General features: G+C 34.4%; 5 protein-coding genes across 5 annotated transcripts; 1 reads left to right on the plus strand and 4 right to left on the minus strand.

Annotated features, from left to right (window-relative positions):
• Positions 1 to 12,846: 12,846 nt before the first annotated feature.
• Positions 12,847 to 25,448, minus strand: LOC123682063. Its single transcript, XM_045620458.1, has 9 exons — positions 22,982 to 25,448; positions 22,772 to 22,923; positions 20,237 to 20,446; positions 19,451 to 19,660; positions 18,663 to 18,872; positions 18,077 to 18,280; positions 17,858 to 17,971; positions 14,338 to 16,356; positions 12,847 to 13,847 (listed from the first exon to the last, which is right to left on the minus strand). Exons 2-9 carry the CDS (start codon positions 22,911 to 22,913, stop codon positions 13,615 to 13,617), a joined length of 3,342 nt encoding a protein of 1,113 aa, XP_045476414.1. The 5' UTR covers positions 22,914 to 22,923; positions 22,982 to 25,448; the 3' UTR covers positions 12,847 to 13,614.
• An 8,841-nt stretch (positions 25,449 to 34,289) lies between these two features.
• Positions 34,290 to 34,742, minus strand: LOC123682121 (histone H2B-like). Its single transcript, XM_045620531.1, has one exon. The coding sequence runs from the start codon at positions 34,707 to 34,709 to the stop codon at positions 34,338 to 34,340; it is 372 nt and encodes a 123-aa protein (XP_045476487.1). The 5' UTR covers positions 34,710 to 34,742; the 3' UTR covers positions 34,290 to 34,337.
• Positions 34,743 to 40,411: 5,669 nt separating this feature from the next.
• On the minus strand, positions 40,412 to 41,189 carry LOC123681775 (histone H3). Its single transcript, XM_045620065.1, has one exon. It carries the CDS (start codon positions 41,181 to 41,183, stop codon positions 40,773 to 40,775), a length of 411 nt encoding a protein of 136 aa, XP_045476021.1. The 5' UTR covers positions 41,184 to 41,189; the 3' UTR covers positions 40,412 to 40,772.
• A 193-nt stretch (positions 41,190 to 41,382) lies between these two features.
• Positions 41,383 to 41,746, plus strand: LOC123681780 (histone H4). The gene has a single exon (XM_045620069.1). The coding sequence runs from the start codon at positions 41,389 to 41,391 to the stop codon at positions 41,698 to 41,700; it is 312 nt and encodes a 103-aa protein (XP_045476025.1). The 5' UTR covers positions 41,383 to 41,388; the 3' UTR covers positions 41,701 to 41,746.
• Positions 41,747 to 65,448: 23,702 nt separating this feature from the next.
• On the minus strand, positions 65,449 to 65,936 carry LOC123681778 (histone H2A). Its single transcript, XM_045620068.1, has one exon. The coding sequence runs from the start codon at positions 65,913 to 65,915 to the stop codon at positions 65,541 to 65,543; it is 375 nt and encodes a 124-aa protein (XP_045476024.1). The 5' UTR covers positions 65,916 to 65,936; the 3' UTR covers positions 65,449 to 65,540.
• Between the last annotated feature and the right edge of the window lie 6,153 nt (positions 65,937 to 72,089).

Here is a 72,089-nt window from a genome sequence, read left to right on the forward strand (position 1 = left end):
TCAACCTACAAAAACTGTTGAAAATGACCACCTCTAGCCAGCATACAAGCATCCAATCTTCTCCTCATTGACTGCCGAACCCTTTCAAAAACACCAGGATCATTTCTTATTAAGTTACACCCAGCAATGATCCGATTTCGCAAGTCTTCCACATTTTCTACTGGAGTGGTATAAACTAATGATTTTAGATGGCCCCATAGGAAATAATCTAAGGGGTTTAAGTCCGGGGAACGAGCAGGCCATAAATGAGGTCCACCTCTTCCAATCCAAATTATTATTAATTATTGAACTATTATTAATTTTAAAAATATGAAAAATGTTGTTCGCCCTGTATCTTCGAAACAAAGAGGTTTTTCAAAAATCATCCAAGGACAAAACATGCTTAAAATAGTCCAAGGAACAACCCCCTGAATTTTTGCCGTATGTTTAGGAAACACCCTGTATATCCCGCACCAAGGGCCCTGTGGAGAGGCTATGTTTTCTTACCTGACGCCCATCAGGTAAGTTATAATGTTAACCACAATTTTAGACTTTAGTATCATTTTCATATGTTTCGCTGTCGCTTATACAGTCCACCATTTCTCCACTAATTTAATGAACAATCGGACTCGACTTACCTGTTGCAACCTCGTAGTATAGTTATTTTTTATTGAGTTTGATTTCATTATCTTTTACTTTTGTTTTATTTCATTTTCAAAAGATAAAAGCACCAATTAACATAGCCCCATTAGTTGACATAACTATTGAATAATACAAAATAAATAAATTGTAGCTCGAAAGTAACTCCGAAATCCATCGTTGCCACCGGTACGATAATTATCGAATTATACGATAATTTATTCGATTCGATAAATCGAAGTTTGAAGGTCTAGTTAACTAGAATAAGTCCTTTTCTACTGTTCATAGTGGGGGACTGTTTTACAAATTTGTTCATTTTTATTCGAAAATAGACCATTATTCAGAACAACCCATTTCGTAAATTTCTTACCTGATCTCCCACTGTATTATATTATGTCTTTCGACCCGATTATCTCGTCGGTGGGTTGCGATCGACCCGGGTCTAATAGCTACCTAAGCCACTGTATATAATTATGTTTTTGAGATGGAAAACCTTGTTTTTAAAAAAAACTTTATTTACAAGAAAAAGACGAAAGGTACAATCAAAACTATCTGTCATGAACTGATCTATTATTGACTGGTTATTGACTGACTAAAAAACAATGCGTCTGAGAATTTATAACATTACTTATCTCTAATGCAAAATGTGGCGTGATCCTAAGCGTCACACAAAGAATAGCTAAAATAGCAAAATTACATTGTAAGAACAAAGGATGTATTATAGTTACAATAGGCATTCATTCCACCCACATTATCCCGTGTTTGAGATTGATGAGTTAACAATATTCTATCATGAAATATAAAGTAATAAATAAAGATTCGAAAATAGGTCGTATGATCAGAATGGGGTCGTATTATGTAATTCCTCCCCTTCTTGGAAAAAGGTATCACCTTGCTGAGGTGTAGCTTTTAAAGATACATTTTTTCTGAAATATCTACAAGCAAAAGCAATAACAATAATAATTATAAGTATTGTCAAAATAAATGCAAATGTTATTCCAATAGGTTGAAGATTCCACTGCTCTAATTTTTCTAAAACGATGTCTGGAATATCTTCATTCTTGATAAGTTCTTCTTGAGAATCATTCTTGATAAAATGGGTCTGCTTGGGTAGAATAATATATTTTTCTTCATTTATGATGGTTAGAGGAAAAATTTCTTTTTGTGAATTACTTATAGTACATTTAGAATGCAACAGGGCCATTGGCGGAATAAAATAATGTTTAATTTGGTGAGGGCATTTCTCTATGACTTTTCTATTGTCTAGAGATAAAATATTTCCATCTTCTAATAATTTCAAATCTGAATAGGGAACTGATGTTGTTCTGGTACAATTTTCTTTATGGGTTTTCAAAACGTTGATGAGGCATCTTGGAGGTTTCTTCATGGATTCTTGATTACATAGGAAGTCCTTTTCAACTGGATGACATTCACTTGTCGACCATTGTAATATTTCTTCTTGAGATAGCAAATAGGAATCGGTGTAAGGAAGGGTTTCATTATTTTGTGATAGGAAGTAAAACTTATACAACTCGTATTCCTTTTCATAAATAGTTGGAATCGATATTAAGAACAATAACATCTTGTTTTTGAAAATAACTTTCGTATAACAAAGTTGATAATAATCCTTCAAATGATGAACAGGGATTATCGTAACATTTTTGATTAATTCAGAAAATTGATTGTGAGGCAGAATAGATTCGCGTAAAAGATGTAATCTAGCAAAACTGACTGCCGTTTGAATTTCATCAATAGTATTTTTAATATCTTTAATTTGAAATGTCATAAGATGCATTTGTTCGACTTCTTGGAGTGCAGGTACAATTTGTAATAATTTCAAATTTTCAGTTATTTTTTGAAATTTATCGTTATATTTGTTCTTTAAGTCATTAACTACAGTAGCAATATTCTTTTGATTCCTCATGAGTATTTTCTCATTTTTCTTTATGCCATCAAAATAATTCTTAAATAATTCCTCATCATCTGAATCTAAAGTTCCGAATAATATCTTTGATATTTTTCCACCGAGATTAATAAGTCCTCTTTTTGTTTTTATATTTTCATTTAATAATTCTTCAAGGGCCTTGATATTCAATTCATTGGAATGTCTTAAATATTTAAAATTCGCTGTTTGTGCAAAACCTAGTGGTTCTTTTCTAATATTCTCAATTTCTTTCTGATATTCGCTAATTACTTTTTCAATTTTACTTAAATCAATATGATATATTAATTGCAAATTTCTATTTGTAATAAATGCTCTTCCAAGTTGTATAGGTAAAATATTATTTTCAATAGGAATAATTTCTAAGGTAAATGATTCTATGATAATCTCAAGTAGTGTGAGTGTCACGATGAAATAATTCATTTTCAATCTGAAATAAAAATTAAAATTTACTTTTTCCGTTGTTTCAGAATTTTTTTATGATAAATATGTTTATTCTTATAATCTTGTATACGATGTGAATCAATTTCTTTCGCATCTATCTTTTTGAATGCGGGATCAAGTTTTCTTGTAATTGGAGCTTTGATATAGGTCGGGTTTTTATTGAGAGGGTGATCTTCTTTCGCACGTCTCTTATAATTCGTTTTTTCTAATCGATTTAATTGTTTATCTCGTTGTCTTTCTATTTGTTTCGTGATGTCATTCAAATTTTCAATATAATTTTCTATATAATTTTGAACTTGTTCGTTATGCGTACGTTCAATAGGTAATGAGTAATTTAAGTCTGCCTTAATAATTTGCATGGGGGTCATTTCTAAACTTGAGTGATTTGAATTATTATAGCTTAATAAAGCTTGAGCTAATTTATTTTGAAAAGTACTGTTTTTACCTTCAATAGTTCGTAATTGTTCTATAAGCGTTGAATGAAATCGTTCCACTAAAGCATTCGAATTTGGGTTGTAATTTGTAATGTAATGAATTTCGATTTTATGCACTTTACATAGATCTTGTACAACATTATTTTTAAATTCAATTCCGTTGTCACATGTTATTCTATTAGGTATGCCATAATGGCTGAAATAAATTATTAATTTATCTACAATTTCTAATCCGTTCTTTTGAAGTAAGGGATAACATTGTCCCAATCTAGAAAATGAATCTATTATACTTAAACAGTATGTTTGACCAAATCGTATTGTATCACAATAAAGATGAGAAAAGGGTTTAGAACCAACAGGATTAGGTTTATATTGTAATTGAATTGGAGTTCTTTCATATTTGCTTTTCTGGCAATATTCACAGGAATTTATATAATTTTGAACATCTTTATTCATATTCGGCCAATAAAATTTCCGTTTCAAACTAATAAGATTTTCTCTTAATCCTCGATGTATCGTTTTGGTTTCATGATACTGAGTGATTCTAAGTTGTCTTTCATCTATGTCTTCAACGTCTTCTAACAAGATTCTTGAAATTTTTAAATCAAAACTCTTATAATCAAATTTCTCTTGCAAAATTCGTATAAGTGGTTTTTCCAATTCTGGTGACTTGAAAAATAATGTATAGGAACTTTTTGGTCTAATATATTCTTTAATAAATTTATATAAATCGCTTCCGATTGAATTTATGGAAACAATAAATCTGAGTTTTTCTCCGAATAGTTTAATTTTTGTAACATTATAATTAGATGCAGTCTTGAATATTATTTGTAAATTAGATGAGTTAATACTTCTTTCTGTATAAGGTATTTCGAAAATTGGATTCTCAATATTGCTATGAATAGTTATATTGTCATGAATAATAACATTTTGAGTTTCGAAGTCAATTATATCATCTTCAATTTCATTAGTAAATTCATCATTATCATTATTTTCGTATTCACTCGCATTTAATAATTCTAAGCATTTATCAAGTTCTTCGTCAGTAACTTGATTAATCACTGAAACTAAATCATCTTCAATACCATTTAAATCTTCAATACCATTAAAATCTTCAATACAATTTAAATCTTTAATTTCATTCAAATCATCTATTTGGGAATTCAATGTTTCAATTTGATTCATTTCATTATCAGATTCTAAAATAATTCTACTCAATGGGTAAGCACATTCTTTATTAGTTGAGAAAAATCGGGAATTGCATACTTGCTTTCTTCTGAATATAGGATCAAGGTTGCGAATAATCGGTGCTTTGATAACAGTTGGGTTTGTATTACAATAGGAGTAATTGAAAGGTTCGTGACCTACGTAACTTGATTGAAATTGTATGGGAGGTCGTTTAAATTTGCTTTTTCGACAAATATCATGGGGAATTTTATGGGAATTCATATCATTCGAATATTCTTTATTTATTTTTGTCCTTAAGTATTTTCGTTTTGGATCACTGGAAATATCCGTATAATTATGATCATTTACATCTTCTATCGATTTATGAATCAAAACATTATCATCTTTTTGTTCAATAGTATTTAATAATTCAGAGGGTTTATCTGATTTTTCTTCCGTGACTTTATTATTTTCAATTTCATTGGTTTCGCTTTTATTGGAATCATTAGTTATATCGCATTTGGAAAATACGTATTCAATGTTATTCATTTCTATAGATTTCGACAATTGACTATTTATTTCCGGTTTGGGATTATTACTGTCAATAGTTTTTTCATTTAATTTTCTAAAATCACTTGCAATATGCAGTTTCTGTTTTTGTGATAAATCTTTCTTTTTAGTTTCTAGATGATTCAGGTCTACTGGTAATTTAATAGGATTTTGATTTGTATTATCTAGCGTATGCTTTATGTCAATTCGTTTTCTAAAGTAGGGTCTCGAAAATTTTGTTTGGAAGTCGAAGGTTTCGAATGAAAATCTCTATTATGATTTTTATTATAAAATCTATCAAAGGATTCATTATTAGGATTTGATCCTATTTGAGTTAATTCTTCAAAAGTAAAATGTGGTTCATTAGAAACGCGTTCATTAAAAAATTTCTTTTGGGGATTCGTTGGGAATTGCGTCGAATAATTTGGACGTTTTTGGGGGTAAACTCTTGTTTGTACTGACATTTTTTCTGGTGGTGTATTAATTCTTTGATTAGGATTTGGTTTGAAAACATTAGTATTAGTATTAGTATGTCCAAAAACTTGTTTGTTTGAGGGATAGTATCTATTCACAGGTCTTTGATTAAACTGAATAGGTTGTGAGGGGAAATTTGAATTTGAATTCGAATTATAATTATTATTCGATCTAAAATGATAATTATTAGGAATATTATTTGATCTATAATTATTTGTTCTCGTGTTGGGATTATTTCTGAAATTATTTTTTTCAGGGCGTGTTTGAAATTTTTGTCTTCTGCTTTTATCAAGTAAATCATATTGAGCTAAATTCGATATATAATCTTTAACTGCATTTACTGTTCCGTCAAAATTCAAAGCATTATTTGTTATTAAATAAGTCCTCAATTCTATTGGGGCATTTGATATAAGAACTGTTTTACAAATCTTTAAAATATTAGTTTTATATAATTGTTTTTCTGGATCTGGCATGGGATCCGCGTCAATTCTATAATTTATTCTTATCTTTAAGGAAATTATCTTATCAATAAAATCTATTATATCTTCATTATGTGATTTATTCAAAAATTGTAATTTGTGTATCAATACATCTAAATTGATTTGATCGCCAAATTTAATCTGTAAGAATCTCTTTAGAGAATTCCAATCATCAGGAATATCGGAAGTTGCTACCTCAGCTAACGCTCTTCCTACTAATTTACTTTTAACAACTGATAAACAATAACTTTTTACTATATTTTGTTCATTTGTGAACATCCTTAAATATTCTTCTGTACTTTTTATAAAAGAATGTAATTCATTCTCCACTCCTGAAAATCTTGGCAAAAGCATCCCGAACTTTTCCGGTAATGTTAAGTTTATATTTTCTAATGCCATTTTTACTGTTTGCGCTTTACGGCCTTTAAAATGTTTTATTGAAGTAATCTTGAATTAAAATTGGTAATCGCTGAAATTATCGGTGAATTATCTGTGAAATTAAAAAAATTGGGTACTTTGGCTGAATGCAACTCTGTTCTATTGTGGAAAAAAAACCACAGAAATGAATATTTACTATGAAGTCATGTCTCAGATTTAAGAATTGAAGTACTAGCCAACTTAGTTTGAAAATGAAGTTATTTGAATAAGCTCACCTCAACTCCTCGATTTGATTAAAAATCACTGAGCTTTGGCACAGCTCTGATAATAAGATACTTCACTACAATCAACATTCTTTTTGAAAAGTCCAGATTATTCATAAAACCCATGTTTAAAAAAGTTTTCACAAAATAGTCCCATTATAATGACAACAATCAATATCCCACTAAAGACTGCTGCTATCGAACAATACTGTATTCTTCTTCGGCTCATTCTAACTCACATCGAAACATACCACACACATCGAAACATACCACTAGGTACATACTAGACAAATTTTCATGTGATTGAGATTGAATACTTTTATTCTTTTGCTATTCCATAAATTCATCCTAAGAGCTTATGATTGACATACTTCCAAGAGGGCCATAATTGTTTTAATGTGAAAACAAATCAGGTGAGTTGAAAGAAACCAAATATTCTATTGTGGATAATTATATTGAATACTTCTCATTTATTTTCAATGCCAAAATCAAGATGAATTAAGTAGTAAAGTTGGCTATAATGTAGGTACACATTAAGAACAAATTTGATTACAAGTGGAGTCTAACATTTTCCATTGATTACAGAGCCAGAATATTTTACATATTTCCATATTTTCATACTGATGGTTTCAAAAATATTGATGCATTTCAATATTTTTATGAGATAGTTGGAACAAATCAAATGCTTCATTTCATAACAAATATCTTATAACAATAACAGTGTAAACTGTAAATGAAAATTTTAGGTTAGAACATAGATTATTCGAACCGAACTGCTGTGTTTATATTTGGCATCACTCGAAATTTGAAATTCAAACTTAAAACCACAGATTACTATAGTCTGTGTTAGATCTTTCATAGATGAATATTATTTATTTGAGATTTTAAGGTTAATTCTTGCACGAAAAATAAACAACGATATCATATAAATGAAATATAATGAATGAATGGATATGAGTATCAGAGCTAATATGGCTGGTAGCGAGCTCAATTCGTTATAATTATCGAAAATGAAATAGAAATCAAGAGAAGAATATTTAATCTTTAGCGTCAACGAAATTGGAATAACTCATTTATTTGATTATAAACACTACTTTGTTCAACAAATGGAATGTTAAACGTGAGTTTATGATGGTTTTTCTAATTTAGTCGCTTATTTCCAAGGTTCAAGAGGTATATCTTATGCTTGAGAAAACTTCAGTGTTCCGGTTTTCAGGGGTGAATTAGCTCATTTTGAAAATTTAAAATGGCTATATCTTTTTAACAGGGCCGAATCGGAAAAAATGGTAAATGAAAAAAGTGTTTCTTTTGACCTCAAGAACCTTCGGTTAAAATATATGTCAAGTCAAAGACTCACCCTGTATATATATATATATATTTTTTTTTTTTTTTTTTTTTTTTTTTTTTTTTTTTTTTTTTTTTTTTTTTTTTTAATATCACCATAAAGGGTAGGTATATATATATATATATATATATATATATATATATATATATATATATATATATATATATAGATATATGTCGGAAGGAAAACGAGGGTAATTGTTCATAAAACAAATCATAAGGATAAGGACAGTCCCTCTCAGAGAACTGTCCTTATCCTTATGATTTGTTTTATGAACAATTACCCTCGTTATCCTTCCGACATGTTATTATTTCTGGATTCGGATGTCACGCAGTTAGTTATAGCTTTTCGCGTGGTGATGTCGCTTGTTGCCCGAAAACACATTGGGTCTTCCTGCTGAAACCACAAATGGATTGCTGGCTTCTGTTGTTGACTCTGTTTGTTTGTTGTTTCTTTCAAGTGTTGCACATCCTAACACTTGTTCACCGTACTGATGAGGGCCGAAAGCCCGAAACACGTGTCTACGGTTAGTATCTCTCTGAGAGGGACTGTCCTTATCCTTATATAGATATATATATATATATTGATATATATAGATAAATATATATATATATATATATATATATATATATATATATATATATATATATATATATGACTAACGTTGAGTTCCAAGACATTTTGTACATATGGATAGATTGTATACATCCGATAGTATATAGGTTCATTTCACCATATATAAGTTTAAGAAAGCTTTGGTAACATCAAACTTGATGTACTCTTTATTGGTCAATTTATATATCAATTTTTGCATGTAATGTCCAGTTCCGAGACCTACCCTAAAAAAGTTATTTTATGTTGGAAAGTTTTTTAGAAATTTTATTTTCGCAGTCACGTTTCCTTCATGAAACGCCCATTATTCCACAATTCGTTTTCAAAATCTCTTAAAATGAAGAAAAGTCGAGTAAGAAATATCAGTTGAAAAGTCATAACGAAACAAAGTACATGTATATAGGTTAACAGTGTTGATAGGACTTTCGGTGTCTGAAACACTTTTCTAACTTTGCCAACGTTTCGTAGACATATTTCCACTCCCTCCGGGCTGAAATTAATTCAATAAATGAACAAAGGTTTTTCTGTTCCATTTGGATTCCCCGTTTATTATGACATATCCCAATTGTTTCATAATTATGATTGGAATTTATTTAGCGTATCGTATTCTAAATCTAATTTTTTCTATGATATTGAATTCCAAAAATGACTTCCTTATAAAACAGTTCAACAGCAATGATCTTAACAACACATGACAAAAAAAGACAAGTACGTATACTGTGAATAAACATTTCCCTGTTTACCATAATATCAGATGAACTGTTATAAATATTTCATTGCCATCAAGTTTTCGATCATCATTCATTAATCCACTGAAAAAAAAAATACGAAAAATATGAGTACTGCTATTGAATGTTGGCTGTTAGCATCTGGGACTTCGGTTTATTGCTTAATCACTATGTAATATTCTACTTTTATCTTCATTCAGACATGTATACTATTCTGGATGAGAAAATTCGGATTTTTTATATTGGGTATAAACGAACTTCACGAATTGAATATTTTTGTGGAAAATATTCTTCTGATCTTGACTCTCTGCCAGGATTCATATAAATCTGAATGATTACTGATGTCAAAAACTTCACCCTCATCTGGAAAAATATTGGAAAAACTCTAAAAACTATGTAGTTGTTTCATATCTATCAGTTTATCGATCGCCTTCGAATTATCTCACTTCGCGTAAAAATACGCGATCAAAATGAATATACATCTATTTAATGGTGTTTTTGGAGACATCAGTTTCCCGCGAAATATTCAATGACGTAACATATCTTCTTCCTTCCTTCTATTCAGATATGTTATCAATTTATGGACGAGGGACACTAATTTCCGAAATTTGTACTTATGAAAAGGGGCCAACTCCATCCCATTCAGTTTTGAGCGCTCGCCTCGAGGTTTATCGCTTTATTATTTCGTCACAATGTCAATTTCCGAGTTCTCAGCAGTGAATAGTCCAAACAATTTAGCTCGACTCACTACAATTAATACACTATAACTTTTGAACTTATATAGGTACGCGAAATTTGCCGGGAAGGTTCGGATCTCGAATGCCGCAGTTGAGTTCGTTTAATAAGCAGAATCTGAATAGGGGTTCCGTAAATATGGCCGTTCGAAATTTTGTATTTTTTTAATTTCGAAACCACAGGCACATTTGCGAGGGAAATTTGCATTCAGATGTAGAATGACCATATAAAGCTTCGTGCAAAATATCTTGTTGATCACTTGATCAGAACCATAGAAACTCTGTGACCACAGAACTGACGGAGTTGAGATTTTGGGTATTGATATAAAATAGCAATGCTAAGCTCCTCGCCAAATTTCAAGCTGATCGCATAATGAGAACAATAAAAAATTAACCTCGGAGTCGACATAGAAATGATTGGGATATATTTATGTACCTCTTTTTAATGTTGAATTTCGGGACCGCCACCAGATGTCTTTAATACTTCTAGCGAATTCTCCAATTAGCGGCAATATCAAAGATGTTGTAAATCAATGTTTTCACCACGTCGGTTTATGAAATGGACGATGCTATTCCTCCTCTTATCGCATTTTTCACGTAAGCAGATCACTGGATTTTGTTGCTTATCCTTCAACCAAAATTGGAACGTGTCCCATCAATATGATGGTATATTCCACAGACTATTCAAATATGTTATTGGAAAAACTATCGAACCAAGGCGAGTAAACTTATTGAGGAAAAACAGTTTTTTCAAAAATTTTTTTCTGCAAATTTGACTGGTTTTCAAAATAAGTTCTACAGACAATTTATCAGCCTTTGTTTCCTCATTTGAACTTCCGATTTTCTAGAAAGTAGAAATTTTTTCTTGTAAAATATACTTCACAATATTTTTTCATATCTTTTGAATGCTCAATCGATTCTGAATCCGGATATGTAAGTAGAGTTGTTGTTTTATCAATGAAATTCAAATTCAATTCAAGTTGTCAATATCGATTATAATATAATCTGAAATATGAAGCCTGAATTTTCATTCAAAACTTTTAATATTTTCACTCTTGAAAAAAGATGTGATATTATAATATACCTATATCAAAAACAACAAAAATGCTGTGCGAAGAAGTGGGTGGCAGGCATTTTCAACACTTTCTTTGAATAGCATTTTTTGTTACTACATATTTCGAAAGTAACCCTTTTTTCCAAGAGTAAATATATTTATTGCTTTGAATGAAAATTCAGTTTCATATTTTCGCTCATGTTATATTCGAGAATTAATACTTAAAAATTTGACAATGAAATATTTATAGAACCATAGGCAATGTGGATATGAGTATACCTAATATGGAATCTGTATTATGTCAAGAACTCCACGGAATTTTTCGATCGTCTCCGTATTATATTTCTTCGCATAAAAATATGCTAATAAAATAAATGGGTTCTTAACTACATCTGTTCAACATCGTTTGTTTCAATTTCCTGCTGAATGTTTAATTGTCCTAGTTCTGTTCAGATGAAAAAGGTATTTCCTAACCTCGATACAAAACTCTAGAGGATCATTCGTCAGGTCGTTTGAAGAAAAATCTATGAATATATGTCCGGAGTTATGTCGTATCTGAAATCTGGGTGACGAAAATGCTATAATCCTGCTAGTTTTTCCAAAATAAAATTGTAAAGTTGGCTTAATGAAGGTTAATAATAGATATTTTGCTTGTAATTTCCCAATTGTTTTTCGTTAGATATGGTGAATTAATCATATTTCAAGCCTTTTTTCTTTGTCAAAACGACGATTGTATTCATATTTACACCCCATGGCGGCTTCAATCGTTTCTGTCAGCTGTTCCGTTTGAAATATCATATCCTCCATCGGATGTAAACAAAACTAATAAATCCTAGTTTTTGACGAAAACAGATTTTTTTTCAGGAATTCATAATTTACAACGAGAACCAATTAAGAAAATACAAGAAAACTATCCATTATTATGAATAACCTTACCCTCATTAAACCAAATTTACAATTTTATTACGGAAAAACTAGCAGGATTACAGACTTCGTGAGTCCCAGATTCGTAATCTACGACCAGAATCTGTAAAATTATTCAAATTAATACGCTATTTTAAATAACGCGATTGATACATACAATATAGAATTTTGCCGAGATCACAAATATTTGGAAAACTGTTGAACGGAAAATGAGTGAAAAAATATGTAAAAATATGCTGAATGTTCCTGGAATTGAAATACCCCAAAAAATATAGGGTATCTATATAATTTAAAACAATAGTCACCGTCCAATCCGCTTTTGTGTGACACCCCCTATATATTCTTATATACAGGGTGTCTCAGGTGGTAGGCACAAAACCTGTGTTTTTTATTAGGAAATACCCTATATTTCACTCCAGATTTAGGAAGCATGGTTAGAATGAGGCTAATTTTGACGTCTCATGTGCTCAAAATTTTCCGATTTTGAGATATTTCAATTTGTCAATTCGAGCATCTCTGAAAAAAACTCGATAACTCCGACGCAAAAAAATTTGGTGGAATGAGATTTTGGCTGTGAATACTAGAATGAAGGAATCAAATACTGTATATGGGTCATATAATTATTCAAAACTCTGCTGAGAATTTTCGAAATATCGTCATAGGACGTTTCGAATAGTGATGAAAATTGTGAACAGAATTGGTCTTAATATGAGGATTATTTTATTTTCGAAAATATATTTCATTGTAGTTTCGTTACAGAAATTGCATTTATGACAAGGGCGATCCTAGCCTTTAAATTGGGGGGGGGTCGCCGTTATGAACATTTTTTTGATCCTCTGTATAACCGAAAGAGCCTAGATTGAGAAAGTATTCTAATCTCAATTTTCAAATTTCTAGTCGACCCAGTTCCTCAGTAACTTCTTGATTGAACTTGAGTATTCCCAGTTAAAGGTCATAAAAATAAGGTGAAGTTAAATTATTGGGTAAAGTATTTTAAATAATGAGGAAGTCAAGGGAATCATAATTCTTTTCAAATTTAAATATCTTCTCTATATGTACGAAAGAGCCAGGAATGATAAATATTCTAATCTCCATTTCCAAATTTCTAGTCGACCTAGTTCTTCTGTAATATCTAGTTAGGAATTTCCAGTTGAAGGCATAAAAATATGGTGACAATAAAATATTCGGTTTTTCTTTGGTTTTTGATTAAGAAAAATAATAAACTTCAATTGTAAATGAAGTGTTTCGAAAGAAACACCATCTTGAAAAAATCTTAAGAATACAAATAAATGAATTTCAAAGGAACATAAATAAATCTCTAAATAAAACGAACAAATATAAATGAAAATAAATGAATGAAAATGAAGAAACATAAACAACTTTCTTGAAAAGTAAATAAATATATGAAAAAATAAATAAATATGAATAAAAACGAATGACTATGTATAAATTAAAAATATCACAAATATTCAGTTTGAAAATGAAAGTTTCTTCTTGGAGCCCTTCAGCTGATTGTGAATCCATGTCTTTATTTGTGGTGACGTGCGATTCTGAAGAACAGGAGTTTCTTTTATCACTGTTTGTATCACTTTCAAAGGAGGTAGAGCTTTTCTATTCATATATTCTCCGAAAATACGGAAAATAGCATCCTTCTCCTCTTGGGTCCACCTCACTCTTTTGAGGGTGCCAGATAGGGTATGGGCTATAAAAATGGAAAAAAGAGTTGAAACAATACACAAGTTTCAGTAACTTTTCAAGACGAGAGTGATTCTACTCTAACAACACAAGCAATTTTTTTTCTCAAACATAAATCGTATGATATATCAAGAGAATTTTTTTAAGAGACATTTATTCCACTCCGTAGTGATTCACTTGGTCCTAATGAACATGAATTGTTGAAATTCAAGTTCTTTCATATTATATTTTAGATCTGGAGTGGAAAAATTCAATATACTTCACGAGAGCCCTCGCTGGAGCTCAGCTGTAGATTTGTTTTCGATTGGTAATACTATAATATAAAATATAGTGATGAAATCACTATTTTACGTTCACGGCCGTACCAAAAAAAATTGCTTCGGGAAATGACATTAGTAAAGTCGAAATTTCAAGATGTTTTTGAAAAAAAAACTATTTTGAGGTTGGTGAATTGATTACAATTAGCAGTTCGAATGAAATGTAATTATGTATCTCACCTTTGCTGGAATTCCTCCTATTCCCCCCACTAAGATTTGGAGTTCCTCCTGTTGAATTGATTTCATTTGTAGGAATTGGTTCTTCATCATTGACAACCTCATTTTCGGAGTCATCACTGCTTGCATTTTCATTTTCTCCTTGAGCTGTTTGCAGGAGTTGTGAAATGCCCAAAATGTCCCTACTTATAATGGGCTGACGATAAATGCCCTTGTGTATCTTCTCCGAATGGCCCATGAAGTTCGACAAATCCACTACGTCTTGATTTTCAAGATTCAAAGTAATACACGTAGTGGCTATATGTTTCCTCAAATTGGTGCCACGTAGTCTTGTCGGGTGCTCAGCACCACAAGCTTCAGAGAATTTCCTCATCAAAGTGCAGGCACTCAGATGTGGATGCTTTTTTGTATCCGACCCTGGTGTACCGAATACATAAGGGTTACTCTTGTGGACCCTCATATTTGTTCTGTTTTTTATTATTAATTGGATGCACTCACATAAATGAGTATCCAATAGAACAGGAACCGTCCGATTCAACTTGCCCCTTATAGTGAATCGAACATATTTTTTTGCAATTTCTTTTGATTTCTCTGAAAGTGATTGAAATAGATCATTATTACTTCTCTCAATCGTTTCGTATTTTTCAAATTCGGTAATGCTAATTCTCTCGACTTCTCCAGCGCGTCGTCTATTGAAAACCTGGATAGACGTTAGCGTTGCCTCTGCTAAGTCTATCCAGGCCAATGACGAGAAGCAAATTTTCAATTTCTCAAGGGCGTCTTTTCTCTTCTTGGTCAAATAGTCGCTGAGTTTTTTTATGTCGCCCATTGTGGGTAGCATAACTGTTTTTGTTCTACTCATTTTCAGTTGAGTTTCAGCAACAGTTCTGTTTACATTTATGTTCACTTCTTGAGCGAAAACTTTCAAGAAATATTTAGCATTTTTTCGCATTTCTTCCTTGTGGTTTTTAATGCACTCTGTTATTAATAAATTGCCAATCTGCTTCAGCAGTGTGCCCAAACTGAACGCTACCGAAGGAGCTTCGAAGCAGTTCGTAGTTTCAGTGTACCGGGCACACATATTTATAGCAGATAAAACCATGTCTACAAATTTTGGGTCATATATAGAGGCTAAATTATTTATTTCCTTACTCAGTGCCTTCATTTTAATGAGGAAATTACCAATTAATCGTAATCTCTGCCTTATCATTTGGAAATGTCTCGGTTCTCTATATTTTTCCACCATTTTGTTAGCATAAATGATGATGAGTTCATCATATCTGATTGCTCTACATACATCATCCTCCCTCAGCGGTGGGAATAAATGATTTCTCACAGTTATTGATGCCATAGGATGTATTCTTGATGTGATTTTTTTACTTAGCAAATTTGGCAATCTTTTAATGTCGGAATCAATGCCTGTGCAGGATCTGAAATGCACTCGAAGGGTGGCTTTTGAGAAAAATCCCTTACAGTTTGCACATGCACTGTAATCCCTACCACTTTTATTCCTGCTGCTTTTAGGCCGTCGCGCCACAATCAGCTCACCATCATTTAAATTCTCATTCGTATTAAAAAGGAAATTTCCCCTTTTTCTTATCTGACCAATAATCTTGGCCCTTTCTACGTTACCTTTTGGTAACATAATAAATTTTTTCACCTCCTCCTCACCGCTGTGTTTATTCTCTAGGTGTCGTGAGATTTTTTGCTGTTTCGTATGGCAGTAGAAACAAAAATTTGCCTTCTTGTCTCCTTTTCTTCCGCGGGACTCAGTTACCATCATATTTTCATCATCGCACCCTGGTTCGTTTAACGAGGCAGATAAATGAACTTGGATGCTTTTCGAGAGGGAATTATTATTGGACTCATTCGGTTGCGTTTTCTCCTCAATATTCAGATCCATTTCAGATAGAAAGGAACATGGTGTTGAGCTCCGACTGCCATCTCGTGAGTTATCAGATTGCGTTTCTGAATAAGTAGATAAATTATAATCTGAATCATCATCAGAATTGTCTCCATAAACTGAAAATAATAATAATAATTTAGGAAAAACTTTGAAGTTATAAACATTTAGGTTCACAAGAAAGCGACAGCGCGATGTTTCATATTTCTCGAATTAGGGAACATATACAGTGTGTAGATAAAAAAGGGGCAAAATCAATAAGTGAGTTATTTAATGTTTTCTTATGATTTCACTCATGACGTCATTTATTTTTACAGGTTGACGTCATATTTTCTTTCAAATAACTACCCCATTTTTTAGCTGCTTTATTATACCTACTTACATGAGGTTGTGCAATAAGTTACGTTAATTACAATCTTTCACACCATTATTTAGGTAAATTGCAGAAAATGTGTGATCTTTTGAAAAAATTTGTTATCTACGGTTTCAATTGTGTACACCATCATTAAGGCAAGTTTGATAAAGGAGAGAAAATATTTGGATTAATAATTAGAAAAAAATCATGCTGTGACTCTGTGAAATATGGTCTTCATGAGCAATGTTACCATAAGATGGTTAATTAAAAACTTGAATTCACCTGAAAGAGCGTTTTGCTTGATAAGATTCAATAACACAGCTCTTAATTTGATTTCTCACGTTATCCACACACTGTATAGAATGTATATAAATATTTATTATATTTTATTATTTACATACAGGGTGATTCACCGCGATGGCCTATTAGAAGTCCAACGTCCAATTAAATATTTGCATATGAAATAAACGATTGACAATAATTAACAATGAAACTAATTTAATTTCAGACTTGTTTCGAATGGTACAATATATACTTTTTATGATTTCATAACAACCATAACCTTAGAAATATTATGAAGATCCATATTTTTATTTTCTTTCAGGAAAGCTCAAGTAATAATTTCTCTAAGAGGTATGGAACATTGGGCAAATGTTGCAGGTCCCATTATTAGGAATTACTGTTCTATACAGGGTGTATCTTGAATGGTTGGCCTTCGCCTAGTAGTGAATGCAAGTCATCCAGGCCTTTCAGAAAAGTAGCTTGTTGCGTATCCCAACTGTTAGTTTCGGAGATACAGGGTGATTCAGGGAAAAATCTCAAAGATCTTATTATTGCCCTAGAAATATCAAAATAACATTGAACGCTCTGAAAGGTTGTTTGATGTGAACAAACCCACAAAATTCAAATAAAATCGGACTGCTGATTTGCGAGTAATGGTTATCCGAAATTGAAGCCGATTTTCATTAATCTTCCTGTACATTACTAACTGTCTTAAGATACACAACAAGCCACTTCTCTAAAAAGCCTGGATAACCTACACTCACCACTAGGCTATAGCCAACCACTCATGTTACACCCTGTATAAGCAAAAGATTCGAAAAATTTCGAAAGAAGGTTTTACAGTAACGATATCTGAACAAATATATTTTTTCATTTTTCAGTATAGATTGTAGAAACAAGTTTCAAGGAATATGGGTATTAATTTAATCAATTAATATTGCTCTCACGAAAATATATGCTTTTTCTGAGAAGGGTATAACTACCTGATAATTCTATCTCATCTTCAGGTTCCACTTGAACTGGTATTCCATGATGTTGCATAATACTCTGTTTGTTTTTGTCAACATTCATATCTGAAGCTTCCATGGTACTATTATCTGAAGCATAATATAATACCGTTTTAATTCAATGGCATGATAACAATGATCACACATAAATATACAGGGATATTCAAGGAAGGTTGATTATTATAAATGAAGTACCTTGAAATTCTGCATATCTGTCTTCCTCCTCTCCACAAACAGTGGAGAAAACAGTATCATCGAAGTTCTTCATAAGAGAAGTAGATGATCGGTTAATTTCCACATATTCTGTTCCAATTGAAAAATCATTGAAATCCTCATAGACTAGAGATTTTTCTGGCGATCTCCGCGGATTAAGCAATATATCTTCTATAATTATTTTCTCTGCAAATCAATAAAGATTCAATATCAGCCCTCGATATAGCTATTAGCTATCAGGTCACTACAGAGGCGTACCCAGGCATAAGCCTTGGGGAGGATATAGAAAAAATTGTTCGCATTTTCCTTCTTTTGAAGAAGTTTTCCAAAGAAGTTTGCTTACTCATAATAAGATTGTGTTATATAAGGTTGTTACATACAATGGATATTCCTCCTGGGGGAATATATCCCCCTTATCCCCCCCTTGGGTACGCCACTGCGTCACTATAAAATTAAAGTTGTTCGTGAATTGAGCTATAATATACATACATATATAATAGTTGAGGATGAAAATAAGACTCAAATGATCTTGTTATCAAAAATATGTGAAGAACAAGTAAGTAGGTACCTTGAAATGCTCCGTCACTACTTTGTTCATCTCTACCCTCAACGGTGGAAACATATTCATGGTTGATGGAGGAAGTAGATGGTCTGTCCATATCCACATATTTTTTTCCAATTTTTGAATCAGTGGAATGATTATCGCCTATAGATTTTTCTACTGATTCTCTTTGTTCGAGCGTTTCTTCTTGAAGAATCCTCTGTTCTTCTCTTTGCTCTGAAAATGAATATGGATTGGATATAAATATTTTATTGCAAACAGTCACTCAGAAAAACTTAATTGTACCCGTTGGGCAAAATTCGATGGTATTGAATAGTAGCCCTGTAGCCATAGGATCTAGGAATTATGGATGGCATATTTTCAACTTCGATTTTTAAAAGATGGATAATGACCAAAACCAATCCCTATTTATTTATTCATTAATGAGTGAAATCTCATTTTGGATTCAATGATTCATTTTTATGAATTTTTATAGTTAATGAATGCTAATTAATAACGATTCGTTTTGAGTTTTTGAAAGCTATATTTCATCAAAACACAATAAAATTGAAAGTTTAACTGACTTTTCATATAGAAAGAAAGAAATGATTAATCAGGTGACATAAAGAATGATACTTTATTAAACTTATATATTCAAATGCTTGATTCTGAAAATAGTGGAAACCCTAATTTCCGATATTTTTTGCCTTTTTACCGAATTTCAGCGAAAATTTGACCGAAATATTACGATTTAAGGTTGAAAATACGTGTCAAATGACCGTGTTATTGAAAATATTTCGAGAAAAAGTAAGTACCTTGAATTGCTTCATCACTACTTTGTTCATCTCTACCCTCAACGGTGGAAACATATTCATGGTTGATGGAGGAAGTAGATGGTCTTTCCATATCCACATATTTTTTTCCAATTTTTGAATCAGTGGAATGATTATTGCCTATAGATTTTTCTACTGATTCTCTTTGTTCGAGCGTTTCATCTTGAAGAATCCTCTGTTCTTCTCTTTGCTCTAAAAATTAATATGGATTGGATATAAATATTTTATTGCAAACAGTCACTCAGAAAAACTTAATTGTACCCGGTGGGCAAAATTCGATGGTATTGAATAGTAGCCCTGTAGCCATAGGATCTAGGAATAATGGATGGCATATTTTCAACTTCGATTTTTAAAAGATGGATAATGACCAAAACCAATCCCTATTTATTTATTCATTAATGAGTGAAATCTCATTTTGGATTCAATGATTCATTTTTATGAATTTTTATAGTTAATGAATGCTAATTAATAACGATTCGTTTTGAATTTTTGAAAGCTATATTTCATCAACACAATAAAATTGAAAGTTTAACTGACTTTTCATATAGAAAGAAATAAATGATTAATCAGGTGACATAAAGAATGATACTTTATTAAACTTATATATTCAAATGCTTGATTCTGAAAATAGTGGAAACCCTAATTTCCGATATTTTTTGCCTTTTTACCGAATTTCAGCTAAAATCTGACCGAAATATTACGATTTAAGGTTGAAAATACGTGTCAAATGACCGTGTTATTGAAAATATTTCGAGAAAAAGTAATTACCTTGAATTGCTTCATCACTACTTTCTTCATCTTTTTTAACAACGGAGGAAACATATTTATGGTTGATGGAGGAAGTAGATGGTCTGTCCATATCCACATATTTTTCTCCAATTTTCGAATCAGTGAAATTATTATCGCTTACAGATTTCTTTACTGATTTTAGCTGTCCAACCATTTCATCTTGAAGTACCCTCAGTTCTTCTTTTTTCTCTGAAAATGAATATAGATTCGATATGAATATATTATTTGTCACTCAGAAAATCTCAACTACAACCTTAAGAAAGGAATATAATGGATGGCATATTTTCAACTTCAATTCTCAAAAGATGAATACCTAATGTCCAAAACGGAATCCCTTTCTCCTTTTGTGTTCAATTCATAAGGGAAAATTCATTTTTGTTTGAATTGATTAATTTTTTCAATTTTTTTTATTCATATGAAATAAAAAATTTAACGATGTTGAATCCGGAGACCTTACTGACCACCAAATAATTTAATTATCAGAAGTTCACAAATTATCATAAATAGGCCCTTGGTTGATTTGCCGTGTGAAACTGAAACTTTTTATGATTTTTGTAGTTTTTAAAGAAATTTATTTATCATATTATATATCTTCGAAAATTGAAAAAACGATTTTATTTATTTTAGAAACATTTGTGGTTTTTAATAAACAACAATTATGTATTATAACTTCTAGACTAAGTAAGCAATAAGAATGAAATAATTATACCAATGGATTTTACCAAAAAAGTGACTGTAGTACTTTTCATTTCACGCCAATTTCCAATTTTCTTCTATAGCTTGAAAACAGTTGAATTTATTATCTGTTCGAGTCCGCAAATGTGCCATTCATCTTTTGCTAGCTCAAAAGTTTTCTGAGATCCCATCACTAGACAACGAATTTGGGACAGCCGATATAGTCAATTGAAATGTTTGGCTCTATATGTACAGGGTGTTTTATTATTAACTGGATTAACATATATGGTCGTGTAGATGACACCGGGAGAATAATTTTTGTCTTATGACATATTTTTTTTTTTTAACGACTTTATTCTTCAATTAGATACAACAAGGCGACATTTAGCTTGAAGCTACTCTTACATGTAACCTCATCATACCATAACATCCATGACCTAGCCGGGATTCGAACCCGGTACCTTCAGCATCACAGCCGTCTCCCAAACCACTGTGCTGCCGAAGGTAGACAACATATATCTCGTTTTCAAAGCGAACTTGAGACACAAAGGGTTCAACGTAATTTCTGAGCAATATTTTATTGAACATGATCAGTATGAACCTTTAAAGTTACGATTTCTGGTCACACCAACTTATTTTTTGGTGCTAAATTCGAAAAAGGTAAAGAACCCTGAAAAAAAATTTCAAACTGGCGGAAAACCTGCAATGTTCGTAATTTTTTTTTTCGGTTGTCAAATTGAATTTCATTTTCCGAATGAACTCAATTTTCCAAGAATTTCAATAAAAAAATCTTTATAAATCGAAAGGAATATAATTGTTGCATGTTTACAGGAAAAAATTATTCACCCGAAATTGATGAAATATTTCACGATTGTCTTGTTTTCATACTTTACACGAATATGAAAACTGAATCGAAAAATATCAAACCTTCCTTCATTAAAGCCATCCAAAATTCTCCTCCGGTCTTCTAACAAAATTGAATTATCCTTGGATGAGTTCAAATTTATAATTCACAGGTAATAACTCAAGGTCGAGAGTTCGACCCCTAACATAGATTCATTGGAATTACAGTGAAATATTTTTGTGATAAATTTTCATTACTATTTGAATTGTTTCGACAGCTCAATTTCAAACTTTTGGCCATCATAGCCCTACCAGTTTTTTTTTTCAATTATGCTAGAGGACCAAAAGAAAAATTTAGATGGCTTTAATGAAGGAACTGTTCGATATTTATCGATTCTTTTTTACTTTCGTGTGAGGTATAGAGATAAGTACAATCATCAAACATTTCATCAATTTCTGTTGATTTTTTTTCGCTTTAGATATGTAAAAAATATTTTGGTTCGATTTATGAAAAAATTTTCTCACAAAAATTATCTTAGAAAATTGAGTTCATTCAGAAAATTAAATTAAATTTAGCAACCGAGTTCTCGTTCGGAAGTTATCGTATAAACGTTCGGCCGGACAGAATCGAATTTGAGGATAGATTTGTCAACAGTGAGTGGAACCTTTTGAAACCATTTCCGGCTCGGAATTCAAAAACTACAGACATCGTGATGAAATGATAGAGCGATCAATTCGGATACAGGCACTCGAAAAATTTAATTTTATTTTATCAACAATAAGTTTCATTTCGAAATTTCTGATTACGAAACAGGAGGTACAGGGGGTGTTATGGAACTTTGCAGTATTGTGATCAATTAAGAATATTCTATATTCAATTATAGTGGCAAAATTCATATGTATCCCTGGAGATTTTCAAAAAGAAATTTCATTCTAACAACTTATTTTCAATCGATAAAAAATAATTATGGGTGATAATATAAAAAAACAACTCACCTTTTTCTGTTATCAGTACTGCTTCATATTTGGCACCTCTATGTTTTACAATGCAGGCATTATTATCTCCTTTTTTCTTTGAAATATTTTTCATTGAATATATTCCGTAAGTCTGGTCGGGAAAATGAACTAGACCAAACATTTTTGCTTTCCTGGAAAACACAATTTCTTTATTTAACTGTCTCAATTAAGATTATCAATAGATCTTACCTTACAAAAAGATCGAAATATTCAAACACAAGTTTTCACTCCGAAATATTCACAACACAACCAACTTCAGATTAAAAAAATCGAATTTATCTGCTCGTCTATTTTCAGAGTTCTAATATTCACTTGGAGAAATTCAGAATAGATCTGTATTATTCCAACTGTTACTAGGCCCTAGTAACAGAAATTTTTTTATTATCTCGTCAAATGAGCGAGATTTTGCCTATATACGATGACATGAAACACCCGATATTGGTTATACACAAAAATCTAATACATTCAAATATAAATCGTTTTCAAGTTTTATATCTTCAAAAAAGTAATTTTAAGGTTGAAAAATATCGAATTGTATATTAAGCTCTTACCTTTAATAACTGAATAAACAAAAAGTCCTTAGGTCAAAGGCAAATATAACTTATAAAAAAACTTCAAACACCTTCACTAACTTCACTTAATAATTGAGTCTCAAAAACGTACAAATATCAGTCAGTCAGTAAGCAAGACCGTATAGAAATAGTGAAGAGTACTAGTATTATATAGTAATTACCCCTCCCAAGATTTTCAAAATATGAAATTTCAGAATTCTTGCAGAAACGAAAAACGAAATTTTTTTCCATAAAAATGAACCAATAATCATTTTACTTTCCTTTGAAATCTTCAAGGCAGTCGAAAATCGCACCCTTCAGAGTTTATTAGTTTATTATCGCTTTCAAGATAATTATTTTTATTTCCCTACGAGCACGTCTATTTTCGAGATTTATTATTATCCTTTGTATATCCACTTTGTCGGCGTTGCCTCTGGTTTTGCCAAATGTGATTTTTGTATTCGTCATCGGTATACGCCAGGCCAGTGATTCCTAAAGTGGTCCAGGTTATTGCAAAATATTCAACGCTTTCAAATAATAGCTACCTAAATTTGCATAACGGTCAAAAAAGTTATCCGTCTTTACTGAATTTTAAAGCCGACCCATAAAACGAACCGTAATTCTGTTATGGATAATGCCGACAAAGCATTATCAGAGGTGTCTACAAGCATGAGAGTTGCTAAGTACAGGTCCATTATGCATAAGATATTGTAATTACTGTATTGAATTCGTATAAGATCCTCTTTATTTCCGGAAAGCAATGTATTGATCGAACATCATTTCAACAGTTTCATCAGCGTGATCAGATTGGAATATGATGAATCTATACTGACGTTTGAATTGAGAAGTGCGTGCGTATCTACAAAAAATCACTTTTGGGATATTGATTGAACTTTAAATACTTTCATTTGTGCCATCCACAGATTAAATTTAATTAACATGCATTATCATTTATTTTTTCTTCATATTAATTCAATTGAATCTGTGGATGAAATGAAAGTCTTCAAAGACAAATATCCCAAATGTGCTATTTTGCAGATACGCCCTTTTCAATTGAAACGTATATTATATTTTTGATGGTCTTTTTAATGTGCTTTCAACAATTGAACATTTGCTCCCATAACCACATATAAAATATTATGAATCTAAATAATTGATTGGAAATACAGAGATATATCTTCGTAAAAATTCCATAAAAATGAACCAATAATCATTTTACTTTCCTTTGAAATCTTCAAGGCAGTCGAAAATCGCACCCTTCAGAGTTTATTAGTTTATTATCGCTTTCAAGATAATTATTTTTATTTCCCTACGAGCACGTCTATTTTCGAGATTTATTATTATCCTTTGTATATCCACTTTGTCGGCGTTGCCTCTGGTTTTGCCAAATGTGATTTTTGTATTCGTCATCGGTATACGCCAGGCCAGTGATTCCTAAAGTGGTCCAGGTTATTGCAAAATATTCAACGCTTTCAAATAATAGCTACCTAAATTTGCATAACGGTCAAAAAAGTTATCCGTCTTTACTGAATTTTAAAGCCGACCCATAAAACGAACCGTAATTCTGTTATGGATAATGCCGACAAAGCATTATCAGAGGTGTCTACAAGCATGAGAGTTGCTAAGTACAGGTCCATTATGCATAAGATATTGTAATTACTGTATTGAATTCGTATAAGATCCTCTTTATTTCCGGAAAGCAATGTATTGATCGAACATCATTTCAACAGTTTCATCAGCGTGATCAGATTGGAATATGATGAATCTATACTGACGTTTGAATTGAGAAGTGCGTGCGTATCTACAAAAAATCACTTTTGGGATATTGATTGAACTTTAAATACTTTCATTTGTGCCATCTACAGATTAAATTTAATTAACATGCATTATCATTTATTTTTTCTTCATATTAATTCAATTGAATCTGTGGATGAAATGAAAGTCTTCAAAGACAAATATCCCAAATGTGCTATTTTGCAGATACGCCCTTTTCAATTGAAAAGTATATTATATTGAATATGAATTGATTCATCGGAACATTCTTGAGTCTAGACATTCCCAACCGTCTCGGTTAGATTTTTTGAAACTACTAAAATCTATCAAATGATTTCTTCCTATTAAAAACTTCCTGAAAATGCAATAATCTACTGAAAAATTGGATATCAACTAAATCTGGTCATACTGAGTTTCATTATATTTTGAGTATCTATTGACACTTTAGCTCAAATGATAGGTACACTGAAATTATCGTACAAAACGCTATTATCGTACATGCGATATCGTACATAGAATTGAGCAGCAAATTATCGTACAAAACGATAATTATCGTACGAACGGCAACGCTGTACTAGGGCTCTTGCAGCAAAAATTCGATAAGAGGGGGAATATCATCATCCACATCTTGAAGAAAACACCAGACGTGGTGTAAACATTTATTTACAACCCTTGTATTGCCGATAACTGGAGAATTCACTATATGGATTGAAGACATCTGGTTACGGTCCCGAAATTCAACATTAAAAAGATGTACCTATATCTGAATCATCTCTATACCGACCCCGAGGAGTCTTTTCAAGCCGGACTTTAATATTTTCAATATTCTGCTTGAATTTTATGTAGAAGCCTCTATTCACACGAAATTTTGCATGAAGATCAAAATTGATAATTTATATATTCAGGCAAAATTTCAACTCGAGCAAATTTGTTGTAACTTATATATTAGGTGTACATTTTTTTAATTCTTCTTGAATTTTCTATTGTTCTGTTTATGCTATCCGCACGAAATTGTGCACGCAGTCTCGAATGATCATTTTATGTATACACGCGAAATCTCCATCTGATCAGATCTGTAATCACAGAGATATCAAGTTTTTAATATCCAATATTCTTCTTGAATTTTCTATGGTTAATTTTTTATGGTTCTCATTATGCGATAAGCTTGAAATTTGGCGAGGAGCTTAGCATTGCTATTTTATATCAATACCCAAAATCTCAACTCAACGTCAGTTCTGTGGTAACAGAGTTTCTATGGTTCTGATCAAGTGATCAACAAGATATTTCGCACGAAGCTTTATATGGTCATTCTACATCTGAATGCAAATTTCCCTCGCAAATGTGACTTTGGTTTCGAAATTCACAAAATACAAAATTTCGAACGGCCATATTTACGGAACCCCTATTCAGGTTCTGCTTATTAAACGAACTCAACTGCGGCATTGGAGATCCGAACCTTCCCTGCAAATTTCGCGTATACAGGGTGTTTCATTGGGAAACGGAAATACTTCATAGGTGCTTAGTTGACACCAAGGCGATTCTGGAGATACCCCATTCATTGGGTCTTACAGTCTTCGTAGGCGAGATACAGAGTGTTTTATGCGTTTTGCCCGTTCCTTTCAGAGGCCATTTCAAACGAACCACCCAGTATATTTTCTTCATATTTGGCAAATATGTTCCTAATTGAGAGCCCAAACGTATCATGCAATAACCACCTCGAAAATTCAGGTCCTGGTTAACAAAAAATTATGAATAGTTTGAATCCTCGTAACAACACCCTGTACATCGGAATTTTGAAAATCTGTTTCGATATTCGGAAACACCACTAAAAACTAAACTGAGAAGTGTAATTCAAATTTTCGCGCAGACAGTTTTACTGCACACATTTTCAAAGTGAAAGTGAAGTTTTCAAGAACTCATCAGGCTTGTCGGCGTTCGCTTTACGTTGCCGGATTTCATGACCACTTGGGGTTCTGCATTATTATCTTTTCAATTCTCTAATCAGACTACCTCGGTAGTGCAGTGGACAGAGATGTCGACTGTGGTGCCGAAGGTACCGGGTTCGAATCCTGGCTAGGTCATGGATGTTGTACATGTCCGGTGATGGTTAGGTTAGAGGCTAATGACCATAGCAGTCGATGCCTTCAATGAAAGAAAAAAAAAAAATCTCTAATCAGAATGTTGATTCCTCAAAAATGGAATGCAAAATATAAGAAAACAATTCTATTTCATCACTTCCAACTGATCCTTCTTGAGAAATATAAGTTTCATTATTTCATACCACATTCCATTATTTTATGATATTCTTCATTTTTTATATCAAATTATCTAGAGTCGAGCGTGGGCGCAATCGAATTAAATAATGGTTCATCCTCATCATCCGATCATTACTCGATAATCTTAAACAAAAATGCCGAAAACAAAACAAAAATTAACAGGGCCCAAATATGTGTTCAACGAGAAGGCGGTGTTTTTGAACATTAACTCGATATTTTATAGCATTTTATCAAATCCGTCTGTTATAAATGTTTCCTATTAATACAACTGTCTTATTTTCACCTTTACGAAAAAATGTTAGATAAGCTTTGTTGCTGAGAATGTTATTACGAATCTAAATGCATGAAAAAATATAGGGTGTTCCATTGAAAAAATATCATTTTATGAAATATTATGACAACGCGTCTATTTTTTTTTTTCGGCATCGAGAAGGCCACTGAGAATGCTACCAGTTTGCCCATTTAACCGACATCGTAGCATCCATAATAACAGAGTTGGCAATGGTGCCGACTCAATTTGGAACACCCTGTATATGAACATTCAAAATCTCAATTGAATCGGATCTGTAATCACGGCTCTATTTTCAATATTCTCCTTGAAACTTCTATAGTCCATTTGTCATGGTTTTCATAATCTGATATCCATCAGTTGTGTGGTCACGTAAATATTGGTCATTTTTTTGGTTATTCTTTTTTAATTTTCTATTGTGCTGATTAGATGATGAGCATTAAATTTTGCACAAAGCATTTAAATGTCATTTTCCATCCAATTGGAAATCTTTATCGCGATCGAAACTGCAGTTCCGACATCAACAAGAAAATGAAATTTCGAACGTCAATATTTACGGAAACCATAATCGGATTTTATCCATAAACGAACTTAACCGCGGCATTTCTGATCCAAACCTACTCTGAAAATTTTAAGTTTCTAAGACCTTTCATTAGAGAATTATCGTGTACCTATACGGCTGAACGGTCAGAGTTGAATTTGAGGACGGATTCGTCATCAGTGAGTCGAACCTTATCATTTATCCATAAACTTCTTATGGACATTTCCAATGGAAGACCCTGCATACATCACTTTTTTCAAATGCGAGTACATCTGCATCCCATAAGCAATAGAAAGGAATATCCACATATTATTTGCACAAATTCCTGACCCACACATTTCATGAAGAAAAGAACGAATGAAAAAAATATATATTTATTGCGTAATGCGAGATGATAAAAATTTCAACCGAAAATTAATGTCCCGAAACTCAACAATAAAGAGATATATTTCAAAAATATCGCCTGATATCCCATTGAACTGCGTACTACATATTGACATCTTATATTTCCTCATGTCATTTATACATATAGTGAACTTCTACTTGAAGAATTGAAATGCGAAGAAATAGTTAATTTCCCATCTAAAGCGGAAACTTCCACTCATATACCGAGAAATGTTCGGACCAATGGCACATTTAGAACCGAATGTCATTCCGATTCCGAGAAGAATATAATTTCATTGAGAAAACCATTTTCATTCCTTGTGCAAAGATATTTCTGACATGCGGGACAGTCGAAATCGAATGAATAGATTTTATAAGAACGCAATAGAGACGATATCAACGTGATAAACGTCCTGGAACTATGCAGTATATTAGGGTACTGGAAGTCAGCATTATACATATCGCACCCCGGCAAGAACAGTGACGCAACTCAAAAATGCAGTATTTGAGAAATAACAAATGAAAGAAAACTACAAAACTCATATTAAAATAGTATAAGCTCCTTTTAAATTTCAAGTAGTTATTTTTGGTAGTGAATTCAATTATAATCTATAGAATAATATCATGGACCTGTAAATCAGTTTTTGTTAAATATGTGGTTTTACCAGGTCAGGTTAGGTCAGGTCTCTGAGTTTTGTCACTTTTCTTGCTTTTCTAAAATCAGTTGTTTTGTGTTGTGACCCCTTGAGTAATACTTATGTCACTTTCCAAGCCCACTTAATTAGAATAAAAAAGGAAGTTTAAATTAAGTGCTTTATTAGCTTATTCAAAATACAAAAAAATTACATGAAAATAGAGTAGTACACAATTCATGCAAACATCGAGTCATAAATGGGCTTATACAACGTGGGAATACTTTTTGCTGAGATAAGTGATTTGATATGAGCTTTCTTTATGGCAGAAATCTCCATTTTTTTCTTATATGCCGGAACGCACTTTATTGTAGAGATGCCCTCTTGCCTTCTCCTGGTATTATTGACATTGATCTGCCCATAATCTTTTTGTTCGTATGTAGTTTTCACAAAAATAATGCCAGGATCAGTCTTCTGCACTTTGAATACTTTTAGTTCGCTAGTTTTTATTTGTTCGTTGTTTGATGTTTTGTTAAAATTTGATCCTATCTGTTCAGAGAGTTTTTTTAAGTCGACAAAATCCTCGTAACTCAATTCTGTTACTTTATACGGATTTCCAGTTTTCCTTGCAGACCGAATTAATCTGACGTAATCAGTAGGAATATAGATGGGACCCGATTTAAGAGCTCTTTTAATTGACTTCTCTATGACAGAGTGCACATTGTCTCCTTCATTTTGTGTGTGTCCCCTGATCAAAAATTTATGTGTGATCGATTTGATTTTAAATTTTTGCACAGCATACAGGTACATGCCCATTATGAATTTGTTCTTTTGCTGGCCACAACAATTATCGGAGTAGAAAACAATTTCAAGGTTATCGTCATTTCTGGTTTTAGCTTTTTCTTCTAAGTATTTCAGAATGCAAGTGCCGATTTCTATGGCACCTCGATTTCCTTGACCCTCATGCCAAAAAAAAAACTCGACTTTATCTGACTGAAGTTCATTTATAGTTAAGTTGTAGCTGTTGATTTTGCTTTTATAATAAAAGGTAGACGTATCTCCTCTTGGTGCTGGTAGCACCGCTTGGAGATCGTAAGTGGCGACTATAATTTTTCCTTCGCTTTCTTTTGCCTTCTTTTTATCCTCTTCTTTTTCTGTTCTTGACAAAACTTTCTCCTTCAAATGTTTATCATATTTCTCTTGTATCGCTTCTCTTTCTTCTACCCTTGCGTTGTTATACGAGCTGCATAAGTCGCACTGATCTTTTTTGGGGGTGAAAAAAGAGATGTTAAAATTGGTATTGAAAATTCGGGAATACATCGTCAGATTTGCAAACGTTTTTTTCAATGCACTCGTTTTTGTAGTCACGGTGTAAATCAGCCAGGCTTTTTCCACCCTCTATGAACTCCCGAGAAGTTTGCGCGCGCAGGTAATGACTGTCAATTCTTGGGATAGTATTAATATGAGCAACAACACCATCTTTTATTGCAGAATCTACTTTGAAGTGGTGTCCGTGTTTACCCCTTAGATCTTCTTGAAGAAATCCTTCGTTTAATTTGGTTACTACAGTTCTAATAACTCGGTTGTTGATGTCCAGCGTGGCCATAAAGAAAAATTTGCAAACACGTACGTTTACTTCGTTGATTACGAAATGGAATGCATGGTTACATTGGCGCCTACTTCCTTCTTTCTTGTACTGATACTGAGGTCTGACGGCGGTCATACTTCTACAGATAAATTCTCGTTGGGATTTCAGACTTTCGAGTGACCAGTAGTTTTCAAATATTTCGAGCCTTTTATTTTCTTCAATTTTTCTTGAACATTTTAGCTTACATTTTTCACCACACGCTGGCCGTACCTTTCTTGCCTGCATTTCTGTTTTGCGAATTGATGATGATGTATAAGGTTTTCCAGCATTTCGGAGAAATTTTGCTTTAGTCTTCTGCCACTCAACTGGATTGGCTTTCCTTTTCTTACCTTTTCGCTTATTATCTGTTTGGGTATTGTCTGATTCGGCACCTTCTTTCTTGTTAGTAATAATATTTTCATTCTCTTCCAATCCTGATGACTCGGACGTGTTTTCAGAATTAGGAGATGATGTATAATGAAAATCTGGATCTATGTCTGAATCATCTGCACTTTCATCTAATGATTCTTTTTGTTGTGGACTTGGTTTGACCCGTTGGAGCCTCAATCGCATTGTATGCAGATTTTCAACACACTGCCATTTCGAATGTGATCCTTGATCTTCTGGTACTGTGTCGTTGTTCAATTCCGTCTCTTTCGTGGCACTTTCTTGTTCTGTGGTTTCTTCTGCACCATACTTTGGTCTAAAATGTGTCGTTTGATCTTCCTGTACTATCACTTTGGAAAAATCCGGCACTTCAATCACATTTTCTTGTCCTTCGCTTTCTTCTATATTATTATTCTCTTCATAAATCTGACTTTCGTCGTCGTTTGACTCAGTTTGCAGCCTTTTTTCGCCGAGGTCTCTGTTAGGTTTCACGCTTTCTAAAGTGTTCTCCACTTCACCAATCAAGCAGGTTTCTTCGACTTCCATGTCAGAAGTTTTAAGTTTTTTGCTTCCTTCCTCGTTTTTTAATTCACAACTCTGCCCACTCTTCGGGATTTTCGTGGAGATTCCAGACACTAGACACGTATGTTTTAATTGCTGAAATTCCCCATTTAGTCCTTTTTCAATTTCAGCAGCAGCAGCAATAGCAGCTGCTAGAATTTTTCTACCTCGGTATCCTTGCTCTGGGTTCATAACGAATCTACAACAAATAAATTTCAAGCTACATTATTGATGTTCATTTCGTAGAGTAATATTATTCGCAATCACAAGGTTAGGTGACTACAATGTGAGACGTACTTTTGAATTAAGGAAAGTGACAACACAAAATACCGATATTCTAAGTCAAGAAGAGTGAGACAAGTCGAAATAAAACAATACAATAACATCCATTTAGAGATAATTCATTCAAGAAAAGTGATACAACACCAAACACTGACCGTCTCCATCAGGAAAAGTGGCACAAATCGAAATAAAACGGTACAAATCAATAGATATAGTGATAATTGATTCAAGAAAAGTGACATAACACAAAACACTAACACTTTCAATCAAGAAAAGTGGCACAAATCGAAATACAACGGAACAAGAAAATAGATTTAGGGATAATCGATTCAAGAAAACTGACACTTTTATGCTTATGACAATATCAAAAATTATATTTCACTTACCTTACTGCACGAAAACTGTCACAACTCGAAATGTTACGCTTTTCTTGACCGACAACATGCACACCTTCCTGTAACAATACTGAAGTGACACTGTTCTTGCAGTGATGAACGTGAATTAGCTTGAGAGTAAAACTGGCACAACTGCCCCCTAGCGGATGGATTGGGACTTAGAGATGTGTCGTTTTTCGTGCACGTGAGGATACAAAATACGCATTCATTGCTGTTATAAGCTCAGAATTCGTATTTTTTGAGTTGGGACACTGTTCTCGCCGGAGTGCGATATATCAGTTCCAAGACTGTCCCGGAACTATCATTTCGGTCCTGGAAGTCAACATTAGGCATATATCAGTTCCAAGACTGTCCTGGAACTATACATCGGTCTTGGAACTCGCGGTTAGCTGGTAAAAAATGTCTTGGAACTCGACGTTAGTCATATATATATATATATATATATATATATATATATATATATATATATATATATATATATATATATATATATATTTAACAATCACTGTTTGCAACAGGTTTATATATATATATATATATATATATATATATATATATATATATATATATATATATATATATATATATATATATATATATATATATATACATATATATATATATATATATATATATATATATATATATATATATATATATATATATATATATATATATATATATATATATATATATATATATACATATATATATATATATATATATATATATAACAATAGTTATAAGTTAGATAAGGGGTGTGGGAAAATTGATAAGTGTTATAATGTCACTCTTCTTTATTTCATTTAGTCGACGTTTCGATCCCGATGGGGACCTTCTTCAGGACTCTACAATAGCAATAAAAAACAGTCAAAATAAGGCAATCACAAAACATGTAAAAATAGTACATACCGAAATACAGAGTTGTAAAGATCTTATTTGAACACAAATCAATAGCTCTCAAGAATACTGTATTTCGGTATGTACTATTTTTACATGTTTTGTGATTGCCTTATTTTGACTGTTTTTTATTGCTATTGTAGAGTCCTGAAGAAGGTCCCCATCGGGATCGAAACGTCGACTAAATGAAATAAAGAAGAGTGACATTATAACACTTATCAATTTTCCCACACCCCTTATCTAACTTATAACTATTGTTGTATATTGGGAATTAAAATTGTTGATATATATATATATATATATGTATATATATATATATATATATATATATATATATATATATATATATATATCTACTCACACCACGAATGGGCTGGTTGAGATGCATCTAACTGGGAACACAGCCAAACTTGGACTTCACGAAGATCTAATAGAGAAGGCGCAAAAGGAGATGATCTTGTGGACCACGAGAATTGTGAGAAGTTTCCTCAGAAGCAATTGAGGCTTCTGAGGAAACTTCTCACAATTCTCGTGGTCCACAAGATCATCTCCTTTTGCGCCTTCTCTATTAGATCTTCGTGACTATGCAAGATGCAATACAGTGAGTGTTGCCTTGTTCTGAGAGGAACCGGCAACCTCTAAGCCTTACCCTGCAACGGTATAAATATATATTTATATATATATATATATAGTAACAATTGAAAAGCAGGTAAATAACATTGAACCGAATATATATACATATATATATATATGATATTGGTGTGCAAAATTATCAGACAAGGTATAGGAAGTTGACGAACATATTCGAATTATATTAGTATGGATTATTTCAAATTGATAAATCTACATGTCGTTAACGGTGAAATTAGAGATCAGACTATAATTATAAGTTTTAAAAATTTGTGGTTCTGAAAAGAACCGTTTGATATGCAACAACAATTCCTGCTTTATTTGGAACTGGTGTATTTTGTTACTGCTTTAGTTCCTTCGCTGACGGCGTGTTTTGCCAACTCACCGGGCAAGAGAAGGCGCACTGCTGTTTGAATTTCCCTGCTGGTTATTGTCGAACGTTTGTTGTAGTGAGCAAGTCTACTCGCCTCGGCGGCGATGCGTTCGAAAATATCATTAACGAAACTGTTCATGATGCTCATAGCCTTGCTTGAAATACCCGTATCCGGATGGACTTGTTTCAATACTTTATAAATGTAGATAGCGTAACTTTCCTTCCTCTTGCGTTTCTTCTTCTTGTCGCTTTTAGAAATGTTTTTTTGGGCCTTGCCAGCTTTCTTGGCAGCTTTTCCGCTAGTTTTAGGAGGCATCTTCAATCGATCAATCTGACGATAAGTGAAAACTAAAAAATTACCTTGGAACTTGGAACTTCGTTCTCTTTTGCAGTCAGGCTATTAGCCTTTTACTGCTCAGTCTCAATATGATTTACCTCTGGTGAGCTAATTTGGTCTGCTCTAGCAGGTGGCAGTATGCCACTTCAGAAGGTTTGTGTAATTAATTATTACACAATCTCTGTGCCAGTAAGGGTTTGGCTCTAATACACACTTCCTAGGGAAGTGCCATCTTCGGTCTTTTGTGTTTCCTAGGGGCTTTTTCATCATAGTCGCAAGCCTTCCTTATAAGAGGGTTTGCGTGATTTTTCATTTTGTTGAAGGTCTTCACGCTCAGATCTATTAAATGGTCGTCTAAGAATGGTATATGCAGGTCTTCATGTATCCGTACGTTGCTGACAAACCATGGTGCATTTACGGCCCGTCTCAGGATCGTACTCTGCACGACTTGAAGTCCCTGCAGATGCGTCTTTGCGGCGTATCCCCAAGCCGGGCATGCGTAAGACATGACCGGCCGAATGGTGGACTTATAGAGAAGAAGCTTGTTGGAAAGAGACATTTTGCTGCTTTTGCAAAGTAGCGGTTGCAACGCTGCCGCTGCTGTCTTTCCCTTCGTCACAGCCGATGTGACGTGTTGTTTCCAAGTAAGCTTCTTGTCAAGTATCACTCCCAGATACTTGGCCTCGTCTTTCCATTCGATCCTCCTACCGAACATTACGACATGTCCTATGGGATCTTTTTTCTTTCGACTGAAAAGAACGGCTTCGCTCTTCTCAGGGTTTACTTCGATTCTCCATCGAGCAAACCAGGATTGAAGTCTATAGATGGCTTCCTGTAGATACTTCGTTGCCATTTTGGGACACTATGAACTGGCAAGAATGGCGGTGTCGTCAGCGTACAGTGCCATGGAGGTTTTCACCGTTTTTGGCATGTCGGATACATATATTGTGAATAATATTGGAGACAGCAGAGATCCTTGCGGAACTCCGGCTGAAAGAGACCTCTCAGAAGACAATACTCCGTCAACTCTGGCTCTAAACTTGCGAGAATGCAGGTAAGAAGCTAGAAGTTGGACCATGGAGAGTGGAAATCCGGCCGCGAGCAGTTTGTATAGCAATCCTTTGTGCCATACTTTATCAAACGCTTTGGCCACATCCAAGAACACAGCTCCTGTGACTTGTTTGCGGTTATATCCATCCGTGATTTGTTCCACTACTCGGAGCACCTGTTGCACAGTGGAGTGTTGGCTTTGAAAACCAAACTGTTCCAACTGTATAATCTTCTTTTCTTCTGTTATTGTCTTCAGTCTTTTCAGAATGACCGCTTCCGTAATCTTCCCTATGCACGAGAGAAGACTGATAGGACGGTAGTTCTGCGGGAATTTAGCATCTTTGCCGGCCTTGTGGATTGAAACCACGTTGGCTTTCTTCCATTCCTTCGGAAAGTACCTTAGTCGTAGCGTAGCATTGACTATATTCGTCAATGCTACTAAGGCTTTTCGAGGGAGGTTTCGCAACGTCAAGTTAGTGATGCCGTCTGGTCCTGGTGCCGTTTTCACTTTACTCGACATAATAGTGTTCTGGATTTCCTGAACGGTTGCGAAACCAATAGCTTCCGTTGATTCCTTTTTCAGGTCTCTTCTCACTTTGCGGTTGACGTCCTCGATGTGGTCCAAATCCGCATAGTTGTAGGTACAACTGCATTGGCTTTCGAGGTTATCCGCGAAAGCTTCAGCCTTTTCTTCTGGACTATATACCATTCCTTGTAAACCGTGAATCGGTGGGGTTGGTTTTCTATCTGAGCGCAGTGCTTTGGCCATCCGCCAAACACTGTTGTCTTCTGTGGAAAGAGAGATTAATTTCTCTTCCCAACGATCATTCCGGACCTTTCTGAGAGCCTCCTTGACTCTAGCGTTGAGCTGATTGAACACTCGACGGTCCTCAGGGCTGAGTGTGTTCTGAGCTCTACGCCTCGCTCTATGCTTCTCCCTGATAAGCTCCTTGATGTCTTCTGGGATCGAGTTCTTCTGACTAGGCAAAGAAGAAATTCGTGTTGAACCGTCCAATGACGTTTTGATGATTTTCGTGAGGGACTCGACGGCTGAGTCCAGTTCCTTGGAGTCATATATGAGTCTAAGTGGACCCATATTCGTCGTCATTTGTTCCTTGAAAACCTGCCAGTCTGTCCATGACTTGGTTTTTGGCGGATCCACGTCGAATTCATCTCCAAGATGAACCAAAAAAGGATTATGATCGGAACTCAGCTCAGATATGGCTGTGATCCGATGAACTAATGGGATGTTCTTGAACATCGCGATGTCCAATACATCCGGGCGACCTATCGGTCCGTAATGAGTTGGCTCATTCGGTGCATTCATAACGATTTCTTGGTTATTGTCCGCAAAATCGTTCAGTGTTCTTCCACTAGCATTTGTGATTCTGCTATGCCATGCTGGATGCTTGGCGTTCAGATCGCCTGCCATCAGTGTCGGAGTTCTGGGATCGAAAACACGCCTCAAGTCCTCATTGAGTAGTTTTCGGCCCGGTCTATTATAAGCGGCAATCAATCTTATGTCACCGGAGTTGGTGTACACGGTTATTGCGTTGGCTTCCAGATGCTGAAGATCGGGTAGATCTATTTCCGAATGAGCAATAGACTTCTTGATCAAGATGGCTGTTCCACCTTTTCTCTCGTCATTCCGGTCCCTACGATAGGTCTGGTAGTTGCGGATTTTCAGAGAGAGGCATGGTTTGAGGTGGGTTTCACACACCAGTGCTACATCCACTTCATGCCTGTTCAAGAAGTCTTCGAACTCGTCCTTTTTATTTGTGATGCCGTCTGCATTCCAGACCGCTATCTCCAGAGATTTTGGCTTCCTTCTGTACTCCAGTGCTATTCCAGAAGTTTGATCATCTGGTTCATCATGACCTGGAATGTGGCCATGAGTTTTTCAATTTCTGCCTTTTTCGGAGAAATTTTCTTAGGCGATTTTTTCGCCGTCTTCTTCGTTTTGAACGCTGGATTCTTTTCCTTCGGGGTCTTCTTCTCGGGTTTCTGCTCTACTTTGGCAGGAACCGTCCTTTTTGGTGCCGAAATGGGTTTGGCCTGATCTTTCTGTGAGACGGCCGGCTTTGAAAAGGAAACCGTCGGATTTCCCTTTGAGGGATTGAGGGGGCATCCCTTGTAATTGGCCGGATGAGGGCCATTACATAGAGCGCATTTCGCCGGGCTCTTTTTATCCTTGGGGCACTTCGTCACCCCATTGTGGTCCTCTGCGCAGGCAACGCATTTCCTTGGTGCGTTGCATCTATTTGCCGCATGCCCGAATTTCTGGCACCTATGGCATTGGCCCAGACCGGGTTTTCTGCGTAATGTTTCCACCTTAACGCAGACATCAGCGGCAGTTTTTATGTCGTAAATACGACTTTCGTCTCGCGGCAAATGGACTAGAACCAGGGGGGTTGGCTTTCTTTCTTTGCCGCTTTTCATCCTAAAGGCTCCCGTTGGGTGGAAGCCTTGTTTCTTCAAGTCCTCTGCGACGGTTGTCATCTCAACCGTTTCAGGTATTCCCCTCAATACCACTTTTAGAACTTTCTCCTCAGGAAGGGAGAAAGAGTGATACGGGAGATCTTTCTGGTCGAAGATTTTGGTGATTCTCCGATAATCGTCGGCTCCAGCGGGTTGTATTCTGACCCCATCTTTAATATTCTGACTCCTCAGAATATTTATTCCGCACTCTTTCAGGAACCGTATTATCTGCGACCAATTTTCCTTGGTCCGCAGGATAATAGGCGGAACTCTCGTCTTTTTCTCATCCGCAGCAGCCGGTTTGGGTGATACCGGCGCCTCAGTCCTCCTTTTCTTTTTTCTACTGACGAGTTGGAATTCCTCGTCATCCTCGTCGTTTGAGACTTTTTCATCTGCTTTGTTGTTCCCCTGGATCTGATGGTCGACTTCCATCTCGGTTGTCGCCTCCTCATTTGTCGAAGTTGTTCCTGAGGGGGCGTGGCCTATGCTTGAACATTGCGTGAGCAATGTTTCAAGTTGCGTATTTCTACGGCTGAGGGCAGCTACTGTCTCTCTCAACTCCCGTATTTCAGCCATAAAACCCAGAATATCCTCATTTGTGATTGGTCTGGTCACCTTATTCTCCATTTTTTATTTATTTATATATTTTTTTTTTCACTGATAACTAGTACTGAAAAGTACTTAAAAACTTCTTGAGCCGTAACGGAACACAACATTCACTTAACGACTCAATTACTACGTGTTTCACCACGTGTTCACTCTCTCACTTTTTGCTATCACGTGTTTCACCACGTGTTCACTCACTCACTCTTTGCGCACCTCGCTGCGCAAACTTCACTCTCTAATTCCATTCCTTCTAAAAAAATTACCTTCTCAGTGTAAACTTTTTATTTGAGATCGTACCACCTAAATTGACTCCACCTATTTAAGTTCGGGTATATACCCGAACCTACAAACTTCAAAAGAAAATAGAAGTTGGTCCCGGGTCATCTCCGACAAAACCATTTAGGAACCATAGCACTGCCTTTCACAACACTGCTGACGCATCACCTGAATAATCAACTGATGGACATTTCATCAAACCCGAAGAATTAAAGCTTAGCACAGAGTTCGATGGACTCTAGCAATGGCGAGTGTCTGCAAAAACTACCGCCATCTCATCGTCTATGGTATTCCAAACATGTCGCAAGCTAGATTGTTGTACATTAACCCTTACTGGTGATGGGATGTTATTTACAACTTGTATGCTCATTATCCTCTTCAAAATGTTATGAAACAGTCGGTGGAATGCTGATTAGAGAAGAGCGATATTTCACGAACTGTGATTTAATCACTGAGATCAGAATGTCACAGGTAGTCACGGTTCCGAAAAACGAATACAGAGCGTGACGGGATAACAGTTTGAACATTTCACAGATCTTTTCAGGGCATATCATCGTCCGTTGCAATCGTAAATTATGAAGGCAGCCTGATGTTTTTATTGCTTCGGAACCTTTTTCGACTAACATAATTGCATATTTTTATGACAATCCCAGCATCGTATGCAACTTCGCATGCTGTAGGAAGTATTTTTGTAGAACTAGTTAAACAATAAATACTTGCTGCAAACTAATAACTACTGCATTACTGCATAATTGGTGGTGGCAATAAAATTCTAATTTTATGCTTATCTTTGATAAACAACCCCAAAGAAATTCTTTCTATATTGAAGTTGTCGACCGAAGCAATAAATGGTACTCTGTATTATAAAAAATAAACGAAAACACGTCAGCGACATAATAATAATAGGCGAAAGAATAATAACAGGCGAAAGACCAGCAATCTTTGGGCTTTCTTTACAAAAGTTGATGTAAATTATGCTACTTGTAATTTATGCAAGTTGAAATTATCTTTCAAAATCACCTCTTCAAATTTGAGGAAACATTTGAAAAATCGATATCCTTCTGTTACGTTCCTAACTAAATCTGAAATAAGGAAAAGAGTTGAATATGTAAGAAAAATGGATGTTTTCATAACAATTTTGCTTTGAATGAGTGACCAATTCGAGTTGCAAAGATAAACGAACTAAGGTTTGGGTGATTCATATAAATATTATTAACAAGCAACCTAAACAGTGATCACGTCACGCTTTAATTTCACTGATATCATAAAGTAACGTTCACGTTTCACAACGTGATCTAGAAATCACGGTATCGCTTCTCTCTAATGCTGGTCATCAGAATCTTTTGCAGTTGAATGATCGAATTGGAAATAAGACGGCATAATTTGCTTCCAGCTTAAAATAAGCTATTGCGCCAAGATATAGAGGATATCAAAAGACTGATGGAAAATCCATAATCAAAATTGAAATTCGTAACGCATTTTGTTGGAAGAAATTAAGTAAGGTTATATTGCACTATTGATATCGGATCTTTAATTTGGGATACCTTATAAGAAATCAATCAATTGTATAAATGTAAAAAAAAAAGTTGTGGTTCTGAAAAGAACCGATTTTAAACTTTGTGAAAAAGATGCTTAAGCACGTTCGCCACGGATACGTCGAGCAAGTTGAATGTCCTTCGGCATAATGGTTACTCTCTTGGCGTGAATGGCACATAAATTTGTATCTTCGAATAGACCGACCAGATAAGCTTCGCTAGCTTCTTGAAGGGCCATCACGGCGGAGCTCTGGAAACGGAGATCGGTCTTGAAGTCTTGGGCAATTTCGCGCACTAACCTTTGGAAAGGAAGTTTGCGAATCAACAGCTCGGTACTTTTCTGATAACGACGGATCTCACGAAGAGCTACGGTACCTGGACGGTAACGATGAGGTTTTTTTACGCCACCAGTAGCGGGTGCACTTTTACGTGCCGCTTTTGTGGCAAGTTGCTTACGCGGTGCCTTTCCGCCAGTGGATTTTCTTGCGGTTTGCTTCGTACGGGCCATCTCGAGTATGGGTATAAACTAGTTGAGGGAAATCTTAGATTCATCTATTTATAGCGGAATAGGTAGGCGGTTCCTCTGCACATTCTCGCAATATCATTGGTTGGTCGTGTAGATCTAGTGGTGGGGAAAACTGTGATGGTATAAAAGCCGTATTTTCCGCTGAAACCTTTAGTTAATTCTTGTTATTGTAGTCCTTAACTGAAAAATGTCTGGCAGAGGCAAAGGTGGTAAGGGTTTGGGAAAAGGTGGCGCTAAGCGTCACAGGAAAGTTCTACGAGACAATATCCAAGGAATCACGAAGCCCGCTATCAGAAGATTGGCCCGCCGCGGTGGGGTGAAACGTATCTCTGGTTTGATTTACGAAGAAACTAGAGGTGTACTTAAGGTATTCCTAGAAAACGTTATTAGAGACGCTGTAACTTACACCGAACACGCAAAAAGGAAGACTGTAACAGCAATGGACGTCGTATATGCTTTGAAACGCCAAGGTCGTACGTTGTACGGTTTCGGAGGTTAAATTTCACCATCGAAATATTGCTATCGGTCCTTTTCAGGACCACAAAGTTAACGTTTTCTCGTTTTTTCCATTACGCAAATATCATACAATCCGAAAGCAAACAAAATTCCCACAAAGCCTAAGCCTGTCCGTGAGATGGGCAACCAAATTACTATGACGAGATAATTCTTTTGGAATTCAGCGTTAAGGGTAAACAGCTAACATTTTCATTCTCCTAACTAAATATTATTTATTAATTTTTTTTTTACTTGGAATTGCTGTGACCATACGATCGCAAAATGTAAAAATATTCCGAGGACAAACAAGTGTTATCTATTCAAGTTTATAAGCATTTGGTTAGTAGTGCACTAGGAGTAACATTTCTCATCCAAATTTTATTGCCACCTTATTTTATCAATTTGAACAAATTAAGAAATGGGCTTATATAAATTATTCCATAAAATATTTTCACAGAATCGATGACGGTAGGCGGCGATAAGATATATAATTATTTCTTCTGCGCGTTACGTTCATCAACTTTACATCGACAACAGAATGGTAGAGAGTCGAAACAATTTCGTACCTCGGCATGGGATCATTCGAGGGAAATCCGCTGTAGGATTGAAAAGGCAAGAGCAGCTTCCATTAAAATGAAAAAACTTTTCACGATTCACGACCTGAACAAGAAGACCAAAATACGACTTCTGAAGTGCTATGTCTTTCCTGTGCTTCTGTATGGGTGGAGTCATGGACGCTTACTGAAGCTTCGTGTAAGAGGCTTGAAGTATTCGAGATGTGGCTCTACAGAAGAATACTCCGAATCAATTGCACAGAGCACATGACCAATGAGAGGGTTCTAATATTAGTCAACAAGAAAACTGAAATTGTTGACACCGTGAAGAGGAGGAAACTGGAGTACTTGGGCCACATCATGCGGAATGAACAAAGATACAGCCTTCTCCAGCTTATACAGCAGGGCATGGTTGGGGGAAGGAGAGGTCCCGGCAGGAGGAGAATTTCGTGGCTCAGAAATTTGAGGGTCTGGTTCTGGGAAACAACAATTGGACTGTTTCGTGCAACAGTGAATAAGGTCACAATAGCCAGAATGGTCTCCAATATCCGATAACGGATTGGCACTATCAAGAAGAAGAAGTTCCGTTCATCCCACCCGTTTGAGTTGATAATTCTCGCTAAGTTAATCCCCTCCGCGTATAACGAGATCACACATTTTCTAATCGAGAAGCCAATTTTCTCATTCCTATCCCGTATTGCACAATATTTCACACACGGTACAATCCATATTATATTTACAAAGAAAAAACATATATATCAACCGTTGAACTTATCTCTCATAAGGGTGTCAAATATGAACCGATGGGTTCATATATATATATATATATATATATATAGAATGTTTATTTTTTCTCTTTATTGTAACTGATAATTTTTGTTGATATCTTGTAGAAGCCCTGAGGATGGATTGAATAAAATCCGAAAGCTCGGCAAAGAAAACAGAGTATTTTTTTGGTGTTCACACCGATTCCCTGAGAAATCATTCTGTATAAATCACGACCATTATTGCGTCTAAGTTATATATATATATATATATATATATATATATATATATATATATATATATATATATATATATATATATATATATATATAACTAATCGGTCCTTCTCAGGACCTTCAAAAATTATCGATCAAATTTGAAATATTCATCTTGTTCTCCAATTTTTCTGATTCCCCATTTCTCTGTCCACCTTGAAACCGAAAGTCCTTACCGTATTGATTATTGTCCTTCAATTTATTTTAGAATGAGACTACAAAAATTTTTTTTACAAATTTTGCCTTGAAAATGTTCTTCATTTCATTTCAGGGATCTTAGGGCTTGATGTGCTCTGAGGTAGATGAAAGACTCTGGCATTCTTGTATCGTCAGGTTCTGCGTGCCGACCAGATCTGTCCCCTATTGATTGTACTTGACTTCTCTCTTCGCCTGAACCACGGCACATTCATCTTTCCCCGGCTTCATTCCGATAGCCTCAAAGAACGCTACCACATTTCCCAATTGCTCGTCGTTAGCGGAGTAGAGCTTGAGGTCGTCGATGTATCTAACTGGCTTCTCAGTAGGTTTAGCGCCAAACAAAACCAGAAGAGACTCTGCGTGTCCCCCTGAAAAATATCTATCCTGATTTTGATTTCGACAGTTTTAACATAGATCTTGTTCTTATCCAAAAACATGTGGACAAGAGGTGGCGGGTCAGGTTTTTTTACCTTTAAAACAAAGTCAGTACTTGCAATCAATCATTACCGAATAGGTACATATAGGTACTTCAAATAAATATATAATTCAAGCGGAATATCGAAAAAATGCCAATATTCACGTAACAATAAATCGGACAAATGCAGGTACGGAATGAATAATATAAGGCTGCTAATTTCACACATACTTTCTGAAGGACTAATTGATACGTAAGTATCTATCACTTTGCAATCACAAATAAACGTTTCAGAAACTATAATTAATCATTTCAAAGAGCGATTAATATTTGTTATTCATATTTAATACCTATATATGTGTGCTCGTTAAATCGCTCTTTGAAATGATCAATTATAGTTTCTGAAAGGTTCTGTGTTTGCAAAATGAAAGGTACCTACGTGTTCATTAGTCCTTTAGGATGTCTGTGTAAAATTAGAAGGTTTTTTCTTATTCCTGCATTTCAAACAGCTGAAAATAGAAAACATGAAATTCGAGCGATTCTTGGGTGTTATTGGTGGTAATAACCTATTGATGGCGGAGCTTATCAGAGAGAAGCACTCTAGCTCAACGATAGAGTCAAGGAGGCTCTCAGAAAGGTCCGGAATGATAGTTGGGAAGAGAAACTACTTTCTCTTTCCACAGAAGACAACAGTGTTTGGCGGATGGCCAAAGCATTGCACTCAGATAGGAAACCAACCCCGCCGATTCACGGTTTACGAGGAATGGTGTACAGTCCAGAAGAAAAGTCTGAAGCTTTCGCAGATAACCTCCAACGCCAATGCAGCTGTAGTTACAACTATGCGGAATTGGACCACATTGAGGACGTCAACCGCAAAGTGAAAAATGAATCAACGGAAGCTATTGGTTTCGAACCGTTCAGGAAATCCAGAACACTATTATGTCGAGTAAAGTGAGAACGGCACCAGGACCGGACGGCATTACTAACTTGACGTTGCGGAACCTCCCTCGAAAAGCTTTAGTAGCACTGACGAATATAGTCAATGCTAAAGATTCAACACAATAACGAAAGAAAAGAATATCATACAGTAGGAACAGTTCGGTTTTTAAAGCCAACATTCCACTGTGCAACAAGTGCTCCGAGTAGTGGAACCAATCACGGATGGATATAACCGGAAACAAGTCACAGGAGCTGTGTTTTTGGATGTAGCCAAATCGTTTGATAAAGTACGGCCCAAAGGACTGCTATACAAACTGCTTACGGCAGGTTTCCCACTCTCCATGGTCCAACTTTTAGCTTCTTACCTGTATTCTCGCAAGTTTAGAGCCAGATTTGACGGAGTATTGTCTTCAGAGAGGTCTCTTTCAGCCGGAGTTCCGCAAGGATCTCTGCTGTCTCCAATATTTTTCACAATATATGTATCCGAAATGCCAAAAACGGTGAAAAACTCCATGGCACTTTACGCTGACGATACCGCCTTTCTTGCCAGTTCTTGGTGTCCCAAAATGGCAACGAAGTACCTACAAGAAACCCTGAGAAGATCGAAGCAGTTTTTTTTAGCCGAAAGAAAATAGATCCCACCGGACTCGTCGTAATGTTCGGTAGGAGGATTGTAATGGAAAAACGAGGCCAAGTATCTGGGAGTGATACTTGACAAAAAGCTCACTTGGAACCAACACGTCACATCAGCTGTGACGAAGGGGAAAGACAACAGCGGCAGCGTTGCAACCGCTACTTTGCAAAAGCACAAAAATGTTTCTTTCCAACAAGCTTCTTCTTTATAAGTCCACCATCCGGCCGGTCATGTGTTACGCATGTTCGGCTTGGGGATACGCCGCAAAGACGCACCTGCAGAGACTTCAAGTCGTGCAGAATACGATCCTAAGACCAGCCGTAAATGCAGCTTGGTTTGTCAGCAAGGTACGGATAGGTACATGAAGACCTGAAAATACCATTCCTGGGCGACCATCTAAAAGATCTGAGCGTGAAGACCTTCATTGAAATGGAAAATCATGCAAACCCTTTTATAAGGAAGGCTTGCGACTACGATGAAAAAGCTCCTAGGAAACACAAACGACCGAAGATGGCACTTCTCTAGGAAGTGTGTATTAGAGCCAAACCCTTACTGGCACAGAGATTGTGTAATGATTACACAAACTTTGCCACCTGCTAGAGCAGATCAAAATAGCTCACCAGAGGTGAATTATATTGAGATGGAGCAGTAAAAGGCTAATTTATAGCCTGACTGCAAAAGAGAAAGAAGTTGTTAGCTCTTCACTGTATTTAATAAGTAGAGCGAGTATGGACTGTATTTTTATTGTAGATGTTGCGATGGCAAAAACAATTCACAGATTTTCCGCTAATGAGAAACTGAATATAAAAGCTCCTTTTCTTTCGTAGGCCTGGAGGGATCCCTCAATGATGGCACACCAGTGGTCATGCACTTGATATTCTTGAACCTTATAACTAATTACTGTCTCTATCAGTTACTAACACTTGAATTAATTTGCCACACACAGCGAAGTTAATAAACTTATCGAAATTAGCGATAATGCGAATACTATTGTTTATAGCGACGAAATATGCGGAGAACAAGAAAGTATATCACTCTCATTAACAGTTCCAATTAATTATAATGTTTTTGCTGTTATAAAAAACCGCTCGTTCCATATTGGCTCATATTGCCAATATTTTCAAATCATTTTATGAGTCAGCAACCCACAATACAGAAAAGTGCAATTGTGTGCTGCCGACACAACATTCATACTACATTCATACTACCTTTTTTTCTCAAAAATAAAGGGGGAATTCATTTGTTTCAAATATGATTCACAATGCATTGGGGAGAAGACACAGTAATAACACTAAGAAGTTTTAACACATGATTTATTACAATTTCGATAAGTATGACAGCTTCATGATTTTTCTTTTTGGGTTGAAGGAATCAATAAGGTCAATTGGCTTGAAAAACATTTATGTATGATAATCAAAAAAACAGTTCCTCTGTCCGAAATGATCAATGAGCCTCTCCTCCAACGGAATCGTTCTTCTAATTCTTTCTTTCTACTGATTACTGGTTTTGGAGTTATCTACTAAAAATCTACCATCATCGTTCAGAAATCTATCAAAAATCTACTGACATACTTTTTAGAAAAAATTCCACAGTTGGCACTGCATTACAATTTCACATTATTCAGATTACACTTCATTCTAGTGTCTCTTATGGTTAAATTTTACTTCATGAATAGGATAGATATTAGAGATGCGTATAGATTCGAACATAAAACAAGAAAATTTTTAGGAAATCGTTAAAGAATGGATCGAATTTTTTAGACGAGATATATTCTACGCCTATGGACTCAAAACGCGAACTTACCTATGATAGGTTAGGTTTTCATTTCCGGATGTTTTACACACTATACATGTTTTTCGAGGTTTTACCATGATTAAAATTAACAATATGTAACTTTAAATTCACAAACTTGTATAAAATAACGACGATTACAAACGTGAAATTAAAATGAACAGTTAACCCTTAACGTCCCTCTAGTTGTCACGTGCAATAACAACAACAGAACCGTGTTGCCAAATCCCCACAATATTCGCAAAACATCTATGCCACAGAACGGAGAAAAGTTTACTTCTTCCTCAGAATGGCAACGCAGTACATTATAAGTGTTTGTAAACAAAAATGTTATAGCGATGTCAACAAATGCTATAAGGCACCTCTATATTTTCTTTCCTCTGACGTATTCACCATAAAATCGTACTCAACTTATTATATTTTTCTGTTTATCAATAAGAATTTTCCTTTTATTTACTGTTTTGAACTTGTGACCAATAAATTTTATGTAATGTTGTCTTTGATTTATTGAAATTCAGATGCTTTTTGGTCAAATTTTATCCAGACTGATATATTGGTTGCTTTTGGTAACGATCAAATCATTCAATGATTCTTTGAAGGTGAAATCGTATTGCACAGATTTTCTTCCTCTAATAATCCAGGCTGTAATGACTTGCCTTCTTTTTTCAAACAGTACTGTGAGAAATACTCAAATAAACTAATCAATGTGTGTTTGAAATTGATACAACTTTTTAGTTTCAAAATTTCTTGGATCAAAACCAATAATACAAACAAACTGAATAATCTAACCTCCTGTCAATGACATTTCCAATGCCAACCCGAAATCTGCAATTCAAATTGTTACTGATCGAATGAGCCATTACCAACTTAATTTCGATTTTCCACCAGCCACCCGGGATGTCAATAATTCCTGAACGGACTATATTCTAAAACAAGTTGCAGAATGGGCTTCTATTCTAACACGAATGCGAAATTCGAACGCATGAGTGTTGGAATTGCCTTCTGCAACGAGTATTAGACGATATTTTCTCTATTTCAGTCAAGTTTTGTGAATTATTGTCGAAATTAAATGAAAATTTTAGATTGAATATCCTAGTGACATTTGTATTGTATCATTGCAGTTGGTGTGACTGTTACGAACATTGACAGATTACGGAATTTGAATATGAATCGTACATTTAGAATTTTGAAATAATTTACAATTACTCATTAAATTCGTTAGTTATGTCTGACGAAATCGATTTAACACCACCAGAATTAAGAGAAATTGCGATTAATGTTGCAAATCATTTCACTATATCCGAATTACTGTCTCCAATGAGTAACGTCATAAAATTCGTACACTCGCTCATAGATGTCCCTAGCAGTATTAAAAATACGATATATCAAATATGATAATTAATGCAGTTAAGAGTTAACTCGTATAACTCGAAACACCACGGGAGCAAGATTTTTCGTCGAGTTACGTATAGTTCGACATAGGCGTAGTTCGAGTTATACAATTCGTTCTTGATTAAATTCGACTTACGGGAGAGTTGGATAATACGGAGCCCCTAAGGACTTGGACCTATAATTAGGAAACTATTTGATATTGAAAGAAACAATATTGAGTTATTAGTAGGACATTTATTCAGGTACAATAACCGCATAACAAAAACTTCTGAAATTTAATCAAAAAGTATTTATTGTCAATTTATAAAAAAAAATGGAGGCGCGGTATTATCGAACTGATTCGATATTATCGTGCCCAGGTTTGACAAAATCGTGCCCACATTATTTGCTCGCGAATGGGTAAGTAACAAAAGTATCTAATAATAAAAAAATTGATATCTTTCTGAGTAATTTTCCTGCGTGAAGATAGGGAGAGCCGAATCTTCTTCTCAAAATTAAATCAGTATATAAAATATCACGCAATAAGTATTGATGGAAACTTAAAGTCTATATGACAACAAAACGTAAATATTTTTTTATAACATGAAGTCTAAGTAAATTTTCGTCTGAAGTTTCTAGCAGATGTCTTTATTTTATTTCCGTTTCGAATAGCCTCAAGTACAGACTTCATATTTTACGGATTGATAATATCGCGCCCCGGCGCGGAATAATCAAACTTGATAATTTTATTTTTTAAGCTCAAAATTTTATGGGAAATATTATAGTACGTAAAAAAGTATTCGGTCAATAATTCTACAGTGTACAAGCATTAGAAATTTATAGTATCAAAGTATTACAATATAAATACAGTATTACTTACCTCTTACTGAAAGTACGCGAAAAATTATAAGGAGTGACGAAAAAAACTTCTACAGGGCGTGCTATTTTCGTCGTTTCAGGGACCGTGATGGCATTGCGCGGAGAAGGATGTAGGCATGTCCAGCTTTGATGTATACACACTACATCAAAGAAAAAGTGGATAGTTTTTGAATAATACTGAAGCGCGGAATTATCAACCGCGCGGTATTATCCAACTCTCCCCTAGAGGATAATATAGACCTAAACCGCTTTATAGAGGTAAAGAATAGTGATATTTATTCCCTATAATAGGAGTAGATCGTACATATTTGATGAATTTACTGAAAAATGAATTCACAGTGAAAAATTTTATAATGAGATAGACCAATATGTCTCTCTGTGTTGACAAATTCTGAACATTTTAAGAGTTTGTCTAATGGAGGAGTCTGATTTAGACTCTAAAACAAAGGTTAATTAATTCAAAGTGTAAGTATTCCATTTTTTCGTCAACATTTTTTTCAATCCAAGAGCGTAGAAATGGGGAGGTACTGGGTGTGATTACCCCACCCCAAGATTTTCAAAATATAAAATTCTAGAAATATCGCGAATACGAATAACGAAAATTTCTCCATCAAATGAACCAATAATAATAATCATTTTTCTTTCCTTTGAAATCGACACGTCAGTAAAAAATCGGACCCCTTTACCGTTTATGAGTTTATTATCGCTTTCAAAATGAGTACATTAATTGCATTTCAGCTCGTCTTTGTCCGAGGTTTATTATTTTCCTTCATCTATCCGTTTTCTCGGCATCGCCCCTTTTTTGTTACCTGTGATTTTTGCATTCGTCATCGGTATACACTTACCTACCCGTTGTTTTCGGTTTTTTGTATAATTTTCGTCACAATACTGTAGTTGTCGAAGAACTGAACTGAGTAATTCCCATCTGAAAATTGTCTGGGCTGTGTTATATAATTTATTGTGGATCATTCAAATTGCAATTTTTTTTGTGAATATATCAGTTTTGAATTGATTATATCTGAACGGTGTTCCTAAATTGGAGGTACAAATGAAAATGACAGATTTCTCGGATCCTATTAGGAAAAAAAGTCCTAACACGATTACGCAAACGCTTTGTTTTTGAGATGCCGGTGTTAAAGTTCAAGTTTTTTTCTCATATCACCTATCCTTCACAAGATATTCAATTTGAATTGGCATAGATCTTCCGATTTAAAGTTTTCAGCTTGTGATATGCTTGCAAATCTGCAGTGTGATATTTTTTGTGGAAGGGTACCTGCTTCTTTCCACCAGAACTATTTTTTGGTGAAGCACTGGTTCTATAGAAAAATGTGGAAAGAAACTCTTGTCTAGTACAACACTTTTTGGTTTGTTATAGTTTTGTCGTATCTGCTATCGATTTCGAAAAAAAAATTCAAACAGCTCTCTGGTAATCCTCAGGAAAATCCAAATTATTATAAAAATCCAGTTAGTAAGCTGTGATGAATAAATTGATTATAACTTCTGGTACTTATCAACAAATTCTGTAGCGAAGATTAATAAAGATTCGATAAACTAATAAATATAAGCATCACTAAAAAGTATGACTATACAAGAAACACCCTGTATCTCGAAAACAAAGCGTTTGCGGTCTCATGTTTATAGGACTTTTTTTTCTTAAAATTATCCAAGGAATATTTTCCTTCGTAACTCCTTTTTAGGAAAACCCAGTATAAGGTGAGAACAATCGAATTGGTAATAAAAAAAAATATTGAGTAATTAAGATTCAACTTCGTTATCAAACTTTTTTCCCACATTACAGATATGAGTAAACGTTGTTGTAAAAAAAAATTTTGTTCGAGAATCCCCCCCCCCCCAAGAAAAAAGAAAGATCTCCGTCCTTGGTTTCCAGATTCCTCGTCATTGCTCGTTGCGAGGCGTATACTTGAAAACCGAGTTGTGATCTTTCGAATTATTATGTGTGGTGCTCCAATTATTTTTTCTCTTGATATTTTTGGGCGCCCCTGCAGACCTTGCGCCCGTGACAAGTGCACCTTTGCCACGCCCTAGATACGGCACTGGTATTGCCTATTACCCTAACTGAATCAGGGATGTAATGTATTTCACAAAGACGAAAAACAACACTTCGAATTACGTGGAAGTTGTTTACACATTTAACATATGGAAATTTCCTACGATTCTGCGTTCGAAACTAGTTACTGACAAAGGCTAAGTGTTTTCAGCGGAACATATGTTTTTAATCTCATTTAGTTTTCGAAGCTTTGCATGCCTTACCGCCCTTTGTATCAAGGCACTTAAACATGAGCCCGCAAACGCTTTGGTTTCGAGATACAGGGTGTTTCTTGTAGTCCTACTTTTTGTGATGCTTAACCAGTTTATCGAATCTTTATTAATCTTCGCTACACAGTTGGTAAATAAGTATCAAAACTTATAATTAATTTATTCATCACAGCTACCTAACTGGATCTTTATAATCATTTGGATTTTCCTGAGAATTGCTATAGAGAGCTGTTTGAATTTTTTTCTCGAAATCGAATGCAAATACGACAAAACTATAACAAACCAAAGTGTAGTACTGAACAAGAGTTTCTTTCTTATTTTTTTTAAACTACCAGTGGTTCACAAAAAAGCCTAATTTACATTTTCTTGATATCTCTTTTTGTTAAAAAGTTATTACCATCGGAACACCTTACCCCGGGAACTTCCAGCCCCACTCTCCCCTAATCTCATACCGCCAGTACGTGAAAAATGCAAATCGAATATGAATTCTAACATATGAGTTTAGCAATAAAGAGTTCTAATAATAATAACATAAGATTCTACGGATAGAAAATACATTCGGAAAGATGAGTATGATATGGGTTCTTTGGTTTTTTCAATGAAATAAATTCTACGAAAGTAAGAAAGATAATGGAAAATAAAAAAAATATACCTGTATAGCTATAATGGGTTCATATACCTGTATACCTGTAATGGGTCTATGTAGATTGTAGGGTCCCAGCGCAGGTTTTACTGCGTCTACTTAAAGATCTATTGTATTTTGTACGTTGTCATGGAATAGAACTAATTGCTGGATTTTCCAAACGACAATTTGATTATAAAAATATAAGTAACCATTTTTTCGGTAAAACCAGGGTACTCTCGACTTTCCAAGAATAACGAACATTTTTACATTTATCCATCAGATAACAGTAAACTGTGTTCAGTATTACCTGTTCATTCAATAAATCTGTTGAATAATTATGCATATTTTTCTGCTATGGAAATTGATGGCATGGTGGCTATGTTGGAATATCGTGATATTGATGGAGATTCTGTGCCAGTTTTAAAGGCATTCAAACATGGATTGGAGGAAGAAAGTCTAGATGACTTTAATAGCAAAATATTATTTATGACAATTCCATCTTTTTTCAATTGTGAAATGCTCATTATTTTTTAAACCACCGGAAATATATTTATTTATTTAAAGATATCAACAGAGTTCCAGTCATAGGTGGCTAGGTTTTTTGAGTGGAATACTGGAATATTCGAATAAGTATTAACAAAATAATCATTGAATATTCACTTAATATTCATTGAATGATCAGTTATTATGTCATAAGAGCATATATAATATTCGATTAAACACTGAGACACGAGAGTGCAACTCGTGTGGTGTTTCCCGATATACGACGAGATGAAAAGGTCCGCATAATCGAAATATATAGTCTACACTCTGGTATTCGTTATGATTATATCACGAAAAATAATTTCAATTTCTTATTTATTAATGGACCTATAACCAAAGCGCTGCCTTTTAAAAAATTCAATGACATTTCAGTGAGCTTGACTTTTTTTTTTTTCCAAGTACGTTACTATGGAAATAATCACAATCTGACAGGAGGCGAAACACCAAAACGATTATACCAAGTCGTCAAAGGTGTATTTACTTATCAAAACGCCGGAATAGGGTGATAAATTAGTTTGAATAGAGCCTAAAATTATTATGTTATTTAAATTATTCTGAGGAGTATAGTTACGATTGGGTTCCGCTAGCTCAACCGTAAAGCTCGCGGAACCCGCGATTTCTCCGACAATTCAAGAAAAAAAAATTTTTGAATAAGGTAATAATAAATAAGCCTACAAAATCAAAATAAAAATCAAAAATTCGAAAGTCTTTCTGCTAGCTTAACGAGGGTGCACCTTCTCCCCACAAGATATTTAACTGAATTTGGCATAGATATTCCAATTTAAAGTTTTTGTGATATTTTTTCTGGAAGAGTGCCCGCTTCTTTTCACCAGACCTTTTTGATGAACCACTGGTTGTTTAGAAAAATGTGAAAAGAATCTCTGGTCCAGTACTACACTTTACGGTTTCTTGTCAAACAAATTTTCAGAAATCCCAAGGAAAATTCAAATTATTATAGGATCCAGTGATAAATAATTAATTATAATTTTTGGTATTTATTTATTCAATCTGTAGAGAGGATCAATAAGAGATTCGATAAAATGTTATATGCATCACAAAAAAGTAGGACTACAAGAAACGTAGGTACCCTCTATCCAGAAAACATAGCATTTGCGGGCCCATGTATAGGACATTTGCTCCTTAAAATTATTCAGGGAATTTATCATTTTTCTTCGCACCTCCAATTTAGGAACAATCGAATGGTATGAACAATCGAATTAGAAAAATTCTATTTTAATTTTTGCTTCAAACTTCATTATCGAACTTTTTCTCACATTACAGATATGAGTAAACGTCGTCAACAATTTTTTTTTGATACGCACATTTATCTGGTTATCTAGAACTTCAAATATATCCTTTTCAGAATTTCTAGATGCTTCAACTGTTCCAAAACTTAGAAAGTTTGCGACATACTTCCAAAATATCTTCTCCCTCATCGGAGTTGAATGTGGATATTTTTAATTGAATGTTCGACAAGATCCAAAATTTAATTAATTGAATAGCGGAGATTCAGTTCGTGAAATTATATTGCACTACTTTTAATAATGAATACACCTGTCACTTGTGAAAAAATTACATAGTTTAATTTCTATGCTATAGAATATTTATTTGAAACGCACCCTAAAAACACATTAGATGGAATTAACCCTACGTATAAATAAATAGATAACATTGATTGATAAAATCTCGAATGACTTTTAAATTATTGAATTTGGGAGCATAATAATGCTGGAACAGTACCCGCTTCATTCAATATATACTTGCGCAGAATTACCCCATCCCATGCGCGGTATTATCCCAGCACATGGGGAATTTCGCGCAATGACATTATTATTTCAGATTTTTAATATATTCTCAAAGCGATTCGTCGAATAAATGCAAAATTTCGAAGTTAAATTGTGAAAGTTTGCATTTACATAGGAAACTTTTTTGAAACCTTTTCCGTTAGGTGCGCGAAATTCCCCCGTTCTCCCCTACTCAATAGAGAAATAATAATGATACTTCCGTACACCGTTCTCTGAAACGATTCGTATCAAAGTTGGTATAAATTAAAAACCGATTGTCAAACAGTATTAATATTAGGGAGAAAAGTCTTACAATTAGACATTAGTAGGAAATCGGAGAAATTATAGTAGAGGCGTAGGGAATAAAATTCCAGTCCTTATACCTAAAATGAACATCTGAGTCATTATTAATATTCCTACCCCTGATTTTCGATTATGTGAAAAAGGACCTTTTCTCGGAAATTCTATGGGAACTATTTGTAATATTGTTAATGTCAACTTTCAAAGAAAAAGATGGTTATTTAGCTATTGTATAGGTAGCGTTTATTATTGCATTCAAAGGATTTCAGACATGTTTTATTATATACATAGGAAAGGTTGATTTCACTTTTATATGGGTATCTTCGATTCTGAGAAGCTACCAACTTTATCTATTCAAAATATCTGCTCATTAATAACGAATTTGCCTTCTGAAAGACAGGACCTACAAATCCTTTTGTTCGAGTAATAACCAGAGGGCCAAGGGCGTAGAAATGAGAGGATACTCGGGGTAATTACTTCCCCCCCCCCAAGATTTACAAAATATAGAATTTCAGTTTATTATCGCTTTCAAGATGATTACTTTTATTGCACTGCGAGCACGTCTATGTCCGAAATTTATTATTTTCCTTTATCTACCCGCTTTCGTCGGCGTCCCCTCAGAGGAATATAAATGACTTATCATATTTCAAAATGAAAACAATCTTAACGCGTGACACCACATTTTGCTAAATTCACTATTTGAAGGAAACCTATAAATGTAAGCATTGAATTGAGTTTTACGATATCGCGCAAATACTACACCATATACGAGATATATTCTATATGTAGAACTACAAGGAACACCCTGTATCTTGAAAACAAAGCGATTGCGGTACCTCCAATTTAGGAACACCCTGTATAAGGGTTGATGATCGAATCGGTAATCAAAAAATTGCTATTATTTTGAGTGATGTTTGCTTCGAACTTCGTTATCGAACCTTTCTTTCTCACATTACAGGTATGAGTAAACGTTGTCGTCAAAAAATGTTTTCGATTTTTTTTCGGTCTATCATATCAGTTCATTTACATATTATATGTATTATTTCGCGTTATGAACTATTTCTTGTTATCGTTCGAGAAAAACAGACAAATCTGCAACATAAAAATTCCTTTTTTTTCATTTCGCAAGCTTATAATTATGATGATAATTTTGAGCAAATTTTTGTGAAATAAATATTAGGTCGGTAGGTAGGGATTTGAAGGAATAATTTTTCTGAAATATATAATTCATCCAATCAGCTGTTACATAACCATGAATTAGGAATACCTAATACATTCGAAATTTTTTTTTTATCAAACACGAAAAGCACGGAAGTTCGTTAGGAAAGATATACCTACAGGAGGTATATTTACCCCTAATATCCAGAGGGAAAGGTCATAAGAAAAGGTTATTTTTGAAAACATTTCTTCCCAGAAAAGGCGAGCGGCATTTTCAAAGAAGTGAATAACAACAATCGTAAAACCCACTAGAGTATTAGACCAGATGTAACCATTCACCAAATATTTTGCAGCAGAAAACGGTTCATTTCAATTATGTGCGTTGAGCTGATAAGTGAGTTTTAGGTGCGTCGTTATGTGAATATAATAATTCTTCATTCTACGCAGTGTTCGGAAAATAATACATAGGTTATTTTAATAAAACTGTATGAATCATTCGATGACGCTATTGAAGGTGAATAGGTAAGTCATGTAATCTGTATGTACCTATTTATCGATTAAATATTAATTTCATCAGATTTGTGGTCGATTCTAGATTTATAAAACTAGCAAACTAGAATTCTGTTCGAATCTGAAGGAATCGTTATAAGGATATAACGATCCCCCAAGATGACTCATCATTCGAAGCACTCATTGAAAAGTACATTGTTAGTGGATATCAGACGATTCATTAATAATGAAATTCCATAACATGAAGCAATATCTATATGACATATTTAATTATCAATTGCTCCACTGATCATATTTTTGTACAGTATCGTCACAGTTATTACATCAACCCATAGAAGTACAGTGACTGTCTCTGCAGTGTGCAAACAAATATGCTCCGATAACGTTTCTGATTATTCTTCATTCAAATTAATTCAATCGTCATATTTCAAGCGCCATAAATTTTTTCAATTTTGAATCCGTTTTCTCTTCTTCATATCGCCAAATTGTACATATAACAAACTTTTGATGATGACCTTTATTGTTATCTTCATTTACTTCTGAAGATGTATAATTATTTTCTCTACAAATCTATTTTAGGACCTCAAAGTATCAACTTAGGTACATGTGTGCTCTAGCTTAATATTCTAACAGTTATCAATCCATTTGATATCTGAAATTCATAAAAATTAACTTTCATATTGAATATTTGATATGATGCACCTCCAGCCCATAAACGTGTTGATGAACATCTAGAAGACAATACAAATTTATTTTCTTTCCATAACATACTATTCTCGTCATTTCAGGTAAAATGACGAGAAATTGAAGGCTCAATTTTAATTAATATTTCATATTGTAAACTATCAGATGAGTCATTTTTACTGAAGAAGGAGAATGTCTCCGAAACGTATAATTATATATTTTTTTATATGAACTAAACAACTTCATTAAAAACCTGACACTTCCAAATAAAGAAAATACTATTGACTATTAAAAAGCAGGTAAATAACATGATCAAAATATATATATATATTTTTTTTTTTTTTTTTTTTTTTTTTTTTTTTTTTTATTCACCGACAAGCGGGATGGATCCGAGACAACCGGGTCACCACAGCGACCAAGGTTGTACTCAGGAGCTAGTAAGAAATCTTCTGACTGTCCGCGTGGTACCTAGGATGACCTCTTTCTGTGCTTGGCTAATCAGGTAAGTATCTAATTGTAGACGTTTCGTGTTTTCAATCATGTGTGTCTCCACCAGGCCATTTACCGATATTATGAGTGGGAGAATTGATGTTTTCCTCAGACCGTACATTTCTTTCAGCTCAAACGCGAGGTCATGATATTTGGTGAGTTTCTCAGTGTACGCTCGGGCGATATTATCATCGGCGGGTACCGTTATGTCTATTATCTGCACCAATTTTTCGGTCTTATTAAACAGAACTATGTCCGGCCGGTTATGCGATATTGCCCTGTCCGTGACCATAGTTGTGTCCCAGTACAGTTTGTAGACATCGTTTTCCAGGACGCTGCATGGCTGGTAAATATATATATATATATATATATATATGTATATATATATATATATATATATATATCTATATATATATATATATATATATATATATATATATATATATATGTCGGAAGGATAACGAGGGCAATTGTTCATAAAACAAATCATAAGGATAAGGACAGTCCCTCTCAGAGAAATACCAACCGTAGACACGTGTTTCGGGCTTTCGGCCCTCATCAGTACGGTGAACAAGTGTTAGGATGTGCAACACTTGAAAGAAACAACAAACAAACAGAGTCAACAACACAACAACAGAACAACTGTTTGTTTGTTGTTTCTTTCAAGTGTTGCACATCCTAACACTTGTTCACCGTACTGATGAGGGCCGAAAGCCCGAAACACGTGTCTACGGTTGGTATTTCTCTGAGAGGGACTGTCCTTATCCTTATGATTTGTTTTATGAACAATTGCCGAATTGATTCGAATTTTGTAGAAATGAGTAAGAAGCATAGAAATAATCAGATTGCCGGAAGGACACTGCTCTTGTTATAGAAAGCTCAATTTTTATGAGCTCATCAACAGTTGAAACCATAGAAATATTGAGACTCTTAGGTAAAAAAAGGTTTTTGACCATTTTCTGTTGTTTATTTTAATACAAATCATTCAATGTTATAAATTTTTGAAATCAGGAAAAATTAAGCTTTCAAAACATGGCATAGAAATTTAGTGTTCCCTTTGAAAAAACATAACTTTGGGTCATAGCTTCGTAATTAAAAACCTTTTCGAAAACACGAGCACGCCACTGGATTCTACGTAAAAAAGTGTCTGTATAATGTTTAAATTTCGGAGCTCTAGCATCAGTATAAGCGGAGATGTAAAAGCTTTCGATATCGCCATTTTTCCAATTTTCGCTTATAACTCGAAAACAAAAGGTGGCCAAAAATGAATTCTAACCTTGTTAGTTTCTCAAAACAAGAGACCGAGAATATGGGATATCAGATTTTGTCTATCACCTCAGGTTTAGAAGTTGTAGTGCAAAAACATCGAAATTTGCCCACTCTGTTTGTGAGGAGAAAATCAAATTTTGTCCCAGATATACAACATAAATTAACTATTGAACTGCTCAAAATAGTCATCATTCATTTTTCATTGCAATTAAGTTTTGAAATCATTATACAAACGTGTTTTTTCAGATGTAAATCAGAAATATTTCTATGCAAAATAACGATTTTCTTCCTTCTGAAACATAAAAAACTAAATATTAATTATTCATCAAACTTCAAAAATCATCGAAAGTTTTACTTTCACATGGCATGTTAAAATCATTAATATTTTCCATACAAGAAACATTTGGGGAAGTTCTGGAATCATAGGGATGATGATAATTAATTTGATATTTCAGTAAAGGCCGAGGAACAGAATTTAACTTAAATCCAGTTGATTTTGAAGGAATATTATAATCGCAAGTAAGAGGGCTTTCAGATATATTAGTACATTGAAATACGATATGAGGAAAAACCCAGTCTAATTATGTTCTAAATTTAGTTTCTCATGGATTACCTGAAACCTAAAACAGAACTTGTAATAAGCGACAATAAAAACTACTTGATCTGTTCATTGCTACCATACATGCATTACAAACACAATTAATTGTTGGCTGTTCAATCAAATACCTATTTATTGGAAACCTCGAACGCTGATTGGCTTGTTATGAGAATAAAATTTTTACATCGTGATACGTATACCGTGTAATGCTGAGTGACTGTGACGTCACATCCGTTGCCAGTGTTAGCACTAGCGGTTTCACCCCCCTGCTCTAAAGGCTGTCGTGTAACTTTGCCAAACCCCTCATTTGTAAGAATAACCCTTTTTACAGTCGCAGTTTTTGTTGCGCGTGTCACAGTATTGTTTCGCTATTTTGATCCACTCTGCTTATGTAATTGAAAGATTTGCGCGAGAATAAGTTATTATGATCCGATTTTCTAACGTTTCCATATCACATTCATTCTCAATTTCAGAAGTTCATCGCACCTGCGCCAACTCAGGAGATGGCAATAATCAAAGCAACCTGTTTTAATATGCACTGAAGGAATTCAGAAGTTACCTCACTAGGGAGACATTCTACAGGAGCATCGTTCAGAAATTTTTATTGCTCCGGAAGGAACACTTGACTTATTCGCTTTGTATCCAACATTCTGCCTTTTCAAGTATCTATGCTCGCTATTTAGCATAATGCACTGGACTTATTTCATCTTCACTCGCACACCAGTTTATAAAAGCTTCGTACGCTTTTCGGATAGCTACTCGAAGTTCTGGTGGCGTGGGGAATCGGCGATAATTTAATTAATGACTCAACTGTCGTCAGTATTATCAAAACTTGATTATTGGTGTGATAGATCGTTAAAACTGTTCAAGTATTCTAATGAAGAGTGTTTTTGGCCACAATGGAACGTATGTTCAAAGGGAAAATTAACAATCCGCTGAAGTTTACGGTTCTTAGTGACAAATTGTAGTTTAGTTATAAGTAGATTATAACGATATACTGTGATTGGTAGGTGTTACGATTAACCTATAATGTGGTAGGTAGTGGAGGTAGTTTGAGCCCCCCTCCCCAGGGACATGTTTTGCTATATATAGTTAGTAGCCTAACGTTTCTGAAGATCACATCGTTGGCGAAACGATTCGAGTGTGGCTCTACATAATTCATTAATCGTGAAACATTTTCATCATTCTCTACCTCGTTGAATTTTTCATATCGGGATGATATAAAATCATCCCGCGTGCTTTCAATTCCCGGATCCCAATTAACCGTAAAAAAATTTCCTTTTGTAGGTAAGATATCATTCACTTTACGCATTTTCAATTAGGTGTTCATGTTGTTAAGTTACGACTTTTATTCCTAGATTGTCGAACTTGTCGGATTGTCGGATTCTTCAGCAAGTAGAATTTTTGTAGCTTTTCGTCGATACATTTTCCTTACTACAACACGAACCCTAGCATTTTTCAAACCATGGGAGCGTTATTGATAGGTGTAGCATTCCTACCTGTTTGTGTGAGTTCGAGGTATAGCGAAAGATGGTAAGTTCGCGAGTGTACAAGTGAACAATTGGTGGCTTCATTCGGAAACTCCCGCATTATTCGTCGATTTTATATTCGCTCGAACGCATTATGTTAGAGCTTTTCTACACCGCCCTTGAAAACCGAAAGTTGGAGCTGAAATACAGGGTGTTTCCTAAACATGCGGCAAAAATTCAGGGGGCTGTTCCTTGGACTATTCTAAGAATATTTTGTCCTTTGATGATTTTTGAAAAACCTATTTGTTTCGAAGATATAGGGGAAACAAAATTTCAGATAATAACATTTTATTATGAAAAATTACATGAAAATTCAACTCAACCTACAAAAACTGTTGAAAATGACCACCTCTAGCCAGCATACAAGCATCCAATCTTCTCTTCATTGACTGCCGAACCCTTTCAAAAACACCAGGATCATTTCTTATTAAGTTACACCCAGCAATGATCCGATTTCGCAAGTCTTCCACATTTTCTACTGGAGTGGTATAAACTAATGATTTTAGATGGCCCCATAGGAAATAATCTAAGGGGTTTAAGTCCGGGGAACGAGCAGGCCATAAATGAGGTCCACCTCTTCCAATCCAAATTATTATTAATTATTGAACTATTATTAATTTTAAAAATATGAAAAATGTTGTTCGCCCTGTATCTTCGAAACAAAGAGGTTTTTCAAAAATCATCCAAGGACAAAACATGCTTAAAATAGTCCAAGGAACAACCCCCTGAATTTTTGCCGTATGTTTAGGAAACACCCTGTATATCCCGCACCAAGGGCCCTGTGGAGAGGCTATGTTTTCTAACCTGACGCCCATCAGGTAAGTTATAATGTTAACCACAATTTTAGACTTTAGTATCATTTTCATATGTTTCGCTGTTGCTTATACAGTCCACCATTTCTCCACTAATTTAATGAACAATCGGACTCGACTTACCTGTTGCAACCTCGTAGTATAGTTATTTTTTATTGAGTTTGATTTCATTATCTTTTACTTTTGTTTTATTTCATTTTCAAAAGATAAAAGCACCAATTAACATAGCCCCATTAGTTGACATAACTATTGAATAATACAAAATAAATAAATTGTAGCTCGAAAGTAACTCCGAAATCCATCGTTGCCACCGGTACGATAATTATCGAATTATACGATAATTTATTCGATTCGATAAATCGAAGTTTGAAGGTCTAGTTAACTAGAATAAGTCCTTTTCTACTGTTCATAGTGGGGGACTGTTTTACAAATTTGTTCATTTTTATTCGAAAATAGACCATTATTCAGAACAACCCATTTCGTAAATTTCTTACCTGATCTCCCACTGTATTATATTATGTCTTTCGACCCGATTATCTCGTCGGTGGGTTGCGATCGACCCGGGTCTAATAGCTACCTAAGCCACTGTATATAGGGTAAATGCACTGGTTAGCCGACCGTCAGTGTCTCTCGACTCGACCATTCCGTGATTTGAGATAAAATAATAATAAAATATATCTTGTAGTGTAAAATATTTCCGCCGTACGTGTTTTCTCGACCATTGCTACCCTTTCAAGATAGTTTGCATAGTAGGGGTATAGGTCAAAGTTTTCGCGCTGAAATAGTATATTGTGCAACAAGTGGGGAAAGTCCAACTTTTCTCGCGAGTTCACACGAGCGAGAAAAGGACTTTCTCCACATGTTGCACACTGTACTTTTCCTACAACTGCACAAATTTCAATAATTCAAGTAATGGACTTGATTCAAATCAAAATGGCCTTCGTTGACAGTATGTGCGAATTTATTGCGTTTCCATAGAAACGACTCAAAAGCCCAATTACATTGGTCTACCAAGCGAGGTGTGGGCAAAGTGCTGTGAGAAATAATATTTCCCACAGTATGAGCAATACATAGTTTTGAAATTGAGTAAGCTATGAAGAATACGCTACTTTTCATAGCAGTTGTGGGAAAATGTATATTATTCGGCAGTCGCGAACTGGTATTGGAAAATTTTTACCTTTTATTTCTCGACCAAAGTGGTCGACAACCAATATGTAATTTCAATAATTGTTTATTTCAACCGATATATTTCTGTTGGATCATGTTCGTTTTTTTTTTTGAATATTAGTTTGCGACCACTGAATTAACGTTGAAACATACTTATTCTACCTTTCATTTATTCTCGGTCGAGAACCAATTTGAATGTATAGTATATACAAAGCCACTTGAACTAGTCCATAAAAACGCTCGGCCAGATGTCTCTTTGAAATGGAAACCGCGATCCGCTAAATACCGGGGGTTTATTCGAAAGTATTGTTAGGCAATAAATTCACTGGCCCCAAAGGAATTTCTGGAAACTTGGACAACCCTTGAACATATAATTGAAATATTCTGGCTTCCTCCAAGTGACTTTGGATATACTATACTTAATTCTCGACCACTTGTGGTCGGTGTTTTATATAGGGTAGATGCACTGGTTCTCGACCAGTTAACAGAAACATCGATTTCGAGCACGATTTTTTCACACATAAACTTATCAAATTTTAATGGTGTTGGTGTTCATCGATTCTTTGGCGAGTTTTAAATGATTTGTCATCTAATTTTAAGCGTTCTTTCCGCATTTAACCTTTGAAATGTGAAAACTTATAGAAAATCTCAATAACCTCGGTTCTCGACCACGCCGCAGAATTCTCGACCATTTTTGTGTTAGTTTTCGACCACTAAGAATAGTGGCCGCTCCACTTAAAAATTTTATAAAAAACTTTAGAGCGAGATGAGTGATTAGTTCTTACTTACGTACCGTACCATCGACATCACTACCTATCACTCAGATGGGTTTCAGATGAGGTAATCAAGTGAGAAACACTCGGAACGTAAAAAAAAAATATTTTGCAAAAGTTTCCACTTTCTATAAATATTTCAAAATAACAACTCATACAACATTATTTGGTTATTTTGCTCCTAATATCTATTTAGAAACTAATGAGTAAATAAAATATAAAACACCGACCACCAGTGGTCGAGAATTAAGTACAATCAAATTGGTTCTCGACCGCGAATAAATAAAGGGTAAAAATAAGTGTTTCAACGTTAATTCGGTGGTCGCAAACTAATATTCACAAAGTAGATATATGAATGAATCAAGGTATCGAAAAAAAACGAAAATGATCCAACAGAAATATATCAGTTGAAATGAACAATTATTGAAGTAACATATTGGTTCTCGACCACTTTGGTCGAGAAATAAAAGATACAAATTTTCCAATACCAGTTCGCGACCGCCGAATATTAAACAAAAAAATATACATTTATTTGCTTTTTGATTGAAATACACTCGAAAATATATCTTATAGTTGATATGGAACAAAATATACACACATAATTCATTTGAAATAAGAAATAATTACTATTTTCTGGTCATATATCACAAAGCACTTTTCTAAGAGAGGACGAGAAAGAACCCTTTTCTATGATAGACGATTATAAACTAATTTTTAGCGCGAAAACTCTGACCTATACCACTACTATGCAAACTATCTTGGAAAGGTAGAATGGTCGAGAACACGCACCGCGAAAATATTTTGCACTACATGATATATTTTTATTATTATTTCATCTCAAATCACGGAATGGTCGAGAACCAGTGCCGGTCGGCTAACCAGTGCATTTACCCTACTCATTAGTTTCTGAAAAGATATTAAGAACAAAATAACCAAATAATATTATTTAATATGAGTTCCTATTTTGAAATACTTATAGAAAATGAAAACTTTTGCAGAATAATTTTTTTACGTTCCCAGTGTTTCTTACTCAATTACCTCATCTGAAATCCATCTGATTGATATAAATATAAAATTTTTAAGTGAAGACGAGAAGCGAGCGGCCACTATTATTAGTGGTCGAAAACAAACAAAAAAATGGTCGAGAACTCTGCGGCATGGTCGTGACCCGAATGTTATTCAGATTTTCTGTTTTCACATTTCGAAGGTTGAATGCGAAGAGAACGTTTAAAATTATATGACAAATTATTTAAAACTAGCCAAAGAATCGATGAACATCAACACCTTTAAAATTTGATTAGTTTATGTGTGAAAAAGTCGTACCCGAAATCGATGTTTTTGTTAATTTGGTCGAAAATCAGAGCATTTACCCTACTTACGAATGTCAGTAGGACCGTGAAATTGTCGCAATTTTATTATACCCAAAGTGATCAGATGATAAAAAAATCTTTTCAATGAGGAAATATTGTGGCCCTGAAAAGGGCCGTTTCACATACAGATTGTATTTATGATTTCTTTTCTGTCTTCTTTGGCAAGAGGACGGCTTGGATATTCGGTAAAACACCACCTTGAGCGATAGTTACTCCCGATAGCAATTTGTTCAACTCTTCGTCGTTTCTGATTGCCAGCTGAAGATGTCTGGGAATAATTCTGGTTTTCTTGTTGTCACGTGCTGCGTTACCGGCCAATTCCAAAACTTCGGCGGCTAGATATTCCATAACAGCGGCTAGATAGACGGGTGCTCCAGCTCCAACTCGTTCAGCATAATTTCCTTTGCGTAATAAACGATGAATACGACCAACTGGAAATTGTAATCCAGCTCGGTTGGAACGAGACTTTGCCTTACCCTTAACTTTTCCACCTTTACCGCGACCAGACATTATAATATAATACGCGAATATGGGAGAGTAAAATGATTGTTGGGCTTTGATAATTCCTCGAAAATGTCCTCGTATACATATATATATACTCGCGGTTTCGACCAATCAGCGTAGTACGTTCCATACTCTGAATGAGGTAGGGCTTAGTATACTAATTTCATACATTGAATGCCATTGATTGCCATCCATAGAGTTTGAATTATTATTTGTTTTTTGTTTGTTTTTTTATTTGCATACAGTCCCAATATATTTGATAATTGGTTCCGCAAACAGCTAGAAATTAACAGGAAGAAAAATACAATCGCACAGTTGACTATGCAGGTTTAGTCATTTCATTTGAATCTTTCACCTTAATGAAACATTCGTCTGTAATATATAAATCATCTAGTGCTGCGATCACTATTCTGTAAATGACATCTATCATCTGCGTATAGAGCTAGCATATTCCTTGACCTTTTTGGGGCGTTGCATATGCAGATGTTGTTGATTTTGGGCTTAGAACTGAACCTTGAGGCACTCCTGCTTCCATTTGTCTGGTGGGGATATTACGTCGTCTATTTTGACATAAAAACTCTTCAGAATCCGAAAAGCTCGAGCGTTCTATCAGATACGGATCAAAATAATGATTTTGACTTATTTATTCGGTGTGATGTCATTTTGATGATGACATCAGCATATTGGATTCCCTTCACTTCTAGGTACTGTTGTTGCCTAGTGATACCGGCAGCTAGATAGGTCAGGAGAGGAGTTTTTTTTCATCTTTCGTAGAAGTAGATTGTGTGATATTAACTACGTCCTTTGGGGAGACCTCTGATTGCTTACGGGCTCTAGAGTTTCCGTTAATTGAAGAACACGTAATGATTGTAACAGCATGATATATGTAATCTTTTAGCGTTAGTTACTCTGAGAAATACAGAGTTGAAAATTACTACACAGCAGAAAGGATGCCCCAAGAATAGGATCGAAAGAACAGCTAATAGACGTCCTAATTAGGAAAAAATCTGGGTAAATCTTTTTACGACATACATATTTAAATTTTGAGAATATACAAGATCCGACCCCAATTAAAATAAACTTTCTGGAGTATGCGACTGGAGAACTATGATATCATCTAACATTCTAAGGCAAACATAACCACTAAGCAGATCCCCAATTAATGGGGGCCATTTCTATCGAGACTCCTCCACCCCTACTCAACTCTATCTATAAACAACTAAACGGCTACTGAAACGAAAAAAAAAGGTTTCAATATCAGAGGCAACAATCTACACAACAGTTGTAGAATCTATTTTAACTTATGGCTGTGAATGCTGGCAACTTCCAGAAAAAAAAAGACCATAGACAAATTAGAGATGGACATTTCGATAAGATCTTGTAGAGTTTCCAGATTGCAACATATCAGGAACGAAGAGATAAGAAGGGAAACTGGGCGGGATTTTACAACGGTAGAACGCATGGAAACTAAACAGTTACTGATATTATTTATATATATATATATATATATATATATATATATATATATATATATATATATATATATATATAAATCGAGGTGTATGTTTGGTTGTCTCGTCTTGAATCATGATTTTCTTTGTTGGTTGAAATATACTATATATATATATATATATATATATATATATATATATATATAATGCAGTACTGAAAATATATATATATATATATATATATATACAGGGTGAGTCTTTGACTTGTACATATATTTTAACCCAAGATTCCTGAGGTCAAAAGAAACACTTTTTTCCTTTACCATTTTTTCCGATTCGGCCCGGTTAAAAAGATACAGGCTGTTGAAAATCGTTAAAAAAATGTGATTATCGGCTATATCTCGGAAATGGTTGTATCGAAGGAAATGATTTTTGAAATATAGCTTTTTTTTGATGTGATACATCTTCTCCGAACACCAGATTCCATACACATTCTTCTGTTTCTATGTTATGAACATAACATACCATCAAAATACCAGAAATTCGAAGAAACCAACTCTTAATAGTAATTTGAACGTTCATTGAAGAATATTTGGCTAATTTGAAAAATAAAAGTATTCTTCATATTTTCTCGTACAAAGCGCCGTTTTCGAATAACTTGATCTTAAAAAAAAAAAATTATCTGTGAAATTCAAAAAATTGGGTACTTTGGCTGAATGCAACTCTGTTCTATTGTGGAAAAAAAACCACAGAAATGAATATTTACTATGAAGTCATGTCTCAGATTCAAGAATTGAAGTACTAGCCAACTTAGTTTGAAAATGAAGTTATTTGAATAAGCTCACCTCAACTCCTCGATTTGATTAAAAATCACTGAGCTTTGGCACAGCTCTGATAATAAGAAGATACTTCACTAAAATCAACATTCTTTTTGAAAAGTCCAGATTATTCATAAAACCCATGTTTAAAAAAGTTTTCACAAAATAGTCCCATTATAATGACAACAATCAATATCCCACTAAAGACTGCTGCTATCGAACAATACTGTATTCTTCTTCGGCTCATTCTAACTCACATCGAAACATACCACACACATCGAAACATACCACTAGGTACATACTAGACAAATTTTCATGTGATTGAGATTGAATACTTTTATTCTTTTGCTATTCCATAAATTCATCCTAAGAGCTTATGATTGACATACTTCCAAGAGGGCCATAATTGTTTTAATGTGAAAACAAATCAGGTGAGTTGAAAGAAACCAAATATTCTATTGTGGATAATTATATTGAATACTTCTCATTTATTTTCAATGCCAAAATCAAGATGAATTAAGTAGTAAAGTTGGCTATAATGTAGGTACACATTAACAACAAATTTGATTACAAGTGGAGTCTAACATTTTCCATTGATTACAGAGCCAGAATATTTTACATATTTCCATATTTTCATACTGATGGTTTCAAAAATATTGATGCATTTCAATATTTTTATGAGATAGTTGGAACAAATCAAATGCTTCATTTCATAACAAATATCTTATAACAATAACAGTGTAAACTGTAAATGAAAATTTTAGGTTAGAACATAGATTATTCGAACCGAACTGCTGTGTTTATATTTGGCATCACTCGAAATTTGAAATTCAAACTTAAAACCACAGATTACTATAGTCTGTGTTAGATCTTTCATAGATGAATATTATTTATTTGAGATTTTAAGGTTAATTCTTGCACGAAAAATAAACAACGATATCATATAAATGAAATATAATGAATGAATGGATATGAGTATCAGAGCTAATATGGCTGGTAGCGAGCTCAATTCGTTATAATTATCGAAAATGAAATAGAAATCAAGAGAAGAATATTTAATCTTTAGCGTCAACGAAATTGGAATAACTCATTTATTTGATTATAAACACTACTTTGTTCAACAAATGGAATGTTAAACGTGAGTTTATGATGGTTTTTCTAATTTAGTAGCTTATTTCCAAGGTTCAAGAGGTATATCTTATGCTTGAGAAAACTTCAGTGTTCCGGTTTTCAGGGGTGAATTAGCTCATTTTGAAAATTTAAAATGGCTATATCTTTTTAACAGGGCCGAATCGGAAAAAATGGTAAATGAAAAAAGTGTTTCTTTTGACCTCAAGAACCTTCGGTTAAAATATATGTACAAGTCAAAGACTCACCCTGTATATATATATATATATATATATATATATATATATATATATATATATATATATATATATATATATATATATATATATATATATATATATATATATATATATATATATATATATATATATATATATATATATATATATATATATATATATATATATATATATATATATATATATATATATATATATATATATAGATATATGTCGGAAGGATAACGAGGGTAATTGTTCATAAAACAAATCATAAGGATAAGGACAGTCCCTCTCAGAGAACTGTCCTTATCCTTATGATTTGTTTTATGAACAATTACCCTCGTTATCCTTCCGACATGTTATTATTCCTGGATTCGGATGTCACGCAGTTAGTTATAGCTTTTCGCGTGGTGATGTCGGTTGTTGCCCGAAAACACATTGGGTCTTCCTGCTGAAACCACAAATGGATTGCTGGCTTCTGTTGTTGACTCTGTTTGTTTGTTGTTTCTTTCAAGTGTTGCACATCCTAACACTTGTTCACCGTACTGATGAGGGCCGAAAGCCCGAAACACGTGTCTACGGTTAGTATTTCTCTGAGAGGGACTGTCCTTATCCTTATATAGATATATATATATATATATTGATATATATAGATATATATATATATATATATATATTTTTTTTTAACAATCACTGTTTGCAACAGGTTTATATATATATATATATATATATATATATATATATATATATATATATATATATATATATATATATATATATATATATATATATGTATATATATATATATATATATATATATATATATATATATATATATATATATATATATACACCACGAATGGGCTGGTTGAGATGCATCTAACTGGGAACACAGCCAAACTTGGACTTCACGAAGATCTAATAGAGAAGGCGCAAAAGGAGATGATCTTGTGGACCACGAGAATTGAGAGAAGTTTCCTCAGAAGCAATTGAGTGTTGCCTTGTTCTGAGAGGAACCGGCAACCTCTAAGCCTTACCCTGCAACGGTATAAATATATATTTATATATATATATAGTAACAATTGAAAAGCAGGTAAATAACATTGAACCGAATATATATACATATATATATATATGATATTGGTGTGCAAAATTATCAGACATGGTATAGGAAGCTGACGAACATATTCGAATTATATTAGTATGGATTATTTCAAATTGATAAATCTACATGTCGTTAACGGTGAAATTAGAGATCAGACTATAATTATAAGTTTTAAAAATTTGTGGTTCTGAAAAGAACCGTTTGATATGCAACAACAATTCCTGCTTTATTTGGAACTGGTGTATTTTGTTACTGCTTTAGTTCCTTCGCTGACGGCGTGTTTTGTCAACTCACCGGGCAAGAGAAGGCGCACTGCTGTTTGAAGTTCCCTGCTGGTTATTGTCGAACGTTTGTTGTAGTGAGCAAGTCTACTCGCCTCGGCGGCGATGCGTTCGAAAATATCATTAACGAAACTGTTCATGATGCTCATAGCCTTGCTTGAAATACCCGTATCCGGATGGACTTGTTTCAATACTTTATAAATGTAGATAGCGTAACTTTCCTTCCTCTTGCGTTTCTTCTTCTTGTCGCTTTTAGAAATGTTTTTTTGGGCCTTGCCAGCTTTCTTGGCAGCTTTTCCGCTAGTTTTAGGAGGCATCTTCAATCGATCAATCTGAACTTGGAACTTCTTTCTCTTTTGCAGTCAGGCTATTAGCCTCTTACTGCTCAGTCTCAATATGATTTACCTCTGGTGAGCTAATTTGGTCTGCTCTAGCAGGTGGCAATATGCCACTTCAGAAGGTTTGTGTAACTAATTATTACACAATCTCTGTGCCAGTAAGGGTTTGGCTCTAATACACACTTCCTAGGGAAGTGCCATCTTCGGTCTTTTGTGTTTCCTAGGGGCTTTTTCATCATAGTCGCAAGCCTTCCTTATAAGATGGTTTGCGTGATTTTTCATTTTGTTGAAGGTCTTCTCGCTCAGATCTATTAAATGGTCGTCTAAGAATGGTATATGCAGGTCTTCATGTATCCGTACGTTGCTGACAAACCATGGTGCATTTACGGCCCGTCTCAGGATCGTACTCTGCACGACTTGAAGTCCCTGCAGATGCGTCTTTGCGGCGTATCCCCAAGCCGGGCATGCGTAAGACATGACCGGCCGAATGGTGGACTTATAGAGAAGAAGCTTGTTGGAAAGAGACATTTTGCTGCTTTTGCAAAGTAGCGGTTGCAACGCTGCCGCTGCTGTCTTTCCCTTCGTCACAGCTGATGTGACGTGTTGTTTCCAAGTAAGCTTCTTGTCAAGTATCACTCCCAGATACTTGGCCTCGTCTTTCCATTCGATCCTCCTACCGAACATTACGACATGTCCTATGGGATCTTTTTTCTTTCGACTGAAAAGAACGGCTTCGCTCTTCTCAGGGTTTACTTCGATTCTCCATCGAGCAAACCAGGATTGAAGTCTATAGATGGCTTCCTGTAGATACTTCGTTGCCATTTTGGGACACCATGAA

The sequence above is a fragment of the Harmonia axyridis genome, chromosome 6, assembly GCF_914767665.1.
Source record: "Harmonia axyridis chromosome 6, icHarAxyr1.1, whole genome shotgun sequence".
NCBI classification, from domain to species: Eukaryota; Metazoa; Arthropoda; class Insecta; order Coleoptera; family Coccinellidae; genus Harmonia; species Harmonia axyridis.

Coding starts and splice junctions, on each gene's coding strand:
- LOC123682063 (XM_045620458.1), bottom strand. CDS start 22,913: ATGTTTGGTCTAGTTCATTTTCCCGACCAGACTTACGGAATATATTCA. Junction 18,873..19,450: donor TAGTGATGAAGCAATTCAAG/GTACTTACTTTT, acceptor ATTCATTTTCAG/AGCAAAGAGAAGAACAGAGG. Junction 13,848..14,337: donor TAGGAGGAATTCCAGCAAAG/GTGAGATACATA, acceptor CCATTTTTATAG/CCCATACCCTATCTGGCACC.
- LOC123682121 (XM_045620531.1), bottom strand. CDS start 34,709: ATGCCTCCTAAAACTAGCGGAAAAGCTGCCAAGAAAGCTGGCAAGGCC.
- LOC123681775 (XM_045620065.1), bottom strand. CDS start 41,183: ATGGCCCGTACGAAGCAAACCGCAAGAAAATCCACTGGCGGAAAGGCA.
- LOC123681780 (XM_045620069.1), top strand. CDS start 41,389: ATGTCTGGCAGAGGCAAAGGTGGTAAGGGTTTGGGAAAAGGTGGCGCT.
- LOC123681778 (XM_045620068.1), bottom strand. CDS start 65,915: ATGTCTGGTCGCGGTAAAGGTGGAAAAGTTAAGGGTAAGGCAAAGTCT.